The 72,089-nt window shown below is 37.7% G+C and overlaps 1 protein-coding gene across 1 annotated transcript; it reads left to right on the forward strand.

Moving 5' to 3' along the window:
- Positions 1–9,215: 9,215 nt before the first annotated feature.
- On the forward strand, positions 9,216–35,329 carry PPP1R3A (protein phosphatase 1 regulatory subunit 3A). Its single transcript, XM_031615942.2, has 4 exons — positions 9,216–10,024; positions 29,975–30,033; positions 30,142–30,278; positions 32,497–35,329. Exons 1-4 carry the CDS (start codon positions 9,231–9,233, stop codon positions 35,014–35,016), a joined length of 3,510 nt encoding a protein of 1,169 aa, XP_031471802.2. The 5' UTR covers positions 9,216–9,230; the 3' UTR covers positions 35,017–35,329.
- Positions 35,330–72,089: the final 36,760 nt, after the last annotated feature.

Here is a 72,089-nt window from a genome sequence, read left to right on the forward strand (position 1 = left end):
TTTACATTTAATAAACATATTTGAATACTTTGTATCATCATATACTCTATAACTATGAAAGCACTTATGTCAATACATATGATAATGTAAACTAAAAGCATAGGTACAAGCTTAAGCAATTTTGCATAGGTGACATTATCTAAAGAGTGAAAATTTCTTAAATTGATTATACCCAAATAATGGGTAAACCAGAAATTAGTCATGCTGTCATTAACTAATCAATTAAAATGTTGCTATACATTCAAGAACCAGGCTTGAACTTAAAAAACTTATTAAAAATAATGCATTCCTATTTCTCTTGAAATATTTATTCATCTGAAAATTTATTCAAACAGGAGCAAGTATACATTTAATTGATAAAGACATATAAATGTACAGTGATCTTTGGATCAATACGCCAGAATTAGTAGTAGAAAGTAAGTTCTAACCAATGTATAAAACTAAATGAATAGAAATATAACTCATTTAGTATTTCCAACACTGTGGTAAACAACAAGTAGCATTTTAATGACTTCCACAACTGACAAAGGAAAAATGCATTCATTCTTCCCATTCTACATGCCATGGCTGCTCCTAAAGTAATGCCTCCTATTTTATTATGCTGGCCTACAACATCAGAGGTGAATGTTGATGGTATGGCAGTGGAGGCTGAACCTTCCCGCCAATATTCCTTTACATGTTGTGTGACAGATGGCAGCAAAAGGGCAGTCTGGCAGAATGGCATCTGACATGGAAGTGCTTATGGAGCAAAGGTGTGTCATTGAATTCTTCCACGCAGAAAAAATTGCATCCCTTGACAAGCATTGATGCTTTCTCAATATTTATGAACACCAAACAATGAGTGTGAGCACAGTGAGGCAGTGGGTGATGCTTTTTATCAGTGACAACGATGTGAAAGACAAACCATATTCCAGACAGCTATGCATATTTTTTGAGTGTAGCATGCAGGCTCTTGTTCATCGATGGCAGAAGTGAATAGACAGTGGTGATGACTATGTTGAAAAACTGTGTTTTGTAGAGATTTTGCTCTATCAAACAGTGTTATTGTGCTCTTTGTGTATGTTGTAGTTTCCACAGAAATAAATAGAAGGCATTACCTTCAGAGCAATCTACATAATATAAATATAATTGCATAAATGAGTGTACATGTTTGAGTATATAGTTATGCATTCATAAATATACATATTCATTTAAAAATTGTGCTGTAGCATATTACAATGTGATTAATATGGGATAATTTTAAAATAATTTTATTGGGCAATCAGTGCTAATAGAGAATCACAGAATCACAGTTAAGGCTGGAAGGGACCTCTGGAGGCCATCTGGTCCAAATCCCCTGCTCAAGCAGGGTCACCTAGAGCAGACTGCCCAGCGAAATCTATTCATGTTTCATAATCAATGCACTGCTATTGTTCAGTAAAATTATTTTTAAAAAAATTCATTGTAGTCAATTAAAAACTAATACTCTTAGGTAACAATCATTGGCAATCACTGGCTTACATGAGTAAGACAGTTCTTTTGCTGTCTTTAAACATAACATAAAAATTAAAAACTGTACTAATATATTGTATGTTGATGGAGTCCCAAGCAGAGATGCCTGTGAAGCTACTGCACTTCAAGTACTATCTAGTACTTACAGATATGTCTGAATGCTTAACTTCACTGATGCTTCTGAGGAGAGAAAAACAAGGAATTAGGCAATGTCTGCTGAATATTTAGGAAAATATTCTGATGCATAGCTGAAGTAGTAGGAAATCTGTAAAACCAGTCCATAGAAATGCTCTGTGGTTTATTAGGCTGTAGAGGAGGTAAAATCTTTCCTGTGATTAAATCGCTGTTTGCATTCCACTTTTGGTATTCATGCATAAACTGCAGTCTGTCAGCATGGAGCATTTTCCACAGAGGATCTTGAAAATAATGTGTTTGATAAAATACACCTGGTGCTGGGTAGGAGAGATAGTGTCCCCATGGCGTGAAATAATTCATAGCAAGGGAATACTCTAACTCCTTCTGACGTCCTCGCTTTCGTGCCCGTCGGTGTTGCCTGAAGTCCCCATGAACAAAGTCATTTAAGTTTGCTGGGTGGATACTCCAGTAGTTCCCCTTGCCATCCTCACATCTTCCCACCTTGATGAAACAGTCATTTAGTGAAAGGTTGTGCCGCACACTGTTTCTCCAGCCTCGACCTTTGTTCCGGTAGAAAGGAAAATTATCTTCAATATATTTGTAGATAGCAGCTAAATTCAGTTTATTTGCAGGGGAAGAAAGAATTGCCTTTGCAATTAAGGCTATGTAAGATAGGGGTGGTTTTTCCAGAAATTTTCCTTCATCCACAGGTACAGAAAGACCACTTTTGGTGCACGTGTGTGAGCTGGGAATCTGGGCTGGAATCCCATGAACCAGATTTCCATCTTCTCCTGCTGTAGTAAGTATGGCTGGACTTCCTTCATTGTTTTCAGAATAGTCTTCAGTCATTATAGCAGCATGAAGTCTAGCAGTTATTTTAAGTGTCCTGATATTTTACTGTAAGCATTCAGTTGAATATTTGGTTCATTGAATATAAGCAGCAGGAGAAAAGGAAGCAGGACTTTAAATATGCTGCTATCGTGCACATAGATTCCTATTTTATACTCTGTTAAGTCAACAATGAAAACTGAACTGCCAATGTTTACAAAAGTCAAGGTGAGAATCGTAGCTGAATGAAAAAAATATAAAATAATTATACTATGTTAAGTATGAAGATAAACAGACCATGACGTTAGCCTTTTACTTCATTATAATCTGAGAAAACACCCTTCAGTGTTCCCCATTGAAATGTAATGATTAATGAAAAAATGACTGTGGCTTGATAGCGTTGTGAAAGGATTAGACCCTTCACTGATATGCAGAACAAATTGAAATCAACATGTTGGTTCCTGTGTTCTACACCTAGTCAAGCATGTTGTATTTAGTACAACAAACATTTGTTTTACGCCCTAAAAGAAAGTATTGTATGACACTTGCTATCAAATTTGGTAGCTGCAGGATACCTACTCTTGATGAAATTGAATTAAATTAAATTAAAGCACAAAAAACCCATGTAACTCTCTGGTCCCGGTTGTGCAACTAGTTTTAAGCTGAGTATACATGTGATCCATCCTTCTGACCCAAGAAACCACTTGAGGGAGCAAGTAGCACTCAAAGTGAGTGAGTGCTATGCACTGGGACCCCAATGCATGAACTACCACTTGAACTTTGACACAGCCCTTCGAGTCCTGAGTTCTGACTAGTAAGGATAAGACAATCATCTCTAAAGTAAAACAAAACAAAGTGGAAGAAGTTTTGAAAGAAAACCTTGCTTCTCAGAATTATTATTCTCTTTGGTTATTGGGTTGTCTTCTTTTGGGTCACTTCTGATGTTCAAAATGCATATTCTCAAATGAGATCATCATTTCAAGGCCTCAGGGATTCAATCTTACAAGGCTGAAGTTGATATTGTTCATGCTTTGCCGCCTTCCAAAAATAACTCTTGGCGCTTCCTTCAAGTATGAATTCTAGCAAAAAACAGAGACAGAGGGCTAGACTACCATTAAACTGATCTCTTTCTCTTTGAGCTTGGAGTTTACATCTTAGTTGATCATCTTGATTGGACACTTGCAACCATTTCTCAGACTCTAAAATCCACTAGCTTCTGGTTCAGTTGGTAGCCACTATGTTTTTACATCAGGAAACAAGACTCATAATGTAATGCCATCGTCCACATTGGTCTTAGTTATGACTTCTTTTGAAGGCATTCATTTGACCTGTCCTATCCCTACTAGAAAATTCCTTCCTGGCACATCCACAAGTTGCAACCATCTTTCCATCATATTGGTGGCTTTTCACAGCCTTCTGATGACTTATTTATCGGTTTTGTTCTCCTTCTCTCTTACTTTTAGCAAAAGAATTGTGATATGATGGCAGAAACTGTTGAGGTTATCTCTGAAGGGTGTGACCTGGCACTTTAGATTGTTTATTACAGATCAGCACATTTGTGTTACTGCATCCAAAAGCCAGCCAGGTATGAATGGGTTTCTACAATAATAACATCAAAAGTTTGATTTCACCGGATTCAGTGCAGGTTATATGGTTATTTCTGGTGAGATATGTGTCTTTATGGAACAACTGCAGACTGGAGAATACATCACTTTGACAGGGACTATATATTCCTTCCTTTGTTTTCAACAAAGAAGCACAGAAACAAGCACGTTCTGCTACTTTAGTACCCACTTTTTAACCGTAGAGAATTTTAGACCGGACTTTGAGTATCTACAAGTACTCAAATTAAATAAATAAGGAAAAACCATCTTATTGAGGTTTTCAATCTTAAGGGCAGGCTTTTAGAAACTGAAGAAACTGAGGTTATTAAAGGGAGCCAAACTAAAGAGATCAGGAATGTAAGCACAGTAAAGACTCAAAAATCAAAAGCACAGAAGTTGAACTCAAATCCTAAGCAAGAAGAAATGTGTAGAAAAGGGCTCCATACCTGAGCAGATGAATAATCCTGTCAGCAAATAATACAAGGAAAGAAAGATGTTAAGAAGAATAAAAGATAAAAAGATGACCAAAAAGAAATATTCTGAGGAGCTAAAACCCCTGATCTCCGATGTAAAGTTTTTCAGGCATGCCCACAAAGAAAATATCCACCCCATATTTCTGTTTGTTTCTCCTTGCTCCATGCTATTTCTGGAATTGATTTTGTTTTCCTTTGAGTCCTATCTTTAAAGGTGAAAGAGTGAAAAACTCTCCAAATCAAGGTTTCTTGTACAAAATATAAGGCAAATTCCCTGTTTTATGCCTATTCTTGGTAGGATTTTTCTTGTCACTGCCTGAAAAGTCTGCAAAGCTTTGACATGAGAGTGAGAACTACTCTCACTTAGTCAATGTCCAATTTTATCTGAAAAGAAGAAACAGATGCAGAGAAAGTATACTGTCTGTTTTTCCTATACAGATTTTCTCTATCTTGGGAAAGCAGATTTTTCTTCAAAAAAAACTTACATAACTTATTAAAGGAGTATTTTTTTACTATATTTTTATATCATTGATAAAATTCTCAGAATCCTGGGATTTCCCACGAGAAAGCATAAAAAAATAAAAGGATAGATTTATCAAGTAGATGTGTGAAATTCTTTTCATTTTGATTTATAATAAATTAAATGTACTTGAAGAGATGAACCTGGAAACTGGAGTATTTGGGAATTCTGGTACAGTAATCTATTCTGAATTTTCACTGTGCTGAGAACGTCTTGATTGTCTTTTCCTCTGTCGCTGTTTTCCTCTCTATCATCAGTTAAGGTTAAAGAGAGTTAGAGTGTTTTGTTGGTTGCTTAGCTGACAAAATCCCCTTAGGATGATACTAATGTTCATATTTTAAAAATATATTTACAAAGTTTGCAATTTTTCCACTTGTCTCTGTAAAAAAAGCACAAATGTTGAAGAGTGACCTGGCTTCTACTTTGGATCACATATTAACAAAGTAAATTACCAATTGTACATAGGACAAAGTATTTTAAAAAGTACTGCGAGTCATACAATCTAAAACAAAGATCAGAAAACAACCGAGGCAGCTTTTCTCCTCGCTCAGCCTTTATTACTGATATTTAGCTTCACTCATGTGAAATTTAGACAAATAACTTGCTTAAGTGAAATAGCTCCATAGCTCTATACATTTTGAGAATAAATTGCTGTTTCAAAATCTCTCTCAATATTTGCCAGCAATGTTTTTTTGTGTGTGTGTTTGTGGTTTTTTTTTTTTTTCCTAAAGGATTTAACCTTATTTCTTCTACCTCTTGTTTAGCAATTTTGACCATTCAGCAGTCAACTGGAACAGTGTTTTCTGCAAAGGAAAAATGTTTTTATGCTTTATCCTAATAGATTTATTAAATAGCAGTGAAGTAAGTAATACATCTCACACTCCCAGCTGAAGAAATGCAGTTTTTTAGGGCATTAGGGAATGCCCCAGCCAAGTGGAACCAGATTTTATACTACTCTTTAGTCTGTGCTTAAGATGTAGTTGTTTTTCAGTTGACATAGAAAGGTATATTATATTCCAGATAGGGCTAAGAAAGATCACCTGGCCAGTGGTAACAATAAATATGCCAAAAACATAGGCAGGTGCAAGCTATTTTTAATTAAAGTTCTATTTGGCTATTGCTTTTGGTGTTCTGCTATGTGTTTGATTATGTCTAAGCCTGCTGTCTCCATAACATTCTCCTCTGTAATGTTTACTATGCTGTTCACTGAAGAAGCAACCCTGCATGATGCCATCTTATTTTCTGCACATTCTTACTGTATTCTACCTCCTATTTCCATCCAAGCTAATTAAACAGTATTTAAGAACATCTGTAAAACATGTGCTTTGATTCAACATTTGAATTTAATATGTGCAAAAAAAGGTAAGGAAGATGAGGATTCAGAAAGTAATTGATCAAGGAAATTACCCCTTGAAGAAGTTCTTAAATTATCTGTTGCTGATACAATCCAAAAGGAAATTCTTATTCTGTCATCTGACTTAAGTATTTTGGGCACCATACAGCAAGATGCAGAGAAAAAGCAAGATATTTTCATTTATTTTTTGTACTGCATTTTTCATAGCAATAATTTTACAGTGTTAATGCAATTCTTACATGCACAATAATACTTGCTTTGGTGTACCTTTCTATACCCATCTGGTTAAATACTTACTGACACCCTCATGAAAAGTCTAACGTGGAACAAACTTCCCAGGCAAGCCCTAGGTCAGGTGGAGGAACAGTTTAAGTCTCTACCCCACTGCACTGAGGATTAGGCTTGTGGATTGAAAATCACTTTCCAACAAAATTTTCCTCTGTTCTCAGCTATGTTTCTTGACCTCCATCTTTGTAACCGCTCACATTTCTTCCTTGTACAAATATTCTTTTCCTTCTTTTGTTTTGTTTTGTTTTTTATTTCTTATTCAATGGTTTTTTTTTTTCCATTTTTTAATTTGTTTTTTAACTGGCCAGAGTACATGCTGTTTCTCTCACTAAATAATGGCACAAGAATGAAAATCTGGTACTCGGTGGTACCCCTTAGGCTAAACTGATAAATAACCCTTTGTTTCCCAGCTCCCATGTTCATTTACTTTCAGGGTAGGTGAATTCAATGAATGGCATGACAGTTACATATGCACAGGCTTGTCTGAGTTGATTAAAGTCACTGTTATTTCTTGTTTACAGAAGTGTCCATGAAACAGAAATAAAAGTAACCATTAGGGGAATAATGTCATAAATAAGTTCTCCCTGTTTGTATAATTACTACTGTAGTATTTTCTTAGAGAAATAGAACTGCCATTAGAGCAAGAAGCCTCGTTTCCCAAACAGCACTTAATTTGCAAGATACTAAACCAAAATGTGCATACAGCCACTGTCTGGCTGTGTCATTCCCTTCTTAGGCCCTCAAGAATACATGGCTGGATAACATTACTCTTTAAACAAGAAATTTGCACTGTTAGCCCTTGCTGAAAAATTCAGCATTGTAAAGTACAGTTTAAAAATCATTAAAATCCCAAAGGCTGCGCTAGGATTTCTGTAGTTTATGTTAGAAAGTGATTTCATGAATTCTCCTTACGTGGTATTTTTTCAAACTATGGTAATAGCAGTGAAGTATGGATGTTTTATAAACATTTTCCTGTTTGAAAGGCTGAGCAAACTGGGTCTGTTCAGCCTTGAGAAAATAAAACTCAGAGGGGATCTGATTAATGTTTATAAGTATCTTAAGTGTGGAAGTCAAAGGGATGTGGGCAACCTCTTTTCAGCAGTCTGTGAGGACAGGACAAGGGGAAAGAGCTATAAACTGGAGCACTGGAAGTTCCACACCAATATGTGAAGGAACTTCTTCACAGTGCACAGTGCACAGTGATCTGTGCACTGGAACAGGCTGCCCAGGGGGGTTGTGGATTCTCCTTCTCTGGAGATATTCAAGACCGAGCATGGGAATGCTGTTAAGAGGTTAAGGTGGAGATTTGCATGGAAGCATGGAAGATTTGGAGATGCTCTCATGGCGGAGGAGGCAAATTACTTATAACAACAGGAGAAAGGATTCAAGAGAGATCAGAAGACCCAAGTCATTTGAAAGTATGAAGAGATCTGTGATGATGCCACTAATGCCATCAGTCTCTGACATGGCTAAATCAAAGCAAGCCCTGTCATATTTATTAGCTTGTACTGCACAATTAGATTATAGCATTGATTTAACCTTTGAGAGAGACACCAGGAAAACAGCTTAAGTAATATGAAGCAAAAATGTGACATTTTGGTTTCATGATCTTTGTCCCATAAACACTGCATTTTCCACGCATGGAATACCATGAAATTACGAACCAAATTCTAACTGATTAACTTGATTGAGAAACCACTTCATTTAATATTATGGGAAGATAACCTGCACAAAGGCTGGGAAAAATTAAATGGCAAAATGTGTTTCTTCCTCCTGTTTATAGCCGTGTGACACACGGTTTGAGTTTCAGGGTTGGCTGCACAAGTTAATTCTATGACTTGATTTTGTCTCCATTTGGTTGGATGGTGCTCAATGCAGTAATAATTTTGTAATATAATTAGAGGCAAATTCAGTCCTATTTACAATGGTGAATTACAAATTCATCTCTAGGATGCTTACTTCAATGTTTTACAGCATTCATGGTCCATTTAAGTTGTGATGGCTGATCCTTAGCTAGAAAAAGCTGGCATAGTTCTAGGATCCTACTCACTGGGTTATCGTGGTATAGTGCCAGGGGAGAATGTGGCATTACACTTTTGTATCTTAAAGAATCACAAAAAATGTCCTTGAAAATATATATGGAAATAATTTAAAATATAGTAATGACTTACCCGATACATTCTCATCAAAGATTAATAGCTCTTCATTTGTGGAATGTGATGAATTTGTTGTGCAACATAAGTTGTTCATCTAAAGATAGCTCCATTTGTTTAGCTAGATTTTAAATATTATTTTTCTTCACAGCACACAGAACCACACAAAATAAGCATTAGAAATGTATGATTGAAATTATAACATCAAATACTATCAGATTAAAAACAAGCCAACATAGCTGACACACCACAGCATCTATTAATAGGTCTGAGTCCCTTTTGCAATGTCAACTGTAACATTAATCCTTGTTTTAGATCACAGCGTCTCAAATATCAGCTGCTACTAGTTGTACAGTTCTCTTTCAGTTTATATCAGAGAGCCCAATGGAGTCTTTCGAAGGACCTAGTCAGGTTAGCAAGGCTAACTTATTAGAAGTCCCTACTGTAAACGATTACTTTTCTGAAGATGAAGATGTTAAACCTGACATTAAACACCGTTTCTCTCCACTTCCCCGAAGGCGGAATTCTGCTTCTTCAGAGGAAGAGGAGGCAGATGCCCCTACCACCATTGCAAGAAAGGTTTCATTTGCTGATGCATTTGGGTTTGATCTTGTGTCTGTTAAAGAGTTTGATACCTGGGAAATTCCAAATATAGCACAAAACAATGACTTAGAAGATGAAGCTTTCCCTCAAGAGGAATTTTTTTTAACTCAGCTATTTACATTACCTACTTCCCAAGAAGAAGTTTTGCAAAAAGTGCGAGAACATAAAGTACTGTTGGAGTCAATTGTGTTCCTGCCTGGGATTACCTGTATGAACGGCATTATACGAGTCCTCAATGTATCTTTTGAAAAATTCGTGTATGTTCGAATGACACTGGATGACTGGGTCAGTTATTATGATATCCTAGCAGAGTTCATGCCTAATTCTTGTGGCAGTGAAACTGACCAGTTCTGCTTTAAGATTTCTTTGGTGCCTCCTTATCAGAGAGATGGAGCCAAAGTGGAATTCTGTATACGATATGAAACATCGATTGGTACCTTCTGGGCAAACAACGACGACAAAAACTACACGCTGATTTGTCACAAGAAAGATACTGTGCCCAAGTTGGATAATAAACCACACAGAGAAAGTGCTGATAGACATCTTAAAGGCTGCTTAAAGACGGCACCAAGCAGGTGAGGTTACGTCTTCTCCGTTTGGTAACTTAAAATAGAGTTGACTAATTCTAACTTTCTAATTGTGGTTGCTGGATTTAAGATTCCAATGCTGCTTTTTAAAAATGATAAATGAGGATAAGAATTTTTTTCAAGAAAATTATTGAATATATCAGGTAGAATTTTCTGTAGACAGTTTGGTGGGGAGCAAACATCAGAATTTTAATACCATGACAAGCATGCCACTCATTTGGAAAGCAATGTGAAGGACTACAAATTATGTGCAGTGCACTGATTTTGATCTCTGAAACATATAAATTGAGCTGACACCAGTGAGCTGGTAAGCCTAGTTTGTTCTAGTGGTAGCTGTACTGTTAAAACACTTCATATTCAGTCTCTTGGTAAGTCTACAGGAGTTTAACAGCAAAAAATGTGATTCTGGATTTTCACAAAATTTGTTTTGTATTTCATTCTCAACATCTCACCAAAAAGAAAAATGACAGTAGTGGTTCAGGAAGCTGGTAATTCAAGGAAGGGTCCTACTGCAATTAGAATAGCCAAGTACAAACTTTTCTGCAATTGTCTGGTCTGTTCTGTAAGTGGTACCTTAAAGTAGCAAATCTGCCTTCCATTTCTTGATATTTTTATTTCACAAAATGAAATGAATAAAGATTTATAAAGCATAGTTTATAGCAAATTAAAAAGTATATATACATCAATTAAATGTAGTATGCTCCTAACTGAAAAGTGGCAGTACTTAACATATAACTTGGCCCCATGTAAAGAGATAATAAGCTCAGGAATAACATCTTTTAGATTCTTACTCTGTTTCTAACACCTTTTCTTTCTTCTCTGTAAGTAGAGAAATGTTGATCATGAAAATCTAATTCTCAGGTTTTTGCTCAGTGTTTTTCCTATAAATCTGTAGATTTTGCAGAACTAGATATGTTACTTGCAGTGTCCTCTGCTCCCAGAACTGAATTTATGTTGCGTATTTAGTTCCTGTAGTCTTACCAAGACAGTGCTGTTTGATTTGTCAGGTTTTAACTGCCTGTGCTCTTCCACTGAACTGAACTAGTGGGGAAGGGGAAATAAAACCACAGCAGTGGTTGCAGTTTGAGGAGTGAGGAGGTCTCCAGGGCTTCCCCCAGCTGAGCCTCCCTGCCCTTTCTACTTCTGAAGGCCAAGTTTGCTGTGCTGAGAGCCTCTGGCAGCTCTGATTGCTTGTGAGAGGATGCATGCAATACAACTTAGTGTCTGCATCACCTCCCAATGTAGGACCAGTTCCCTGGGATAACCCAAGGCCCAGATTCATAGCCAGACCACAAACCTCTCCCAAGAGATGTCCCCCAGGCCCTCTCTGGGGCCATCCCACTGATGTTTCCCCAGGGAATATCCTTGTACGTGAGAGAAGAGGGAGTGACACATTTACCTACCGTGCGGCCAGATCCTGACATTTGTGCCTGGTTCTGTACGTTGCAAGAAGTGTCCTTCTGTCCTTCAAGAAGTGTCACCTGATGCACTCAGGGTAAATAAGATAGCCTGAGGTATTCTGTAGAAGGGCCTTGATATCAGATAACGCAGGCATATGCAGGCAGTGTGATTTCAGCCTGAGTTCAGGTAGCTCACATGGAGGAGATGGACACAGATGGCTGAGTCTTCATTTAAGGGGTCCTGGGCTTCCAGCTGTGTTTGGGTCTGACCTGCACATTTAGATACAATTGGGCAGTTGAAGTCAAGTGGTGACAAATTGTTTAATTCCCTTAAAACTCTAAAGTGACATGTTTGGTGTTAGTGTAGGTTGTAGCAATATTTAATCTTGAAACCACTCTTCTGCATGTATATAATGAATGCATCATAGGTAATTTAGGCACAGAGATATGTAAAAAATAGGAAAGGAGATAACATGCTATTTCTTAGCATAAAATTAATCACCTTGTTCCCTACCAAAGATGTGAAGTTGCATCCCTCCACATGAGAATGCAGAGGAATGTATGTATGTGTGTGCTGTGTGCACATGTGTACCTATACATTTATGCACATGCATATTTGTTCATATATACTCATGTGCACACATGACAATTTGCGATAGAAAAGTAATATTCTTGTTTACATTAAATTCTATTACACATTTTTGGCAAATGCTTACTAACACACACCTTCAAGACCTGTTAGTGGCGGAAGGATGTAAATATACCTCAGAATAAATTCAAAAATGAGCCGAAAGTATTTCTGAAATAAGGTTTCAGTGGTCGCCATGGCTTCTGAAAGACAGTTCTGGCAGATTGCAATCCAGGACCAATTTTATGCTACAGGGACTTCATTGACTTCACAGGAGTTACAGCTTTCACCAGTGTAAATGAGGTCAGCATCAGGGACTTTCGTTTCAAAGGAACTAAGATGCCAACCTCCATTGCTCACTTGTTTTTCAAAGTGTCTTTGTACATGTTGCCCCTTTGAGTGAGGAGGAACACCCTGCAGACATCTGCAAAAGTACCTCATTATTCTCCTTCAGACCCTCATTAAAACTTCTTTGCTTTGATGTCTATAAAAAAGCTCAAGAAAAACAAACTCCCCAAAATTGGCAAAGTGAAGCTGCTGATGTGCTGTGACTACTTCATATCATGTTGAACAGTGCTGTCTGTTTCCCTGCTTTCCTCCATCAGCCTGTCTCTCTCACCTCTTGTTCTACGCTCAAATTATAAACTCTGCAGAGTGTATATATCCTCTAATGCATGTATATAGAACATTTAGTAAAGTGGGGTGCTGGACCATTACTAGGTTGTCCTAGGAGCTGCAGCAAGGCAAGTCAATATACAGAGAAGCAATAATTTTATAAATAGATCACACAATGAAAACCCAGGTAAGGAATATTGCTGTTCATGTCCACAAAGTAGGCACCTAATTTGATGATTTCTTTATAATAACCTAGATACAAGGATATTTAAAAACAGCATTTATTTAGGACCCTTGCTCAATTTTAGAAACCTGTTATCATTTTTTTTTTAAACTTAGCTCTGTGATATTTATCCTTTCTCTTAAAATAAGTGATTTACCTCTTAAGTTATAAAACTAGGACTGTTCAAGAATTATGGTTGTTTTTTTTTTAATACAGATAGTCTGATCCATTCTAGGGCATAGCTGTGTGGCTCATTACATGTCATTAATAGGGATTATTTGTGTTAGTTAAGTGAAAGGAATAATATGCACTTTTAGAGGAAGTTACTGAGGAAACACAATGAAACTGTGCCCGGTTGCCCTTAAGAACATGAGCCAGGACAAAGCTGTGTGAATAAGGGCAATCAGATGGCTTCTGACATAATTATTTAAAAATGAAATAAAACTGCACTCAACTCTCAAAAGTCACACCTGAAAAAATTGATAGCGAAAGGCAAAACTAATTCTGCATGCACTAATTAATGTTGAAAGGTACTTAGATTCAGATGATCAAAACCACATGCCTATTCATTCCATGTTTCATTTGCCTTGGTTTCTATGTCTAGACATGAAAAACTTTCGTAAAATATTTGCCTCTCATTGTATTTTTCCAAGCTAAAATTCTCTTCAACATAAATTTTAACAGCTTTTGTCGTTTTCCAAAAATCCTGAAAAGATTCACAGGTACAAAATGTAGTTTGGAAAAATAATATTTGAATTAGTTACATTACCTTTTACTCTATCTGAAAGTGTGCATTTAAATTATAAATACTCACAGATATATACTTGGGGGAAAAAAAAATTGACTCCCAAAGATTTGAAAGCTGCTACTGGAAAAAAAGAGAGCTTCTGTCAGAATACAATTCGAATTTCTGTCATATAAACTACATCTGAACAAGTGGAAAAATGTAACTGAATTTTATCAACTGTACTGTACCACAAGATTATGTTATGGAACACAGCCTCCTCCATTTGCTGATCAGAGTAGGACTGGCTACGTGTTGCATGAAGCAAACCCCTGTAAATCATGGTGCACGTGCATGGCACAGTGATAACGACCTGCAAACTGTTTCCCTGTCACTGGTGACGCTGAGCCCTATTTTGGTGCCTGGTTCTGATTTGCCATCTGTCCAGAGAGTAGCAGAAATGATAGCACCAGGAAAATGGCTGATAAGTGTGAGGAATATGAGGAACATTTCGCAAAAGGCTAAAATGGATAGTTGGACTCCTGTTCTCTGAGAAGCAAGGGAAAGCTAGTATGTTTTTCATAACTGTTAGAGTTACCCCCTTTTAGTTCTTTCAGCCTACAGGTGTATCACTTTGATGTCCTGTGCTTTTTAATAATTGCTGGACTGTACCTTTACCCGAATGGTATTACATCAATTTACTCTCCTCTGTGATGACTCTTTAAAACAGAATATAAAACTGGGTGATGTTTTGTACAAGAGCTGCTCTGTGTACCAGGCACGATAGGAAGGAAGAGATTAAAAACCCCTGGCCTGTAGTCCATCAAAGCTGGTTTCAGAAGTATAAATACTGAATGCAATTGTCAGTGAGAGATTTTTTTCTGTGTACATGTAATCTTCTGCCTTCAGCTCCAGTCTCATCTGCTTTCTGATGGAAAGTTAAAGGAATTATATTGCTGAAGGAAGATATAGATACGTGAGTCACCAATGACTTTTGCAACACACACACACATAGACAAAAAGAAAGAAAAGAAAAAAAAAAAAAAAAAAAGGACAATGATATCCTGGGCTGTATTAAGCAAAGTATTGCCAACAGGTCAAAGGAGGCAATCCTTCCCTTTGCTTAGTGTTGGTGAGGCCACAGCGGGAGTGCTATGTTCAGTTCTGGGCTCTTCAGTACAAAAAAGACATGGACACACTCTGGAAAGAGTCCAAAGGAGATCCATGAACATGGTAAAGAGACTGGAACACATTTTCTGTGAGGAGAGGCTGAGAGTGCTGGGAGAAGCTGGGAAAGGATGGTTCATCCTGAAGAAGAAGATGGGGGGAATCTCCTCAATGCATATAAATACCTGGAAGGAGTGTGCAAAGAGAACGGAGGCTGGCTCGTTTTGGTGATGCCCAGTGAAAGGATAAGAGGCAATGGGCACAAACTAAAGTACAGGATGTTCCCTCTGAACACCAGGAAGCACTCTTGTGCTGTGCAGGTGACACTGCATTGGCACAGATTGCTCAGAGTTTGTGGAGTCTCCTCCTTGGAGATCTTCAAAAGGCATTTGGACGTGGGCCTGGGCACACTGCTCTGGGTGCCCCCGCTGCAGCAGGGGTTGGATCAGATGGACCCAGAGGTCCCTGACAACCTCAGCCACTCAGTGGTTCTATGATACAGCCTGGCAAGCCTGCGCTGTGCTCAGTCAGTCTTCCACAGGTAGATGGCAAGCCTGTGTCTAGGTTGTCCTGATCAATGCAGTTCTGCATCACCTCCTCTTGGCCTTTTCCACAAACCGTTAAAAATCTAGGACTTCTGAGGAAGACATTTGGAACTAACTTTGCATATATTTTGCTATGAGGAACAACTGTATTATTCCCAGCTGGTCCATTTAAAATACGGCATTTAAATTATGTTCCCTTTTAATCCTTGTTCTTTTGATTATTTCACATCATAATCAGAAAGGGAAAAGGAGAGAGGTGTTAAAACATGCGTCTTCTTTATGTACTACTATTTAATTTCAAGGTTGTTTCTGGCATCTCAAGTCACAAGTTACACCTTGATCAGCATACAGATATGGGATTTGACTAAAGTTTATTTCTATTATTAGGAAGTGACTGCAATCTCTGTTTTTACCAGGAGAGCAGCTGCTAGAAAAGCTATCCATTCACAGGGAGCCAGCTAAAAGCAGAAGTCCTCCGTTGCTGAATCTAATCTAGTATTCCGAGCCCTTCTCTTGCCTCCTGGTCAGTGCTAGTTTTTGGCAGTTGTAGAAGCTGACAGCACACAGGCACAAAAGTAAGAATTCTCAAGGTACTTCAGGAGCATGATTATTCGGGAGATAGGATAATTATTTAAGATGATTTAAAATATATTATTCAGACAAGAGGGATAAAAGCAAGCTGTGGAACTGAGGCTGAATGTTAGGAAATACTTCTGTAGACTTATATTTTGAGGAAACTGCTACAGACCTACTCTCCAAAGTCATTTAAAATAAGCTAAGATAAACCACTGGAAAAATATTCTACAGGGAACAATCCTACCTGGTCAGGAAGTAACTACACTCAGTAATTTGAGATGGCTTTTCTTCTATCTGTCTAATCACAATATTTCAAAATCCAGACACACTTAATATTTGAATTATGAAATATCTTAAAGACTCTAAGGATACATATCTAAGATAATAGCATAAAGTTTTGAACACTATCAGAGAAATGCAGAAGAAACAGGTGGAAGTTATGGATGAGAAAGGTATGCACATGGTAAATAGACACCTGCTAGTCATACTTGTGGCATACCTTTGGACAAATAGAAATACATTGCTAAAGGAAATCCTGTATTCCACTGTTCAGTGATTCTTTTGTTTAGTTATATACCTATTTTGTAAATTGCCTCTGGCTGGTAAGGAACATTTCAGTGCTCTGTCTTCTGTCCACTCTCCAGTATTGCAGGTCATAAATGTTCAACTGGAAAAAAAAAAAAATTGTTCAATCACATTCACCTTGTCTTGGCTAAATGTTAGTCCTGGAAATATGTTTAAAGTCAGTGAGACATTAACTGAGAGCACTAGAGGCAGAGTCATATTTAATCAATGCATTCACTAAGTGTCATCTGAACTGTTTGTTCTGATTATGAACTTTAAGCCGTGATCCAGCTCTAAAATTGAAGCAATTGATTCAGCTACAATGTAACTCCGGAGAACTAATCACCTATCATATTTTTTATATGGATTATGAATGGATTATTTTTTCAGTCACAAAAGATAGAAAAAAAAATGGCCCAAACAAGTATTTTGCAAGTTAAATGCAGTCCCTGCCTCAGGGCAAAGGAAGAGCCGAGACCTTTTAACACTGAGGGAGCATGTTAGAAATAGCTATTTGATCCCTAGGCCTTCAGTGACACACACGAAAATATTAGTTGATATGCCAAGGCATAATGGGGGGCTTGGTTTTCTGACTGTGTCTCCACTCTCCTCCTGATCTGTGGAGCCACCTGATACTCTTGACAGTAAACCCAAAAGATTTATTACTACTGGTTACTAATAACAGCCCTAAAGAGTACTGAAGAGCACGGAACTATGCAACTGAATGTTGTGCTGCTGTAAGGAGTGCACGTAGACTAGGTAAAATTGGCTGTTCTTTTGTACTTTGCACTTAGGTGTACCGAGTGAATTTGCCTGTAACTTTTGCATTGATGCATAACAGTTGTTCCCATAATAAAGTTTATGGCTGCTAGTAGTGTAAGATGTTCAAGCCTTGATCATTTCATATTACAGAGGGTTGTGGAATTTGTCAGTTTTTGTCTCTTCCCAGTGACTTCAATAAGTCTGTACTAATATCCACTAGATTACATTCAGATCTTCTTGATGTGCATCACACTGTGACCTTCTTCCTCTGTGACAGTAAGAAAACATATGGAAGAAAATGTTATACGAGTCTCTTCTTATTGTGATAACACCTGAATATTTAAGCCTGTTGGGGTATTTACTGAGCTTAGAAGTGCTTTCCAAATTTTAGAGCATAGGAGAACTCTCTCAAGAGTGACTGACTAAGGATTTCTGTGGTCACCCATTCTGTTCACGCCAAGGGTGGCAGTCTGTGCTTTAGCCTCACCTGACTGCCATCTATCTCTGAGGCATCTGTCATCTTCCTGTGTACGTGCCTCAGCATACTGCAGTCAGCCTTTAGGAAATGACTGTCCCCTGACGTGCTGGTAGAGGACTGCTCTTTTTTTTTTTCCTTTTTTTTTCTTTTTTTCCCTAGCTAAGATCCAGGGAAAGACTATATACCACAGAATGCAAGGTCTTTTTCCTTTGTGAGCTATCCTAAATAGATAAGGATTGGGAGAAATGCAAGACTTGTTGATGTTTCTCCTTGCATCTTTTAAAGCAGTGGGAGAAAAAGAAGCAAAAGAACAGAGGTTCTCTACCTCTAAAACCTTTCTACAACATCATTTTAATCTTTGACCACGGCCCTTTCAGACAAGCCTCAGCCTAAGCTTAGACCTTAGGAAACTCGACTCCTGAGTCATTTTTTTTTGTCTTTTTGGCCTTGGAGATAGTCACCCCAGTAGCAAAGTGCTGCACTGCTAATTCACAATGGAGTTGTCAATAGATCTTCTAGCCTTACCCAAGGGAATCTCTCCTTAAAAAACCTTCTTGCTGAAGTATCAAGCCCGATCTGTGGAGGAACCAAATTAGTTTTTTGACCTATTTGTGTACAAAACAGCTCTGCAGCAAGTCATCCCTACTGGTTTCAACATACAATCATGACAGAGTTGTAAGAAATTCTGACAAAAGTTGTGGTCTTCCTGTTCGTAGTTACTGTGGCTTAATTTGAGACTTATGTGTGGGTTTTTCTGTATTCTTCGTATCTATAGTAATGAGATTTGAGGGTAGACTTGGCTATGTTAAAGGTTAGAATCTGGCACCAAATTGGAGTTTTGCTCCCATTTCAGAATACAGGCAATAAATTTTTCAAATGGACAGATATTCAACTGTACTTTAAAAAAAAGTACAAATGTTTTGCTATTAAAACTCAAGGTCTTTTTTAATGAGCTTGAAAATAAAGACTAATTTCTTGGGACTCTGTTTGCTTTGAGGCTATGATTATTCTCATCCCAAACCAGGCCAACGCATTTTGTTCTGTGCCACCTATGTCCCTGCTTCAATCATAAACTAAGACTGAAAAATGAAAATATTAGTAATTGGAAAATATAATCCCCTGGATAGCACCAATCCAATAATCTTAATAAAAATAGGTTTATTACAAACATTGTCTGAATCCTACTGGGAATTTTCTTTAAAAAAAAAAAAAACAACATTCAAATTCCCTCACAGCTGCTCTCTTGATCAATTGTCCCCCTAGGTACTATTAATCATCATACTGTATACCACTTATCCACAACATCTTTTTTCACTTTTCAAACTTTTTTCCAGTTTCTCCTTTTTTAGAAGCTGCTGGCAGTCTTTTATTGTCCTTTCCCAGGCCCACATTTTGTTCTTTTCTGGTTTCAGCCCCTTTTCTTAGATGAGACGACCAAAACTAAGAGGTATTTCCTCTAGGTAGGAAAATACCGCTAATTAATGTTCTCTTTCTTAAATTTCATATATTTAAATAGAGATTTTTTTTGCTCTATTTTTGTTCAAACTGCTTATGAGGGTTTCTAAACTGATAACACAGTCTTCTGTTCACAGTATAGTTTCAAAGTGGTAGCTGCTTTGCAAACCACAGTCATTCCAGTGTGCAAATACCCTCACCTACCACTTAATGATGAACGGGTCACTCTGTCTCCATGCCTCTACCCTCTGTGTCCTGACTATCAACAAGGGAGCTAATTAGTGTCAGTCCTGTTTGTTTGGTGACACCTATTTACTAAGAACTAGATTGAGCCTTCTCTAACTCTGTTGGTAGTTGAAGGTCACATAAGAAAATCAATCTGGCCTAGATTTGTAATAAGGGTTCTGATTTTACATATAGCTTTATTCTAATAGGACCTTTTGTAATGGCATAATACTAAAAAAGAAATCTGTATTTTGTAGTTAATGTTCACACAGTCATTCAATTATAGCTGTTCTTTTGCAGTTTTTCCTTTAATTTCTGAATCTTTTCCCTTGTAATCTCAATTGGTTTAGAATCTAATCAAAACAATTTAATCTATTGATTTCCAGTTTGTTTAAATTATTTTTTTCTGTTGTTTTTCTGTTTTTAAAATACTCGTAAAAAAACTAAACAGAAATAGAAGACAATGGTACTACCCCACACAGTATGCACACTGAATTGACGTGCAGTAGCAATGCTGTTGTTGAGGCACACATAACACACAAAAAGGGATCATTTGAAGCCAAAACTACCGAGGTAGGAATTGGCCATATTTTCAAATAGAATTGTCCTGCAAATAGAAACTTGGATGTGTATCAGGAGTGCAAACTGAAAGACCAGAACTAAGAAACAGTGCTACCTGAGCTTCAGCCTTCCTCAAATGGATTCCAGAAGGGCTGCAATGCCCCTACTTCAAGTGCAAGCATTAAGATCAGCTCCTCTTAACAATATGTAAAAGCCTGAAAATGACTTAGAACATTTCCCTGAAAGGTGGTACAGCTGAGCACTTAGTTCCCTTGCAACTTTCTTTCAGAGCCACTTTAACTGTTGTTTTTGTGTTGTTTTTTTTTTTTTTTTTCTACCTACTAATGGATTTGGTACTTCAGAGATTGCATTCGCTGCAGTGTTGACAATGATGGCCTTTCTTTCTGGCTGGTGTCTTTGTTCTGCTTCTCACTTTGTCCTGTCCTTGCAAATCATGGACAGGCTCTTCCCAGCTTTGATTTTGCATGCCCAGGACCTCTGTCATTGTGGTCAATCATAATTCTGCATCAAGTTCGCAAGTGCCAACACCACAGGATTCAATATTTGAATGTTATTAATGTTATTCCTATGTCCTCTCTTAGAAGAATTGAGGACTCTTTAATGTTCTCATATAGTAGTATTTCTTTTCTTATATTTTTAAAATATTTTTTTCCAAAGTCTATGGCAATGCATCTTCTTGTACAGTGCATATACTTTTTCTTCATATGAAACAAATCTTGTTCAAATGACTGAAATTCTTTAGTAAGCATAAAAACTTCTCGTGTATTTGGATGATTCCTCTGAAAAATATATTCCCTTAATTTCTAGCAAATTATTATCAATACTTTTATATACAAATTGTTATAAAGATAAGCTATTCTTATCTAATGGTTTTTAGGAGTTTAAGAATGTCTCAGCAGGAGTTGCTGAGGGATGAAACTTATAATGATGATTTAAAGCAGTGAAGTGTGTAGGCTGAAACTGAAATAATTATTGCTGTAACCCTCTAAGCACTCTGAGTTCCTCAAGAGAAAATACTTTGTTCAGAACAGAGCCTGAACAACAAAATGCTACAAAAGTAAAATAAAAAAAAAAGAAAACCCTTGGAGCAGGATGATAATTTAGAACTAGGATCAGTATAATGTGAGGATGTTCTCAACAACTGCTCACAAATGCATCAGACATCACAATTAAAAAGGAATAATAATTACGGTCCCATTCTTAAGTATGTAATATTCTATTCCATTCAATAAGACATGAACACTTTAAAACCATCAGTGTAATCCACAAACCTATATTTACAACATTAAACTGGATGTTCTGCCTTTTCAATAACTGTCATCTCATCTCTATTATTTTCACCTCAGACTCTAATTGTTTCTTTTATAGAAGCTAACCTACCAGTGTCCTTGGCAGTACAGTTTATGGCTTATGCATTTACAGTAATTGTTTGGGCAATTTGCCACACAGTATAACAATCTTCACATCACAATCAGTTTTTATAATAAACAGCATTAGTTGTGAAAAATCCAAGTGAGGCATGATTCTTATGGTAGATAAAGGGCACTGAAGATGCCCTTTAGAAAAAGAAAGGAAAATGCTCAAGCCTTGAACTGCTTGAGAAAAATACTGATGTCACAATAGAGCTAATTAATTTGATGGTACAAACAAGAGGGGGAAAGGCCTTGCATTCATTAGTGTCAATTCCAAATGAGAGCATACTGTTCATAAAAATAATATTCTGCCTTCGTTTAGACAAAATATGCAGGTAAACAAGTCAGAAAGAAGCACCAGCTCCTGCAACAGCAACGAATTCTCTCCTTAGCTTTCCGAAGGCTCTTTCTCTTTAGCTGCAGGGAGCTCAGCCCTGGGCAGGTGCAAGCTGCAGGCAGCCCTGGAGTTGCAGGCTGGACCCTGACACCCAGCAGCCTGCCTGTCTCCTGCAGGGACTGAGCACCTCACGATCCTTCTCTACAGCTTATGGGTGGTTGCCCATAAAGGAATCCATCTGCATGCACCTCTGCTGGAGGTGTTTTGTGGCCTCTTGACTTTCAAGCACCCTGAAACTGCAGGGAAAGCGTTGCTCTGTGGGGAGGCTGTTTGGAGGCCCTCCAATGGTTACAGCTCCCTGGGTTAGAAATTCTCTGCTTCTTTCAACAGTGTAGGAATGGGCATGGGCTGATAATCCTCAACCTCCCTGTCATCTTCATGCTAACTGAAGGTCCTAGCTTGTCCTGAGGCACATTGAAGCAAGGCCATAGGAAGCACAAAGGCAGCTTCAAGCCAAGGTTGTACATCTCCTTCTTGAGCTACCCTGTGGATTCTCCGGCAGTGCTGAGGCTTAGGACTAATATACATATACATGTCATAAAAAATCTGGAAGTTTTCATTACTTTCTTTCAACAATTGATAACACAGGCTTCAATTTAAACCAGGAGGAGATTTGTCCCTATAGTGAGTTTTAGACTTAGTCTTATGAAGACAAGGAATGAGGTTATCTTTACTCATTAAATGTTCAGTTCATATATTCAGTGATGAAGATAGAACTAATTATGGAGAACTCATCACTAGAAAAGTGCTACAGAGATCCACACACTGTGATTCTTGGTGGATCCTTAATCCCTTTCAAGAGCTGTACAAAGACAGGCCAGGACACGATTTTTGCTGAGATCCCAGAGGATGGCTGGGATGTATACCTCCAGTGGTAATTTCACCACAATCACAAAGATCAAGCTTATAGTTTTTGATGTTGTTCTTATTGTTGTGTACAGTACTGGCATCTTTTTTTTCTCCCCATTTTTTCCTCTGCATGTTTTGATGTTAATATTTACTCCCCTGTCCCACTGGTATTTTAACATCAGCAGTGCAATATTTTAAATGTGATTTTCCAGAGTAACAACTGTTTACAGGCCTGGTATCAGTGAAAAAAGGAAACAACAACAACAACAACAATACCTAAACCAACAAAGCAGTCTTCTATTGTGTCATACATTTAATAAAATGTTAAAGTTTTATTTTGATCTTTATGCATTCTTGGCTTTTTCTACTTCTTTCCCAAATTCCTTCTTTCTTAGTTGTTGGTTTTTTTTTTTTTTTTTTTTTTTTTAAACTGTTGTGGGTTTTTAACCACATTGAAGATAATATTACTGTTATTCAGTACTGCCTGTGGAAAATCCTCATGAAAAGAATTTTCTTCATTTCTCAGGAATGTTATTTTAACCTGACTCCTCCAACTATTTTACAGGCTTTCTGTTTATAATGTACACATAAAATTTTAAAATATTTTTTATGGTTTGATTTTTTTTAGTCCTTTTGCTGTTAATGATACACAACATACTCAAACCAAATCAACAGTGTTCAACCCCCCAACTCCCCTGCTCCCCAGTCTTTACTTCTCTTCCCAGCTCTGAGGGATTTTTGTTTGGCCCCAATGACTTCTCAAACCCAGACACTTACCTGCACAAATTTGCTTTTTGCTCTTCTGCTTCTCACTAAAACATTACTGTCACATTTCATTATTTCTTTTCAAGCATCTCATATGTTGTTTACATCACAATGGCATCATTCTTCAGAAAGTCTGGCTATTTACAGCACCAGATCAAATTTTGATACCACATTAGTCTCTTCTTACATCTGGAAATTAGACTTGAAAATAAAACAATTATTGTTTAGTTAACACTTAGATCTTACTAGCCTCTCTTATTCTTCACCCCAACTTCAGGGTAGAAGAGAATCATTTTGATTTTGAATCCACCTTGAATTAGAAACTAGAAGTAGGAAAGATTCAGTGACAATCTAATCTTATCTGGATTTTTAAACAAAATTACATCATTTTTTTATCTCTTATTTATGTTTTTAAATAAATACTTGTTTAAATATAGACTTTACATGTCTTTACATCACCACACTTTTTAAATTTCAGACTAAATACAGTGTTGTCACATTTTCTTTTAAATAAGAGCTAGTATAAAATGGCTCAAGTGGCATTAATTTAAAGAATTTTACAGGTACATTTAATGTAATAAAATAAATATCTTGCAATGTAAGCATTCAGAATAAATGCATACAACACAGAACAATGTGAATTGTGTGGCGGGTTGTACAAACATGCAGATACAATGTCTGCAAAATATTTGTGTGAATTCAAACCACAACAAACTATAACCACTCCACCCATTACGAAAAGATTAGCAGCTCCTGGCTATAGGCTCAAACAATTTCAAACAAGGCCAAACTACCTGCTGTGAAGTGAGCATTTCTGAAAGTGTAATTCTCAGGGCATACAACTGTATATGAAATAGGGCTGGACTGAGCAAAGGGGACTATGAAGTCTTATCCCTAGGGAAACATATTGTATAAGCCCAATCACAAAAGTATGTTTCTATACTGAGACCTTCACAGTTTCGTCTGTCTGTTACTCTCACTGAAAAATTGGTAAAGGATGTACTTTTCTAATGCTTATAAATCTTCTTTTAAGTTTCCACAGGGCTCTCTTTTTATTAATATATTAATAGAGTTTTGATGGTTAATATCTTTCATACCTTCTTATTATTTATTAAAAGAGGACGTTTATTTATCTTCTCCAACTGTACTTTGCTAAACTGAAAATAGAAATAAACTGTTTGTCTCCTTGGTTATGATTTTCATCTGCTCATCTTCTTGTAGTCCTCTTCTGCACCTGTTTCAGTCTGAAATAATCTTTCCTGAAGTTCTTGAACTGGTGAGGAGTTCTTACTAGTGCCTGGTGCTGTGATATGAACAATCACTGGAAATCTTTTGTTACAAGGCATATCCTCCCTGATATATTACCAGAGAATCATGCTTGCCTTATTACAACAACCAGTTCTTGTTGGTGGCTTGGAAATGTTGTCCAACAAAAACAAACTCATATTTTCCCTATTCATCTGTTTCTTCCAGTTTCTGAGCCCTCATTTTGCAGAAGAAACTCTTTCGAGTCCCTAAATGTATAATTTGGCACTTCATAATTTTGAAGTGCATCCCTTATCTATTATTCTGATCCTCCAGGCCTTAGATTTCTTTCAGTCCTCCTCTGTGATGGTGATGTCTCCCAACTTCCTATCTGCCACAGATTTAATTTAACTTTGACTTTTTGTGCTGTGGTCTGTAATAAAATGACTGAGCGATCACACGGCTGGTCCTCTCGAATTCCAGGGCGACGTCTGCCAGCTCGGCGCAGCCGGTCTTGTGAGGCCCTGCTTGGCACCGAGCCCCTCTCCCACCTCTGAGCTCCTGCTCTGATCTCCCTCCTCTCCAGTTTAATTAATAAATTTCCCATGTGGCTGCATAACAAATGCTTTAATGAAGTCCAGATAGATCAGATAACTGATTTTTAGACAAGGGAAATACAGCAATCTTAACAAAGACAGATATTATCATGTGAGTCTGGCACTTTTATGTCATTTTCCATTTATCTGTATTTATTCTCTCATATAAGTTTTGTCTACTGTGAAGACTTTTTGAAGACACCTGGGTCCAAAGTTGCCAGACACTACTTTTAATTTTCCTAAATCTTTTTCCTTGTCTTCTGATGTTGTTACAAAAGTATCTGGACCAAAATGACAGATTTGAATAGAAAAGAATTTCAGCTATGTGTTATTTCCTCTCTTGGGTCTGTCACTATTTTGAGTTGGAGATTATCTGATTCACTTAACTGGAGCATATCTAAACAAGTTCTGCTCCCAGACTGAATTAAATAATACCATTTTCTTAATCTATTTTCCCATCAGTTATACCTTGCTCATAGTGTTCCTCTAAATGAGACTCTGTCCCATTGCCAGCGCTGGGATAAAAAAGCTTCCGAGAAGTCTTTTGATTGTGGAATTATACACAACTTCTCTGAAGTCTTGATCAAACCTCTCCTCTAAAAATCCTATTCAACTGAAAAAGGTTAATTCCAAACCCTTGCCATATCTTACTTTATCCCAATACCTTGTGAAGACAAAACAATACTTTTTTTGTTATCTAATTTTTTATTTTTTATACATCACTCATATATTCTCTGCTTACTCCTCACATCTTTAGGTGATCATCTTAAGATTCAAATTTACATTTTTATCTGGGATGCAAATTTTACATAACTTTGAGATTGTTAAAATCCTTTCCATAATGTCCATCAACTCTCCAGTCCCCTCAGTCCTACTAAATGGCTAGTGCCTGAGCTTTGGCTTTGTACTCTGTCTAAAGGCAAAATAATACTCATAGCCTATTTGCATTTCTACTTCTTTTTATCACGTAGTTCAAATGAATGGTAGTTCCATCAAGAGTGAATCATATAAGCAAAAGTATTTTTTGAAGCTGGTAGAAATTCTTAAGTTTCTGATGTACTGCTCATATGAAGGAAAAAACCCAACTGCGCTTCTGCAGGTATGCAGGTACTTATTTTGGAGGCAAACTGCACTAACTTGCATTTTGTCAGAATATCTAGTTTCACTTAAAAGTAAAAATAAACATTTTAAAACTGAACACAAATTTTTGTGCCTCTCAATACACAGTATAGGTACATTTAGATCCCTGAAAACCGCAGTGTGTTAATTACTTTATAACACAAAATCTGAATTATTCTAACAATTTACTTAACTAACTAGACAAACAGCTTCCATAAAGAACAAAGAAGAAAGGATACTCTTGAAAAGCAGTGTTAAAAACTGATTAAATGTTTTAATAGTAGAGATTTTTTTTCCTATCTATTTATCACTGTTTGTTGAAATGGCCAATATTTATAGGTTTTGGGGAGATATTTCACTCTTTCAGCTCTACATATACCTTTGAGATTGTTCTTAAGTTATATCAAGCTATGGACTCAGCACCTTCATAACATTCCTTGGATTAAAATAGTGCTGTTAAATTACTATTGTTTTATGTGTACTGTGATCCTCAAAGACTGCAGTATTAATATCCTCAATTTAGGTTAATTTCAGATTTCCCACTAGAATAATTATATGAGGACAGATATTTCTGATGTAGAAGTAAAATAAGGAAAACAGTTGTTGCACTGAATTTCCCTGCAGCCACGCATTTGCAGGACAGAGCTGCACAAATTATGGGTTACAAACCAACAATCTCTATAAAATTCAGTGCAACAAGAAACAAGTCATGTTAGAAACCTTGAAATGTTGCACTGTTTTCTTTTGCTGTGGATTCATGCTGTGGGGTTATATTATCATTGATATTTATTATCTGTTGCAGCTGTGAAAAGAAACCTGTGGTCCAGGGCTTTAGATGATACTTGAACAAGGGTTAAGGACAAACACAGCCAAGTAAAACTGAGGTGCTCAGGTCACACATAATGTGGTGCAGTCCCAGCTGCTAAAACTCGTTAGCTACTTTCCAGTTTGGATTTGGAGTCACATTGTGGGATTCAGTTCAGCTTATTTTAGTTATCTAAAACTTTTGGTTTCAGCCTAAGGCAGTCACTGTAGATTTCTTTTATGGTCAGTTCCTCCAGAGGGAGGAAAGCTCCTTCAAAGGATATTTCTCTCCATCTCACTGGCGATGTCCCAAACAGAGGAAGCGAATCTCTCCTCAGAAGCGTTAGTCTCCCATCAGTGATGACAGGGGTGATGTACACAACTGCCTGAGCACAGGTGTTTAGGAAACTAAGGCTAAGAAGCTAAGACACATTCTGGCATCCACCTCAAAGCAGCTATATACATTCAGAAAGAGATTCTCCTTAATAATCTTATTCAACAGCATCTGTATTTTACACCAAAAAGGTGTTTGTCAAAAACAAAAATAATCACTGGATAAGAAGCATGTGGAACTGAGGACAGAATCCAGTTCCTTTTTTTTTCTTCTAGAAATGAAGAATAAGCTAAGGAGTCACGCTAGTACATCCAACTTCAAGAGCAGGAGTCACTTGGGTAGTTTTTGGATGTGTATGCAGTGTATTTTTTAATCTCTAATGATTGAAGTTGAGTGTGACACTGCATTTTGTATGCATGCTCCGCTGATAGTAGACTATTACTTCATATACAGGCATCCCTTTTTCTGGGAGTGCTTCTTGAAGGACTAGAGTGGGTCACACTCCATTTCTTTAAGAGCAGGTGAGGACTCTGTCTAGCAGCAAAAGAGGCCTCCTCTGTTTCCTGAGAGTTATATCCACATAGCTAGAAGCTGCAGGTAGCCCTGAATCTACAGCCTATTGAATCTACATTCAAATAAGGGCTTTGAGATTTTTTTCCCCCACTGGCTAAAAGTAGGAGACCTTCTGCTCAGCCCATGCGGTTTTGAGATCATTATTTTGGATGACTAACTCAGCTCACGTGTTATACAGAGTTTTGGTTCTGCACTTAAGGCTTTTGCAGATACCCCGTTAGCAACTAAACTTCTGTATGCATCTGTCTCATGATTAAGCCCCAACTTACTCCATATGGCTAGGTTTATGGACACAGGTGGCTGAAAAAGTTGCAAAGGGATGGAACAAAACAGGGTTCTTCATATAACATTAAGAGTAAAATTAATATGTAACAGTAACGGTACAAATATAACGATGAATCAGTAATAATCAGTGATGTTTTACCTTAAAAAATGCACAGATCTGATTAAAGGCCTTTCTTTGCCAGCCTTTTCAGGATGAAATGCAGATTATTCTGAGTACAGCAGCTGTTGGCAGAGGAGAGTACAACTTGGTGTGAGTAGGAGAGGGAAAAATGTGTGGAGGCTATACATGTAGCAGAACTCAAAAGTGATGTGACATTCATATGGATAACAAAAATATTCAGCATTATTGCAATTAATGGGAAAAAAAGAACCACTGAAAGAGTGTTAAATCTGATGCCTTAAGGACAAATGTCTAACAAAGTCCAAGAAAAAATTAAATAGGGCGATTCAGATTATTCCATATCTTTTCCTACAAGAACTTTACATTTCCCCCTGAAGTATCGGATGGTGGCCAGGGTCAGAGATCAGATGCTAGACTGGAACGATCTTCTGTCTGCTTTTGTCTGGCAGTCCCTGGAAAGGCTGGATTCTTAAAAGTTGGTGACAGTCAGTGTGTAGTACCTTTTAATGAAGTATAAATTTAGCATCCTCCTTCTGAATTAAGCATTTTAAATGTCAGAGTTAATGTTATATCAATTCAAATGGAAAAAAACCACCCTAGAATAATATAGAAGGGGGAAAAGATTAATATTTGAAAATTAGAAACTAACTTTCAGTAACACAGGGGGACAGATCGCTGAAAAATGCATAAATTAAAAACCTACAGAAAAAAAAATCCATCTCATAGTGAAAGCATTGGGAGTGACATAATAATTCACATTTTATATAAGTGGCATCCTTTTTACATTTTTTCTCCTTTTTACTAAATGTTGCATCCCTATGAGCAGACAATTCCAACTGCTATCATTTTGCATTGGTACTGATGAGGACAGCAGGTGCTCAGCTTCTCTCTGTAGGTGTTTGTTGTGTTGGAGCTGACCTTTGTTTTCACAACAGCACAAGCAACAGTAAAAAATGCATTGGCTTCAGGGAAGCAGAATTCATTCCTATCAGCCATCCACAGCTTAGCAACAGGATCTATACTGTATGCACGCAGAGATAATCTTTTGATTTGTTTCAGGTTACAAATATGTCTTTTTCCAGCAAGCTCTGTACACAAATATTTGAAAAATATAAACAAGTGAGAGTTCCAGTCTCCTGTGAACATACATCTTTGCAGATTGTTGTCTGACCCCAAAGTTACTCTCGCCTGTCAATGACCCATCTAATCACCTCTGTGCTGCTTTCTCAGAAAAGGCCTGGGAAAACCCATCAGCTTTGTAATGTAATTTGAAGGTCAACACATTTTCATTTTCTTGGCCAATTCTTTCTTTGTCCAAAAGTTAATATCAGGTCAATCAAAGAAACTACTTTTGATAAGGCTGTTATCTTCAGACTTTCAAACAGCATTCAAAATTTTGTGTAATTAACCAGCTGTCTTTCTAGCTGAGTCTAAGAGCAATTAGAACAATATTTTTCTGCAGAATAACACAGAAAGTTTCTTTTTGTTTAACAGCAAAGAAGAAATATTGGCAACATCTGATGGTGACATATGGAATAATTCAAGGACTTCAGGTACTACACCTGGTTTAATTAGTTCTTTCGTAGCGTTCATGTTAATTAAAGAAGTGTAACAAATAATCCCATGGAAATTATTCAAGCGTGTTTTTGTTAACTCTTCAGATGCAAACATCCCAGAGATTGTTTGTTCACAAGCAGAAGACAAAGAGAGTGCACCAGCTAATGAAAATATAAAAGATAAAAATGCAGAATACAACCAGGGTGATCATGAAGATGATGAAAAAGAATTAGAGTTGCTGGTAAGTGTTATACAATTATATCTACAGTATTAAATGATATGAATCCATTTACGCTTCAAAGCTGGTGAAATGCCCCCTTTTAACAGAGCTGACTGATGTACTAATTTACAAATGTAAAGCCTTGGTCTGTACTTTCATTGAATTTCTAACTGATTCGACAATAGAAGGTGCTTTGATTTCAGCATAGTGCATCAACTTTTTCTGGTCTTAAATTAATGACTTTTCCCTTTTACCTCTTTACCAGAGGCTCTAAGTGACGGTTTGAAGGAATTAGAAGACTAATATTTCAAAGATCTCTCATCCTAGTCTCTGGGATAGGTACATTCTTGTAGAAATGCTTTATATTTGGTGTAATTCTTTTATTTATGGTACTGTTTGCTTTTAGTTGTTTTCAAAGCATAAGTATGTGACGTGCTATATGAACAAAATACATACCTATATGTATATAGCACATCGTTCTATATCAGCGTTTGGTACCAAATTTGTTATAATAAATTTTACACTGAGTGAACATTCAATCTATTTGGGTTTGTCTGTGTGCATGTCTATGGTTTGGCTTACATTTTTCAGTATGAAAGAAAAAATGGCAATAAATGAGACACATACAGCAATTTATTATTCTCAGTGTCTGTTCTCAGCTCACAATCATTTGGGTGCATAGTTTTGTAATCACAGATTATAACAGCTATCACCTGTGAAAATGTGAATGCTGAATCAGGAGAGGAAGAGAACCATTTTTTTTTTTCCTTATTAATAGAGAAAATAAATTCCTCTTATTTGAATATATTTTTTTCTTGCCTTTTCTCCAAGTAAGTTCAAAATTGTTGCCTATTGTGGGATATTTCAGTGCCTGAAAGTCAACCTGTCTCTCTCTTTTTTTTTCTTTTATGATGAAACATAAAAAGGAGGACCTCAAAATCCCTTGTTGTTCTCAGTCCACTCTGTTACAAAAAGCAGGATCAAATATAACCGTTTGTTTATCAATTGCCAGGGTTGTCTGTACAATAAATGAAGGGGGAGCTATAATTTAGATGTTAATTTGCACTATGCGCTCTTTAATGAATTAAACAATGAAGGCTTATAATAGATGGAAATACAACCAAATCTTTGAAACGCACAGGCATTGGCTCACAAGACAGCTGTGCAGTTGACAAGTAACATGAGCCTTATGTGAGAAGAAGGGGAAATCGTAAGATTTGCATATAATTATTGAGATCATGCAAATGTCAGTTATGAGGAGGGGAAAAAAACACAGGCATCTCACTGTTAAATCCTGACAGTTGGCATCACCGAAGAACTCAAATACACTTGAGCACTGGTTGGCAGAGGGTCATTAAAACAGAATTTGCAGAGACATTAGCTCCCTCACTTTTCTTTGAGTGACGTTTTACTATTAATAGTTTGCAGAGGCTTTGCAGAAAACATATTAATAAGAGAAACTGTAACGGGGGTATCTACAGCAAGTGCAAATGCATAAAGGGGTGCCCAAGAAGCTAGCCTCTAATTGATCAGCTAGTGCTATCAGTGTGACTATGCTAAAGTGAAAAGAGAGTGCAATGACAAGCAGCCATAGCTGAATAATACAATATGATATATGGGAGCTAGGAGGGAGAGTGATTAGTTTCTGGCCTTTTACTTCACTAATCTCATTTCCAACTCATGTCTTACTAGATTGTCTAAAATCAGTCTGGTTTGAAGCCTGTAAAATGGTCCCTGGGAGAAATGAAGCAAAGATAATCCTTACAGTATTTGTCAGTGTGAAATGTGTCTTTGTTTTACTGGACAATGCTGTACATTACCAGGCTTTGATGTACTGTATCACTGCCCTCATTTAAGTGCCAATCCTCCCCCTCCCCAATGCCTCTCTCTCTCCAAACCTAGAACCGAATGTGCAGAGAATGAATTAGCCTCCCTTTAAGGGAATATTCTCTTCAGATTTAATTTGTATAAAATGCACTAGCAGCTTACTGAACTCATGAATAAAGAGAGAGGGTTCTGAATTCTATTTTATTTCCTGCTCCTTTCAACGCCACCATAAAGCTCATTACCTATGTTAAAAAATACATACAATGCAAATTTTGCAAATGGTTCGGAACACGTTTCCATAAAAGCTTTGTTACAGAAAACAAAACTTTCCATAACAAAATCCTGCCTCATTCATTTGGCACATTTTTTGTAAAGCCTTTTTTGATCATTCTTTTCTATTCTATTGTTTCAGCTAAATCAGCACTTCACAGGAGCTAAAGGTACCTCTTCCAGAGATGAAAGGAATTTAGACACAACAGAACCAGTTAATTTTCCAAGTGAAACTGTAAGACTGGAGAAAAATCTAACTTGTGTAGAAAGAAGCAGTGACTTGCTGAGGCACCCAGTGCCTATCAGTTCCTTATCTGAAAACACTTCACAAGTGATAGGAGAAGAATTAAAAGGTAATGCTAAGTATTCCATAGGAGGTTATAATAGTCACCCATCAGAAAAGGAAGTCTCTGCTGGCTCAGCAAACAGCAGCAAACAGTCTTGGGATTCTACTGGTATCAGTGAAACCCTTTCATCGGCAAAATACTTTCCTGGAACAAAGCAGAATGAGGCTATCAATATTGTGGCTCCTGTCTCAAGCCGACAAGGAGAGAGCCACACAGATATTACAAGAGGTGAAGCAGATAGTGCCTCAGGAAGTAAGATGATGGAGAGGTTATTCATCAGTGAGGATGATATCTCGAAAGAGGCCTGTGAAATGAGACCAGCAGCCATTTCTTCAGTGCGTGATGAATCCTTGCAATTAAAAGCATGCATAACAGGAACGCTGGATGGCAATGCTAATCCAGCTCCAGAGCACCAAGTGCCGAAAATATCTCACCAAACTCTGGATTCATTGTCATCAGCTGCTGACAAAAACGAAGGAAAAATTGAGATGATTGAAAGCAAAGTTCAGGCACATTTAAAAGGAGATTTACATACTGACACTTCTGCATACACTGATGTCTCAATAGATTCCACAAAAAGCCAATATACACACAAAAAAGGAGTTTGTGAATTGTCAGAAAAGAATTATAACACTGATACAGAGAAGGAGAAAAGAGTCATTGAAATAGCAGATTTAGCACTAATTGGAGAGGAAGAAGCACCCAAGCCTTTCAAGTCTCACAGAAAACATGCTTTCAGTGCATCGTTCCTGCCAGATGAAGACAACAAGTACAGAGCCAGGCCTGCACAAGCAGGACCTGGGGCTTACTTGCCAGAGAATGAAAGCAGAGCTGAAGATGCTCAGGAACACAGAGGATTCACAAGGTTAAAAGACAGAGGAAAGACAGAGAATGGAAATAAAGGAGGACTGACAGGGACAGAAAGTGAAGAAAACGCCACTGGACAGGCATGGAAGCGAGCAGATAGTGGGGTGCGGTGGGCAGCAGGGGGTGATGCAGGGGCTCAGAGCTCATGTACTAAAGAGTTATTTACCTGCCAAGAGGCAGAGAGCTGTGAAAAGTCTCCTGTCTCTGAGCACGGCATTAAAGGGAAAGCAGAGGCAGGTACAGCTTATATAATTAAAACAACATCAGAAAGTGCTCCAGAAAAAATGTCTGCCAGTGAAAAAGCAGTAATTGCTAAGCTACCTCAAGAGATTGCACTAAGTGACAGGCCCACAGAGGAAAAGGAAACAGCGTTTGATACACATGAAGGGAGAAATGATGGTTCACATTATGCTCTTTGTCAACTCAACACAGTGGGTGTATTATATGACACCGAATTTGAAAAGGAATCAGTTTTAGATATTTATAATGCACGTGTACATGAAACACTGCAAGGAGAAACGATGTCTGTATGCAGTAGCAGGGAAAAACGTGCCAAAGCAAAACCAGACATTGGAGATATTCTGCCTGCAGAAAGAGCTGTGAAGGCTTCTTCTGCAGAAAAGAAAGAAGGCTTGGGGCAGGGCTTACATTCAGAAGAAGTATCTAAATATTCCCAGAGTGCCCAGAAGCATCGCTACAGTGAAGAATTGGCAGAGCTCTATAGCGAAGAGAGCTACCTTGGAACACCTTCCTATTTGCCCGTCAAAGCTCAAACAAAAACACCAACTTCTGGTACAAACACTATGCCCAGTTACCACTATAAAAGCCCTCCACTGTCATCTTCCGCAGCGGACATGGACCATCCATATATTCACTCTGAATTCAAAGTCATTGAAAAGGTTGTTGCCGAGTCAGGATATGATTTCAGTCTGCCAAATGAAATGAAACATATTAATAAATGCCTCTTTCCTGAAGCTGAAAGAAAAGAAGTACCTTCCACTTCAGACACAACCGTTGCTAGAGAAGGAAGAGGAAGCAATATAGGTCAATGTTTCCATCAAGCAGAGTTCAAGCAAGAGAAGTCATTGAGGCCAGAAATTTCAATTAGTAAGGCTACCAAAGAAGTTGGTGGGAGAGGCTCTGATTCTCACCATTTAATAACTGAGGGGAAAACACTAAATTGGCTTGATGACTCGCAGAATGAAAAACAGAACATTTCTCATTCTGCAGATATGTCTGACCAGAATACTGAAGAACAGATGCTGTCTAGTGAGACTCCAGGTTTAAAAGAGATTGGTTGCAAAATCTTTTGTTTCTTCTTCTTTCTTGTGTTTGCTGCAACACTTTACCACTATGATTTGATGGTTTGTCTTGCACTCTACCTGTTCTCCTTGTACTGGCTCTACTGGGAAGGAAGAAGAAGCAAAGAGTCTGTCAAGAAGGAATAACATTATTTGATTATCAGCCGTGCTCAAGATCCATGGTCAATAGTCTCCAACCCCTCCAAAGCATTTCCACTGTTAAAGAGATTATTCACTGTTAGAACCAAAGCAAGGTTTCTACTGAAGCATCTTTTTAAAAAGATTACATATGAAGTTGAGCCTTCATATACGTAATTATACTATAGGACCATCATGTTTGGATCATTAAATACCTATATGAATATGAGATCTGAAGCACGTCAAGTTAAAATGAAATACAGCTGTTGCTCTTTAGCACACTATGAAGAGGCAATGCTTCATATCTCTTTAGCACTTAAAACCACCATTTTGTTGCATTAATTTCTTTTGCAGTAAAGCTTCATATTTTTCAGAGTTTTTTTTTTAAAGATTTTGTGTAGTACGTAAAAACACAGGGAAAGGTGTAATAACTAACTCAGTATTTTGGTACTGATACTGCAGTTGATAATCTGCTAGTGTAATTAGTCAGCATTCTAAGAAATATGACATCTGATGATAGGTTAATTGTTTTGTCCCAGATTTTTATTTCATTGTTTTGACTTAGTGCTACAGTGATACACCTGTTTGAAAAATGTAAGGTTAGACTCCAGTTGCATCATATAGCTTTTTGGATGTAGCTGTGTAGATGAACAGACATGCTGTTTCCACCCTGTGGCTGAAGAGATCGAAGCCCACAGCCACAGGCTGTTCATGCACTTCCACAAACATTTTTGTTTTATTTGTAAATGAAGATTATGTAACATGATTGAGAATTTCATTGAACTGAGTGTTATCCTAGGCAAATGCTTTGAATTGCATTTTTTTTTCCACCAGTGTTGCTTGAGCATATCTAAAAAGCATTAAATAAATTTTACAAAGGAGTGCTATGACTGTGTTGAGCATGTCTGAATTAGGCTTATTACTTTTTTCTATGGCTTGTTACCTAGTGCTAATTATACACCAATAGAAAACACAGGGCTTGTGGGGCAGAAAAGCCTATTGTATGCCCTAAGAAGAGCCCACAGAGACCTAGTGCAGCAGGCATTCTGCAGAGCAGGCATGCTGGAGGCTCCACTGCTATAGCGGTCCTGATCTGTCACGTAGGGTCATGCCCAAAGTTTGTCCAAGAAGAAAAGACATGGATAGATCATGTTGCAGTACAGCCATTTTCCAGATGATGGCCACAAATGCCATCATAGGTAGTATATGAAAAGAAGCACTAAGATGACATAATGTTACTAGACCCCTAGAATTTAAGAAGGAAAGGTATTTTGAGCTACATTTGTTTCCCTCTCCTCAGCTCAGTAGTGCCAGTATGGAATACCACGCTGATTGTGAAAGGTTTGTTTGCAAGATATGGCTGAAGCTCCATAATAGTCTAGTCATTTGGTTGTTAGCTTAGTTCTGAAATAAATGGTTTAAAACTTAGTTATATGTTTCAGGGTGCTAGAAGACTCTGCTACAAGGAGTGCCTTGACATTCTTGTTCTTCAGAGGGGTTTAACTTTGGAGCTCTGTGGGAATCGTGCACTCAGTGTGAGGAGCAAACATGGGGGATCTGTTGCTGATGAGAATGCTGACAGCTGTATGCCCTGACAGCTTTTGACAACATCCATAAATGAGTTTTAGTGATGGGCTGGAGATACTTAGAGGGACACAGAAGGCTGTAATACTGTTCCGGATCCTCAAAGGTACATAGGAGCTAAATGTTCATTGAGATAATAAATTAATTCAATAGATATTAGGAGCTAGGTCCAAAACAAAGTTTAGGTTTATAATTAAATCAAGATTGAGGCTGAGTCTGTATAATTCCAAAATCATAGAATGGCCTGAGTTGGAAGGGACCTCAAGGATCATCAAGTTCCAACTCCTGAGTATATAATGATCTCAAACTCTTCTTTACCTGGAGACCACAAACACTGAAAGAACCTAGCCTTTTTATGGCACACATAAGCACTTTCTTAAAAGAACATGACATTCCTTTACTGTTGGCAGTTTGCCCTCTGCAATTTGACAGATCCCTGGTCTAATTGGTTCAACATTTAAGCCTCTCTAGTTTAGAGAACTCCAGTATTACGCAGGTCTCTCCAAAGTAATGCCTCCTACATATTTTCATGGAAACTACAGTGGGTAAACAAAGAGCACAATAACACTATTCGATAGAACAAATTCTTAGCTACAGAATACTATTTTTCCACAAAGTCAGCACCACTGGCTATGCATTTTCACCAGCAATGAACAAGAGCCTGCATGCCGTGCTGATAAATATGTGTACTAGTGAGGGTGACCCACTGTTGCTGTCACCACTGCTGCAACTCATTACCCACAACCTCAGCAGAACATCCATTGTTCAGTCTCCAGAAATGTTCGAAAAGCACCAATGAATGTCAATGGATGCCATTTTTTCCACATGGCAGAGTTCAGTAACACACTTTTGCTTCATACGCACTTCCATGTCAGACACCATTCTGTCAGACTGCCCCTCTGCTGCCATCTGCCACACAGCAACAAAATATAAAGACGTATTTGCAGGAAGATGCAACCTCTACTGCTATACCACCAACATCTGCCTCTGATATTATGGGGCAGCATAACAAATTAGGAGGCATTTCTTTCAGAGCAGCCTTCATAGTTCACTTCCTGGTACAGTGAGGGCTCTCCAGTTGCATCTGCATATTCTGACAGGATAAAGGTCCTCAATTAGAGCGCAAAAAAGTTGAAGAAAGCACTCCCCACCTGCCCTGACGAAATTGTTACTGTTTACTCTGGCCTCATGGCCAGAGAGAACAAGAATAGAACAAGAAAAGACACCCGGTACTGTAATAGTTAAAATAATCTGACCAGAAAAAAAAAAAAAAAAAAGTTTAGATAGAATTCCCTGGTGAAAAACTTTCTTATTCTATTTTAAATTATGCCTTTTTAAAGAAAAATGCAGAAAACTCTGAGTGATTATCAAATCTCAGGTTTTCACCCTTTTAGGAAAATGCGCTGTCTACTAAACTGTGGGATTCAAATTCATGTTTGAATATCTTCAGCTTTACTGAACTTGGGCATTCCATCCAGGAGGATGTACTTTGACAATCAGACTACTATTGTTTTCAGAAGGAATCTGGTTCTCAGAGCTTGGAAGTATCTGAATGCATAGATGGGCCCTCATTTTTTCAGCTGAGTTAACTGAGAGTGGTTCACTGCTCAAGATTTTTGCTGCTTGACTCTCCATTTAAGGCCAGACTTTTATTTGCAGCCCAAATCCAAAGTGTTTTCTTCTCTCAGTCCTGTGGTCCTATATATGAGATCTGATTTTTAGAAAAATCTAAATCAGATGTAGTCCAAATGTTTAAATATCTGACAGAGCTAAATAACTGAACACCCTGAACACAAGCCTTATTGGAAGCAGAGCTAATCAGCCCAGCCATTGTGGAAGTGGACAAGTCTGCTTGTGGCTTTTGATTGAATCTTGGAGAATCCAAAGAGTTCAAAAAATACATATATTAGGAAGATTTGTGCTCTTTGCTTGTTTGACCTGGGAGCCAGGATACCCTGGAGCTAGGGGAACCTTTTTGTTCTGGCTCTTTGTTTGAAATGTGCAAGCTGAAAGTGGTTTCTCTCGTTTACTTCATCCCAAAATGTTTGGTTGTTTGTTAAAGATTCAGCTCAACTGATTGGACAGCAATAAAAGGGTACAGGGATAATCAATATGCCCAGGATTATGGGTGGATAAAAGTAATTGGATTGAATCAGTCTCTGGAGAACAGCATAAAAATGTTATGGAGCGCCCAGGAGGCATTATGGACTGCATAAATAGAAAGGATCTATTAGTACAGTCATTCTTTAAAAATTAGTGGGATTCTACAGTATATCGTAATATATTTCAACCAGTTGCTAAATTTTGAGTTAATTCAATTTCCATAAAACTTAGCTCAAAATATCTTTATTCCGGTCTGCCATTTTAACACATACAGTCATTCAGAATTGGAATTCAGGGTAAATACTTGAATGTTAGAATAAGCATATTTCACCTACATACAAGTGGTTTATTGTTAGCATTTCTCAGATTTGGAATGGGATTTTTATGTTCTATATTTAAGATATTTAGTCATCGTATCGTACTTTATGATTGCAAAACAGGACTCTAGACTGATCTCTGAATTTGTGCCTGAACTTTTAAGTTCTTATGTACTTAAAACAGCAAAGCAAGTAATTTTATCTTTTTTATTTACCATTTGATAAGGTATCTTTTTAAAATCCTCTTACTTTTGTTTATAGTATGAAAATAACACCTTCATAACATTCTCAAAATATTCAACTCTTATTTATTTCAAGGAAGAAATGATGTGTCAATGTTTTGCTGCCTACTAGGCCTTAGGAATATAATTAGTAGTTTTATTTCTACTAGTTTTTAGTTATTTCTTCAGGCTTCCCTACAGAAAGAAGACATGATCCCACGTGACAGGCCCATGGCCATCAAAAGGTTCAACTCTTATACAATATAGAGATTAAAAATAATATATACTGGAAAAAGGCTTGCTTGCATTGCTACAGATATACAAGAGAACTGTTTCCCAAACCATGAGAGGTCCCATCACTATTATCTGAACTATACATGTAAGAAATTAAAATATTACAACATTTACAATCTATTGAACTCACTTACATAGAAATCTGGGGCAGCAGGGAGAGGAGTGGAAAGAAGGTCTATATCCAGATATCTTGCTAGGAGATAGTGAGAACAAACTACATCATTAGTTCCCAAAATATTTGATGTTGTTAATTGCTTTCTTTTCCTTATCCACCAGTGACTTTTGTTGTGACACTAGATAGGCTGCAGAAATAAGCTGTAGGGTTCCAAAGGTCCAAGTAATATTGAAAATGAGAAACGAGGCATGCAGAATCTTAACTAAATCTGTAAAGGAAGGTTAATACAATACTGTTCTGTGTCTGTGCTAGTTTTTTTTTTTTGGTTTTTTTTTGGTTTTTTGTGGTTTTTTTTTTGTACCTGAGTGGCATCTACACAGCTGAATTAAGCACATAAGCTTTCTAGTCATCAGATCCATGAATGAGAATCAAAATAGACATTGTGTTGAATAGGGAGCAGCCAAAGTTATCTAATGGGAAACCCTGATGGCAGAGTTGGGTCTTATACCCTTGCCATGTCAGGGTGATTAGATACTTACGCTGGGTTGCAGGGAAATATTTTTATCAGATCAGATTTCATATCCTGCAGCCCTCTTGTGCAGTGAAGTATCTAACTAAGCCTCTACTTTCATAAGCAGAACACAGCAGAAAACAATCTCAGAGTTTTGGGACTGGAGAAAAGTTTAACCTCTTAAAGCATGCACTGCAATGTTAGTCTAAGTGGGAACACTTGGATACAGTCCCTACTCCAAGACCAGTTTGAACATTTTCATGTGAAATTCTAATCAGATCAAGTACAGTACTGACATGGGGATTTTCATATCTCCTCAATCAAGTCACCTTCTTCCTTAGTTTATAAAATCTATCTTCCTGGCCTACACTACTGTCTTGTGAATCAGCACTGGACTGTAGTTCTAGCCATGAAGGTAGTATAGGTAAAGGGATAACATCACCAATGCATAAACCCACTGTACTCTTTGAAGAGCTTGGTCTTTTACTTGCACTCTATGGTCAGGCCCCTCTTGATTAAATATGGTCAGGATTGCTCACTTGAGTTACACAGACTGGACCAAGGAACTGACCTTGCAGTTCTTCTGAGAGCACTGTTTGAGAGCAAAGGAGACCATAGAGGTACCTAGAGGGGACTCATGATGCTCTGCTGAAGTAGGTGATCTTGATTCTGCTTAGGATTCAGAAATGAGGTGGTAATCCAAAGCTTTGAACTTCACTGGGATGAGAGAGATTTTTAGACCAAAATTAAAAACTCAGATGTCTGAGTGAAAACAATATTGATGAAAGAGGGTAGGTAGATTGAAGGAACTGGTAGTTTCTGTGTTTTGAACAGGCATGAATTAAGTGAGTTGAATCATTTAATGAGTGAAGTATGTACAACTTAATAGTACATGCAAGACGTGTGTGCATATGTGTATGAGTGATGCAAGTACAAGTGGGCAGTAAGGTGAAAGGAGAAATCGTGGGTGAGAGAAGAAGAAATAATAAACAGAATGGCTAATTGGAAAGTTTCTGAATAGCTTTCTCTAAAAACATGAGAGTTTAATAAAATTCTGAGTAAGTTGGGCAGATAATATGGTATTAGCCATACCATAGCTAATTAAAGTAGTAAAAATGAAAGTATAAGCTAACTTCTTTTAGTAACTGCTATCAGCTACTACTTAATGCATTATGGCAGAGAGTATCTTGCCCTTGACCACAATATTCAGTGATTTCAGATCAGATCAAGCCTCTGCGAACCAGAACCAAAGACTCATTCTCAGCATACTATAGCCCTTCATTTACTCAGCTCAGTCCTCAGTGACAGGAAGCTATGGGTGTTGGCAATGAGCAAGGAATGCACAGCACACGTCTGGCTATAGATATTAGTAGAAAATTCAAAAATGTTTTTAAGTAAGTAAGCTCTTGTACTCTCTGCGTGGCCTCATACAGCTCATAACTATCTATGAGTTTCTTTATTTTTTTGGCTAAAGAAGGACATTCAGATTTGCAGGGACCGTAGTGCACAAGTGTGCCTTTGCATATCCTCTTCTGTGTGATGGAAAGGAAATCATAGGATGTGTAATCTCATATACTGGTTGTATTTACTCAGAAATTTCTTCTCCTTTTCACCAGGGGAATCTTTCTGGGGCTGAGCATGCCAACCACTTGTTCTCCTGGCTCTGCCTTCTCCAAGGGAAGACAGAAGAATGCTTCATACTTCCATACTTCCCCTCTTTCTCTGAAGTGGGAATGAGAACTGCCAAGGGATAGATAGTGAAGGAGTCAGTATAATAATTAAGGTCCCCTTATAAGGAAGGGACGCCTCCCTATTCCCAGGGCAATCAGGGACAATTAGAAGCAGCCTGAACTCTTTAAATACAGCAACAGTGATCTGTTTGGGGAAAAGTCCTGGTCAAACTCCTCACAAGCTTCTTATTTCTTCATCCATGATTTTCTGTTCCCTTGTATGGCATGGATGAGTTGAGATCCACCACTGACAGGTGACAATAATAGGAGGACTCTGGTGTACATTTCTTGCCCCTCTAATTACCCCAGGCTGCTCAGGGGCAGAAGAAAGAAGGAAAACAATAGAGAGAAAGCAAACAAGCACATCTGCTTTGTTCCACAGAGGTTCAGAAAGAGGAGAATTTTCTTCTGAGTTTGGTTGAGCTCGTGATCAACACATCACTGTTCTCAAAGACATGCTGCACTCCAGAAAAGGGCACAAAGCCAGGCAGTGTCTTTTCATTTTCCCCTCCACTATACCAGTAATAACAAAAGCATCAGTAATAAAAAGCCAGTAGATGACAGTTGTGTTCCTGGGAGTAAAAGCAATGCCTCTGTTAGCATTTGAGGCAAAGAGGGCAGGCTGTTGCAAATGCAGAGCATTTGGACACAGTGACTGGGACATGCTAACTGCCTGCTTTTCTGGGATGTTTCACGGACATCCACTTGTGACCATTACCAATCATTTAAGGCACCTATGTCCTGGAGCACAGATGCTTGCCCTCAATCTTATGCTAATGTGTGTGGTAAATTGCAAGTACATGGTAATGCACTGTTTTATTCATTACATGATACATAATTTGGTATAAAGAAACATTTAAATAGGCTGTTCATTGTCTTGAAATTGTCAAACATTGCGAGACATAAAGCGCAAGAAACTCAACACTAGAAACTGCTGCTGCGACCTTTTAGACTGGCTGATGTGGTTAGACTTACACCTGTAGCTGTACATCATCTTTTAGTACGGACATATCAAGTGAGAAGCACTAAAAGTGTGTTGTTTGAAATAGCAAAAAGCAATAGCATGACCTGCCATGAAATACTTTCTTTTTACTTCTACAAAAGCAAAGAACTTACAAAGTCAATAAATATTGATTGTAAATTAAATTGATGGCAACTGTAATCTCATTAATTGTAATAAACAGTACTAATTCATTTTCTGTTGTATGTAAACAAAGCTACACTTTTTTCTACATACAAAGCATCACAATTTTCACATTTATTTGATTTGTGTGATATTTAAGATAGTCATACTGTTATGGGCAAGTCATCTTCACTGCCTGAAAGGGAGTGCCTGGGGAAGGGCCCAGGTACCTACAAACTGGGAATACAACCCACAGCTCTGTATAATGCCTTTATGTTCCCTATGCAATGCAACAGAAAATGAGGCATTTCAGAACGACATCTCAGAAACCCACTGACTACAGTCTCATCTCTGTTTTGAACAGAAACACATCTGGTGAGTCTAGATAAATCCTGAATTAGTCAGAAGCCATGGGTAAATGTATGTGGTGGGGAAGAGGTGCCAGTAGTCTGCAAAGCCTTACCCCTGTGAGATCTCTGCTCTGATCTCCAGGTTGGGAAAGACAGGGCTGTCCTATTGCTCCTTGCACAGCTGTGTTTCCTTCTCCATGCTCTCGGGGAGGAAGGGTTGTCTGCTGTAAGTCAGGTCCCCTGATGGGGATGGTCAGGGCAGAGTGTGGATCCTGCCTTATAGTGAAAATACCATCATGAGTCACTAGATTATGAGTTTAGATTTAAATAACACAGCTGCATCCAATTTTTGTTTTAAGCACTTGAGACCTTTACAGAATATAAGCTAACATTGTCCAGACTCATCAGTGTATGAGGACAGATAGCAATTTGGAATTAACTTTACTATTACTCTTTAATAAATTAATCAATTCCTATCTTGTTTGTTTCTCAGCAGTATATTGCCTTCTGCTTGATAGCAGAGCTATAATTAAGAGAACTTTCTTTTCAAGCACCCCATTCTTTAATACTTACATCCTTTTAAACATTTAGATTACAGTAGTGCTCGCTTTCAATTCAACATTACACTTAGTGCATTTGGCTTTTTATACTTCTGCTGAACACAAAGGCATTCTTATGCAAATATATAACAGATATTTTACTCATACGCAAATAAAAATCATAGGATTATTTAATCTATTATTATTATTATTTATTTAATTAATTATTTTATTTATTTATTGTTAATGGTAAGCAAATAATAACCCAAAGCAGACAGATGCAGATAGGCTGGTACTGGCAGTCAAGCAAGTAGAACTCTGCAATAGAAAGTCTAGAGCAGTGAAATCAAACTTCTAGCCCTATTTAATGACCACTCTTCTAAAAAGACAGGAGTTCTTCAAGTACTACAGATGCTCAAGATTTCTGGGAGAAAACTGCAATCCTTCTAATGGCTGCCTTTCTGTCTTCATGGCATTTTTCCTCCTATTTGGCATCTCTGGCAAAGCTCCTTTTTATTCATTTATTCATGCTATAATTCCCCCTTATGTCATAAAGGCTTTTGTAGAAGCTGTGTTGTAAGTATATCTAAATAGTGCACTGTGGTAAGTGGAGTCTTGGTCAGCATGAGAAATAGTTAAACATACTATCAGGCGTGTTAGTGGTTGAATGCTCTGTCAGTTCTTCCCTGGAAATAACTACTCTGAACCACTCAGATGGGCAAGTGGTCTTCAGCAGGCTCAAGTATGGCACAAGGAGCTCACATTTGCTTGGATGGCAGGAATAAATTGCTCATACATTGACTGAGTAATGCTGGAGGAGGCTGGAGGGACTTAAAGTCATCCCAACTAAATTATTTCACAGAACACAGTCTGAACTGTATAAACTTCAGGTAAATTCTTTACTTGGTTTTGCCCATAAAATCTTATTGGTTTCATACAAATTAAATATATATATATATATATATATATATAAATGTAAGTTCCACTGTGTCTTTTTGCAGCTTAAGATACTTAATTCCTTCTGTGTAACACTGAAAAAAATATTTTCTGTAGAAGTCTAAGCACTGGAAAGCAACAACAACATATGCTTATTTGAAATTGACATGCCTAAGACATGACCTGTGGAGCAGGTCTGTGTTGCTCAAGGGAGACTAGAAAGTCTAACAAATTTTACTGTATGACTTTTTGGGTAATTCTGGCTACAGATTTTGTTACAGTGATGATCTATTTCACTGCACAGCATTAAAAGGAACTCCTTGCTATTATTACTTGTGCTCTGTGTTATGAAGGCTGTGTATTTTGAGATGAATATTTTTCCATAACGAGATACTTAAAAACACAGCTAGTTGTTTGTCCCTTGAAACTGAGTAGAACTTAAGAACACCAAATAAAATCACAGATACAACAAAGGGTATTTTCTGAGGGTCCTGAGTTCTCACCAGGAACTGCAGACACCTATTTTGAGCTATGAAATGAGAGGAAAGCAGAAGAGAGGACAGAGAAAAAAAACACTGTAGCATAATGTCCTTGGGTGAACTTCCAAACAACAAGCACTTCCCAACTTACAAGCACTGCTCAGGCCAGCAATAGCTCTGCTGCTTAGCACCTGCCCTATCTAGGATGCGGCTAAGGTGGGTTGGATTTGTGTGATGAAACACTGCATGGCTGGCTCTGCCCTTCAGTGAGCTGAGGAAAGATCTCCATGCTTCTGGTCCCCTGGTTCTTTAAGAGAGAGTCATGTCCAGTTGACGCTCATGGCAAGGGGGAAACACTGAGGACAGAAAAAGAGAAAAGTGGCATTGGAGCGGAATTTGGGCCATTGCTTTGCAGCAAGCGTGCAATTTTTTCCTGCCTGAGACAGCTTTTAGTTCAGTATTTGAAAACCTCTTGGCATAACAAGGTGTTCTAAGGAGTAACGGTCATGTTTTTAAAGGAACTGAAGTAGTGAAATCAGTGAAAGATGGCCAAATCACCTCTTAATTGATCCTTTACATCTTAATAAAAGATATGGCATATTAGTTTTCTTTTGTAATACATTTTCAGAGCAATTGCTATATTATTTTTGTTCTAACAAGTGTGGAGATTTTATGGGCCAAGTTTCCATTTGGTATAATAGGAGCAATGTGAGAGGTGCCAACCACGTGGGGACAGATATCTATAAAACCTGCTGGTTGTCTCATCTGCAGGAACAGGGAAGCGTAGGCTGATGGCAGCTGACAGGAGCCAGAGCTAAGGGCTCTGGGATGTGAGTGGCCCAGGAGCCAAAATGTTCTTTGACATCTCTGGCAAAAAAATGACCATCATTATTATGATCTCCTGCATAGCACAGATCACGGTGCTTCAAATAATGATCCCAGGATGAGAGATACTGCCTTTTAAAAATGGACCTACTCTTGATTTACGGAGGGAGAATGAGAATGTATTGTATCTTTGATAATCTGTTCCAGTAGTTAATTATTCTCACTGTCAAAAAAACATGTCGTTTTTCTTGTTTGGATGTATGCTTATTTCAAACAGGTGTTTGGTTTGATTGTGCTGTGGAGAAAAAAAAAACAAAAAAACAGGCACTGTAGGCAAATGAAAATTTGGAAATGCTTCTTTTTTTGTAAGACTTTGCAATTTTACAATAATGATAAAAGTTTTTCACCTCTCCTTCTTGCTGGTTTGTAATGATTTTTGAAAGATTTTGACACCTTAAAGCTAGACTTTTATGTAGGGGGTAAAGATGCAAGACATTTTTATTTCTATAAAAGAAATTTAGATTTTATTTTAATTGGGGAAAAAAAACCCACATTTAAAGTCAGTGGTTTATTATCAGTTTAAATCTTACAGAGACATTCTTATAAGGATTGGTTTCTGCCACTCAAAGGGGGATTGCACTCAGTGTGGGATAAACTATTCTGAACCAATCCCAAAATAGAATTAGTCTCAGGGCTGTAGTGAACCTTGCTTCTTAAAGAGTGGGGAAAAATGAAGCTATAACAGGTTAAGACCTGTATGCTGTTGCACAGCTGTTATGTCCTATCTAGAGTAATGTAAGTCCACATGACAAGAAATATATCTATAGGCAGCAGCATGGTGTGGGATGTATTGGTCCCTGTCTTCCGTGTGCTGCACCTGTGGAGATGCTCATGTGTGCTGTTTGATGCCTGGTTGGTATCGTGGCTTTTGCCAAAGCCCCATTTTATGCCTTCATATGGATATCCAGAAAATCCCACATGGAAAGTTCATGTTTATTTCCTTTCTTCTTCAAAGGTGTTATTAGCAGTGAGGATTTGTATTATCTCAGAGAAGAACAGAAGCCTGCAAAACCAGTAGAATTTTCTCTGGCTAACAACCAGATTTGGCCATACAGGATAGAGAGTTCAAGCTCATGTTGCACAGCTCATTCCTTTCCTTACAGTTGATTAAGATGTAGCAGAGAACCAACAGAATGGGAAGCACTACATCCTGCTGGGCCATATCTTTTTCATGCATCTAAGCAGCACCTCTGCAGCTTAGCTGAGCTGCAGTGCAAGCTCCTCCAGCAAGCCATCAGGTGGAGATGTGACTTTAAGCAGGCCAGTGGGAAAAAATGATAGGGGAGCTCGCAAGTGAAATGTCAGGAAAGAGTCATAACATTTGGCACGTTAGTGAAGGTGCCTTGTGATTTTGAGTGCTTGGCTGAAATAGAATATCGGCCAGGCATCTTTGGATGGGCACAGGAGGTGCTTTTGGAAATATTAGCTGTGATGTCTCACACATGATGTAGTCACACTGCAGTTGACAGGGCACTGCGGGGTCATAACTCAGCACAGAATCCACACCTGCAGTGCTTGCACAGAAGGACCCACTGTTGCTTTCACACCTGTGTCAATCAAAATACTCTCCAGGAGTTAGGATGTTGATTTGTATAAAATTAGGATGATTAAGACTACGTACTGAATAGCAACCATAAAATTCTTAGTTATTGAGATGTAGTATCATAATTTGAAGTTTGTTTCAATGATTATGGCTATTTACGAGGGTGGATAGTGATAGGACAAGGGGAGTGGTTTTAAACTGAGACAGGGGAGGTTTATGTTAGATATTAGGAGGAAGTTTTTCACACAGAGGGTGGTGACACATTGGAACAGGTTGCCCAAGGTTGCTCCATCCTTGGAGGCATTCAAGGCCAGGCTGGATGTGGCTCTGGGCAGCCTGGTCTGGTGGTTGGCGACCCTGCACATAGCAGGAGGGTTGAAACTAGATGATCATTGTGGTCCTTTTCAACCCAGCCCATTCTATGATTCTATGATTACAGATACTGTAGTTGCCCCTAAATCTGTAGTAATCCAGGCTAAACGAGAATGAGATTTACAGAATGTTGGTTAAATGCTGATTTTTCCTTTACTGTTGTTATTTCATAAAATGTTGTTGCACCCTGCATTGCTCAGAAACTTATTTTATAAAAGCATTAACTTGTTACTGTGAGATGTACTTCTGAGTCACACTGCACTGAGACAAACACTGCTGTATTGGGCAGCCCAGCAGTACTGATGCACCTACAGAAAGGTGCTGTGTCACAGGGACAGCATGGATCTCTGAAAAGGCCATCAGTGCCTCACTCAGATGCTACAGTTGTGATTACATTAGAAATAACAGTTAAAACTGTACAGATATGTGGTTTCCAAATCATTATTGCCTATGCTTCTGTTCTAGATTTTGCAAAAATAACACAAATCAAATTTCAGATGTCCAGTGTGGTAAAGCTGAGCTGTCAATGAAAAGGGAAATTGCTTCTGACATAATTTTCCTGTAGAATTTATTCAAATTCTGCATTGTAAGATAGCATTAATATAATTCTAAAAGTAAGAATGTAAGAGAAAACTAAGATTGCCTGCTGTATTAAATACACACTTTTCTTGGGCTTCATATATTACTTTCACAACGTCAGTACCATTAGTCTCTACCCTTTTTAGTCCACCATACCAGAGAAGTGGGCTAGACAAAGTGAGTAAGTGAATTCTCCATCATTCACTTCTTTATGTTATTGAGAGGATCAATAAGTGTCCATTCAAAGGAACCGAGGTTAAGCCACTCATTAATCCTGCCTCCCAGAGATTCTAAAATATGATTTTCTTTTCTTTGTGATCACCTTTAAAGCATGCAAAATGAAGTATATTGAAAGTGGGGATAATATAGAAAAGAACTTGATGGAAGATTAAGTAAATTTGTGCAGCAAAAACAGTATTCATTGAACAGGTCTTCTTGTAATCTGGTGTTTGGTCACTTGTAGCACCTTTTTCTTAGCAATATTTTTTGTTCTGGAATTTGATTTCTGCCTGTGTTTAGATATTTTTTTTCAATAGATTAGTGTTTCTTCACAGTCAGAAAGCATGCCCTGAGTGTAAACAGCATTTTGGCAACATTTCTGATATAATAAACTTGCAACATAAACAAACTGTCAGTGCATGAGACCAAATTAAATGAAAAGCTGCTTAGTGCTGACAGACAGCTCAGAATGGCTTTGCTTATTCATCCCAATATTTTTTCACCTTATATTTTTTAATCTTCTTTTGTCTGCCTATTCAGTAAAGAAGGAATCACTGCCCCTCAGGTTATACTCTAAGGTTCTTGAAAACCGAAAGCATGATGCGACTGTTCCAGCTCCTCTCTTTTATCACCTGCAACCAAAATGCGTTACCTTCCATGAATATTGCAATGCATTTATGCTTTTCCACTTGGACTGTCAGTGGGACTGGCAGCAGCAGGTGCTCCAGCTGTTTGAACAGCCCTGTACAGACTGGCTATCAGAAAGGTCTGCTTTCTGTTTGATTTTGTGTTTATTTTGGCAAAACCCCTGGAGCTAATGTTTATTATTCTGAAACAGCTTTAAAACTTGCTTAGTACTGAATGATTCAGAATGTGTACAAACAGATATATATCTGTGCTGGAATACAGCTCTGGCTTGGAAACAGCCTAACTACATATGGAATATGAATAAAGCAAACTTGATTTGGTTTGTACCCATCTGCTTAAACCTGACACAAATTGCCATTTAGTTCAATGTCTACCCAAAATGCCAGAAAAAGTAATGTAACTAACAGAACCTGGCTCACTGCACAAAACGATGTGCCGGTGTGAAGGCAGGAAGGAGGCAGCATGCAGCTGGGGCTATGGGGACAAAGCAAGCAGAAGCAATGTGCTCTGAAATCATTGGACAGCATGCATCACAATTCAATTTGAAATGAGAGATTTCTTGCAGTGTAACATGACAATATAAATGCATAAAAGGCCTTAATGTGAAATTATTATTATTTTTTTTTAACTGACAGGATTCTAACTTTCCCAGAGAAAGAACTTGCATTTTATTTCTGGAGAAAGCTGGTGAATTTGTATGAGAGTCTAGTCACATACCCTGTGTGAGTGATCGAGAAGTATGTATAGAGCTTCTTGTCTTGGTAATTCATTGCAGTACCAACCCTATTCTGTAATATTAATGGGATACTGTACAAGACTCCACTGTATAGGAAACCACTCTGAAATCCATTCATCTCCTTTCCATCACAGCCACAGGAAGAGAAAGACAATGGCTGGATGGATTTTATGTCTATTCAGTTACATTTTGTACACAAAGAGAGTACAAATATATTGTTAGCCTTGCTCTTTATTAATTGCCTCGCTGACTATTGACTCAAGCTCAGGTGGTATATTTTTCAAAAGCATTAATAACCTCTTTGTGTTATTAACCTGAGGCCAGTGTTCCTCAGTCTTTTAGGATGATGAGTCCTTATTTCAACTCAGTATTCCAACTACCCTTCCTACATATTTTGTAAAGAGTAAAAAATGTTTACAAATTATAATAGCAGTGATCTAGTATAACCCAGTGTGTTTTCAAAGAATGACTCTGCCCATGTCTAAAAGTCAACCATAGGTGGCATGTCTGAGGCCTTGTACCCTGAACACCCCAGCTTGGTGTATGGCGCACCTGTGCCCCAGGAGATGTCCAGCTTCCCTACTCACATGGGAAGCCAAAACAGATGCCATGCCCACAGCTCTTGTCCCAGTCGAGATAAAAGATTTGTACCCAAAATGTAGAGCTAGGAAGCACCATGCAGTCAAGTGTTTTGTTTTTAGCCAGAAGTCACTGATGATTAAAAGTTGAAGTTCTACATGGACTGAAATAGCAGGGAATGGTGGCATGAGGTAGCTGAATGGATCAGACCTCAGGTACCCTAAAGGTTCTGGACCTCTGAGACTTACTCTAGGACTTCTTTTATTTGACATGGACGGTAATCATACCTTCGGTTCTTCACAAAAATCCTAATTTTGCAGTAATAATCATAGGGTAACGATGATCCAGAACTGCTTCTCCTAGTAGATGGTGGCTGCTGGCTGAGGAGGTATCTAACATGCAATACTGCAGATCTCCCCCTACTCAAAGAGCCCAACATTTTCTTTGGAAACTGCATGTATGTGCAGGTTCGTGCATAACCACAGTATTTGTTTCACTGCATCTTAGGTTTCAACTAGCATTTTTATTTTGTGGAATCCCATAAATTCTCCTTCAGGACAATAGTTTTGACAACAATTCACTGAAATCAGCTCGGCAAGACAGAATGTTTTTCTGCACTTGAATCCTCTCCTTTAAGCCTTTACAGACCAGTTCTGCCACCAGCCAGCCTTTTAAAAGCACAGTAGTATTAATTCAAGACAAAAGCATGTCAGAGAAGAAACAGCTTTCCAGATCTCAAACAATGGACAGGTTGTGCTGCTGTGTTGCATTAAAACTTTGATAATACAGCTGAAGAGACTACAGACACTCAGCTCTCTGTGCGAGGAGGCTGCTGGCCCAGATGGGCTTTCTGGTTCTGTTTTGTGTTTCCAGACTTTCTCTAATTCCCACAGAGCTAGGAAGGACTTCTGTCTTCTGTTTTCAATAAAACTGACCAGCGCACGTAAACTGCTGGTCCTGAGATGGTTCCTGTGCCCTAATAGTAATGGACTCAAAGCAGAAAGCACTGTGAAGCAAGAAGAGAATTAGTGAAGCTGCATGAAATCAGTTCAGGTTCTACCTGGCCAAGGTACATACATACATGTGGCAGGAGAAAATTTGATTCCAGGGAGATCAGCTGGGTGTTGCTATTACATTTCTAATTGTTCCCAGCTCTGAAAATGCCTACCAGATTTTCATGAGCTCATTCTCCTTGAACTCAGCCGGATTTGTTCATTCCACCTCCAAATCATATGGTAAGGAGTCAAATGCGTCCTGACCTCACAAGGTCTGGGCAGGGATACTCACACATTTGTCAGACTTGGACTGCCACCTGCATCTGGGGCACAAACGGACCACAGTCAAAATCCTATCATCATGGATGCAACAAGCTCAAAGCAATTTAAACACAAACATAATTTACTAAATTGTCTCTTACTGTTTATGTCCAAAGGTCTTCAGGTGTGACAGCATGGCCTGTTTCTGTAAGTTTGCTGTTAGTTTTCAGGCGGCATTTCTGGTGACGGACTAAAATTTCATGTTTCTGTAGGCCTTCACCTAGGCAAGTTAGGTGCATTCCCTTCAGGAGAGTGAGTTTCTGACCTTTCAAAACTCCCATTATCATCAATCTCTGATTGCTGGGGATTTGCCTTTATTTACCTCCTACCGCCTTTAGAAACTGCAATAAGCACTCCTTATCACAACCTCTCAGGCAGAAACGTTAGAATGTGCAAGCCTCTAAAGGTACACTTGCGGTGCTGTGCTCATGATTTGTTTAAATAGTCTTTGATTCTGTAACACAGGTTTCACTTGTATTCAGAAACATTTAACCCAGGAATCAGCGTACTTCAAACATCTGCTTTAAATTGGAATACAACACATGGGGTGTGACTTTGAAGGTGATTCCAGTCTTTATCAAGTCAGATGTTTAGTTTAGCACTGTATTACTCTTGGTATGGAAAACCTAATACAGTACTGTGTAAAACAAATTCAGATATAGTGAAAAAGTATAACAGTGTTCCCAAGATAAGGAAAAGTACAGCTTCGTGTGCAATATTTGTACTCTGACTTCTTTTCTGCCTGTGAAATAGCTGTGGGTCAAAAGATAGATAAAAATCACTTGAAGTGGGTAAGCCACAGCTCCCTTACGATTGTTATCTTCTGAGCAGAAACACCATCTAAAGTTCATGATATAATGTTACATTGCTACCATGTTTTTGCATGAAAGCTGTGCTATGTTAGACTGAGTAAAAAATACTGAAAAGAATTCTTACTGAACTTCTTACTCTCTGAAACCATTACATACTGAGGAATGGAGTCACAAAAAATAAAACAGAATTGTATGCTACGGAAAATTGATTGTCAGTTTACCAGTATAAAGTGTTTGCATAGTTGCCATGTCACAGAATAACACATTCTGGGAAACATCAACCTAGCTGGAGTTTGTATCACCTGTCTACAGGATTTTAGAAAAGAAAAACAGAATTAGATATATGATTTTTTTTTTGCCTTTTTGGTAGGCTCCTTTATATTAGCTGATTGAGAGAATTTGAAAGTAATTGTGAAAAAAATAAAATAAAATAACTATTTTTGCTTTTCAGAAATCTTTAAGGACTTTCAATTGGTAGTCTGAAGTCAAAGTAGTAGCTTTATCGTGGCATATTTTCGGTATCCAAAAGATCTTCAGAATATTTTAAATCCAAATGTAGCACAATAACAAACTAGATTGTAAATACAATAATCTACACATGAAACACTAATGTACATGAATAGAGGGACGCTAAATTCACCATAAATTATGACTATTCCTGTTACAAGAAGATACATCAGTAACTCACAAGTGGTGAACTTAATTAGTGAGTTATAGGGGTTTCCATATGAGTGAGGAAGCTATGTATAACAATTGCTCATTATATAACCTTATTATTCATAGGGCATCTTTAGAAAAGATTTTATCCCCAATTAGGTTGAGACTAGTAAAGAGAAATGATAATAGACATACCAGAATTTCCATTCCTTTGTACGAATTCTTTTCGCTATAATGATGTCAGGGGGAAGTTCTTTACAGAGAGTGGTGAGGTGCTGGAACAGGCTGCCCAGAGAGGTTGTGGATGCCCCATCCCTGCAGGTGTTCAAGGCCAGGTTGGATGGGGCCCTAGGCAGCCTGGTCTAGTGTTAAATGTGGAGGTTGGTGGCCCTGAATGTGGCAGGGGGGTTGGAGATTCATGATCCTTGAGGTCCCTTCCAACCCTGGCCATTCTGTGATTCTGTGATTCTGTGAAAGTCAGTACTAAAGTTAAAAAAAAACAAACCATCAAGGTTGCCAACAAACCACCAAAAAAATACCCCGAAACGCCTGCAATTTTTAAGAAATCACAGAATCATTGAGTGGCTTGCATTGGAAGACGCCTTAAAGACCATCTCATTCCAACCCCTTGCCATGGACAGGGCTCCACCCACCAGCTCAGGCTGCCTGTGGCCCCATCCAACCTGGCCTTGATTGCCTCCAGGGATGAGGCATCCATGGTTTCTCTGAGCAGCTGTGCCACTGACTCAACACCTTCTGTGAGAAGAACTTCCGAATAACTAATCTAAACTTACACTCTCCAGTTTAAAGCTCTTTCTCCTTGCTACTTATCAGTAGATAGGAAAATAAAGTCTGCTGATTTTAGAAATTTCTGTCAGTAAGGACAAAAACAATGTCTGTATAATGTCTCTGAAAGCTTTTTCAGTATTAATATTTCAACCATGAAGATGGACATTCATGGCAGTAAGGCCAGAGTGTATAATTACACTGGCAAAACTGAAAAATAAAATAAAATATACTTTCTAATTAACAAAAATAAAATAAATAATTAGATCTATTATTATTTGAATCTGAAGAACAGGACAAATGTTCAGAAATACGTAGGAAGAAATAGGGCCATGAAAATATCTCCTGTCTGTTCTCCAACTCCACTGAGTAAGGGCTCCCGAGTATAAATAAGACAAAAGATGAATTGGTAACTTAACAGTATGCTGTAAGATACTCCATTAGCTCACCCTCATCCGATTAACACCAAACATCTGAAGTTTAGTGGGAACATTCAGAAATAAATAAATAAATACATTGTATTACATTTTATTGCATATTACATTTTTGTGCCATGAAAAACACTGAATGGGATCAGTCAAGTGTGGAAAACTCATAGTCTTGATAGAATACAAATAGAATATCAAAAGCTAAATTAACATTTTTGGGATAAATCAGAGCAAGAGACAATTCATCAAATAGTGAACTTTGGAAACATACCATTTTTGCAGATTTCTCGTGTTTCATGTTTCATTGTTCTAAGAATTTCTTAAAAATATACTGGGACAATTTTCTTCCAAAGAGATTTTTTATTTTACTAATAACCCCAGTAGAATATTTTCCAACCATTTTCACTACATTTATGTTTTGTTTTCCTTCAATGTGAGTTCTAGTAAAATCTATGGTGTTATGTTATTGGTGTTTAAAGATGAAATGCAGAGAACATCTCATAATAAGACTCACATCGCACCCTAAACTGACAGAATGCAGTTCAGACTGGCTTCTTCTACTCTTAATGGAGGGAAATGCACCCCCTTTTCTCACATACCTGTCTTCAAAATAACAGCGATAAAGATGTGATATGCCAGTAACACTCATTAGGCCAGACCTGAAACAATTCATACATGTGAGGTACATTTCTAGATATTAAAAAATAATGTAAAATTCTGACATGAAGTAACACACAACAGCGTAATCATGCTTCTATCTAAAATGTCACACCAGAAGAACCAAAGTGATCCACTGGCAACGTGGAAGTCGTTCCATTCACTTGGAAAGGTTGCTGAGCTTCTGGGAATGGAGCTGCCTGCTTACATTTCACATTTTCCAGGCACGGAAAGCCAAAAATTTTGATAAAGAAATCAATTCCTAAGTTAAAAAAAAATAAGACAATAACACACGTTTGCATTCTGCATGGTGCTTTATATGAACAGTTTGGCACATTTTACAAATTTTAGTGACATTTTCTGCAATACGGTATGTACTACAGGAAAGGTAACATCGTTTTTCATATATAATCAATACTGTACCAGCCCAGTTCAAAGACAAGTCAGGCTAACAATACTTAGAGATGGCTGGCACATTATGCATTCTGGAAATTCTAATTTTATGTAAATTTGGGAAATGTATGCATGTGCCAGAGCTGCTCTTTGTTCATGCACTGTTTTAGCATGTCTAAGTAGGAGAGGCTGCCATACAACATGGGTTGCAAAACAGCAGATGGGGGTGATTTAGTCTCTAAGGAACTCTAATTTCCTCTGAAAAAGTAGTCAGGTTTGTTATTTTATTACTATGGGGAAATATGTATTTTAAAATATATTATCAGTTAGTGCTTGTCTAGTTGGAAAATATCTTGGAATATCCTTAAGTGTTCTCTGTGTGGACGCTAATTCCTCCGTAGGAGTCCACTGTGAAAATTAAGTTAAACTGGGAAAAAAAAAAAAAAAAGGAAGTCTTAGCATTGAAGAACATCTACACAGGTACTTAGAGCAAAGCATCTGTGCTTGAAATTCATGCCTGGATGTATTTTGCTGTAGCTTCGCCATTAAAACAGACCCACACTTTATCACCTCTGTGTGGTTATGAAATGCTACTGCTTCTTTCTGCATTTACTGATAAAATTCCACCCTGAAGTCTGAATAGTGGTGACAAAACTTTGCAGTCAGAAGTTGAATAGTGCAGCTCTGAAATACTCATTTTATGCAGATTTAGAAAATAAATACATTAACAATGGTTTCCTCTTTGTTCTGCCACTGTTCTGGCATGTCAGATTAGTGGTAGATGCCACACAGCAGGAGCTAGGAAATGCATTCTGAAAAAGAGATGAGGTTTAGAGCCATTTTAGTCCCTGTCAAGACCAGAGTTCCCAAGCAAAGGGACACAGATTTAATGCTGTTGTAATCAGGATATTTTAAACATTTAAAGTGTTCATGTTTGTGTTGTCAGATTATTTGCTGGAGTTTCATACCCTAGCAATTGTGTGCATGTGGTGGGGATGTAGGAAGAAAGGCAGCTTGTATTTACTGTGCTCTTTTCCATTACTTCAGCCTTAAGAAGATTTGTGGCTAGCACAACTTTGATGTAGAATGTCAAATTGATACTCCTGAAATCCTTATTTTGTATATCACCTTTCAGATATGAAAAGCATAGTTGGCTCTAGGTCTTACTGGCAGTAGGATGAAATCAGCATACATAGAACCTGATCCATCACCCCTTGGAGTTCATGCTGAACTTCCCACTGGTTTTAACTGCACCAAAAATAGTGGTTGCAGTACTCCTCTTCCACATACCCCCTCCTTCCCCTCCCACAAAAGAACACACTTAGCAACTACAGAAATATGTATGTTGCTCTAAAAATGATGCCTCCTATTTATATCCATGGAAAATATAATCAATACAAAGAGACAATTGCACTATCTGGTAGAGCAAATTCTCAGCTACAAAACACTGTTTTTCATCATGGTCACCACCATTAACTATGCATTTTTCACAGTGATGAACAAAAGCCTGCATTCTGTAAACATCCGCACCAGTGGATGTGATCCACTGTCACCACTGCTAAAACACACCACTCAGGGCTTCACTGTGCTCACATCTGCTCTTTAGTCACCATAAGCAATCATCAAGCATCAGTGAATGTCATTGGGTGCCATGTTTTCCTCATGGAGAAAATCAGTGACACACCTTTGCTCCATACACACTTCCATGTCAGACACCATTCTGTCAGACTGCCCCTCTGCTGCCATCTGTTGCACGGCAACAAAATGTAATGGAATACTCTCAGGAAGGTTCAACTTCTGCCATACCACCAACATCCACTTCTGACATTGTGGGCCAAGATAACAAATTAGGAGGCATTACTTTCAGAGCTACCCTCATACATGGGACTTTTTTGATAAACATATGTGTATCAGTAGGACCTTGATCAGAGATTTTACATTCTGGTGGACCTAAAGACACCAATTCTGTTCGACTATGAAGAAATACATAAGCACACACTAGATCAGAAAGAGAGATTCATCTTGTGGGTTGGAATATGGAAGTATCTTCATTTGTATTTTGCATTGGAGAGGATTCTGTTTCATCGTGTCTGACACTTCATATAAATCATATCACAAATTTGAAATGTGAAGCTTGATGTTGTTGGCATTTGACCCTGATGTCAAAATGCTTTTGCTGCTTTACCTGTGAGGTAAACAATCTATATTGAATGTCCTCAGAATAGTCTCTTTGATAGACTCTGACCTTTTCATGCAGCTCAGTCTGGGTTCAGATGCACGGATAAGCCACGTATCATTACTTTCACTAGCCCACTTTCCCACCTATGAAGAGAGAGTTACAAGTTGTACCTATTAAATCACCAATGGAAGAAAAATGGAATAGTCCTGTCCAGCCACAACTGGGGAGTCTCCAGCGTGAAATGAAACAGCTGCAGAAGCTTTGCTTTTCCAGTGAGAGCACCAGCAACCCATCAGCCTGCCCCACAAGTAAAAGCACAATCTTATCCATGACTGTTTCACCAACTGGATCTTCTGTGACACTTCAGATGTTAGTTTGACGTAGCCAACAAACTGTAGTTTTGTATTTTCACTATTGACATAATCTCAGATCTTTGGAACAGACATGTTAAGTTTACCAGTGCGTAACTTCACTGTGTGGCTTTGCATGACTAAATATTTTCAACATGCTCAATGGAACTGTGCTTCATGTTAATTCAGGAACGTGCTTGACCCAAATAGGCTTTGGAGAGTGCTACATCCAATTTTCCAGAGTATGCAGACTACATATGAATCCATACTATATCCTAGAACATAGATGCAACTTAAGAAGCTAGCATACTGATAAGACTGAAGCAATATATGTAAATAACCTTCCCATTTTAATTAAATATTTTTTTTACTTGAGCTACTTATATTTTCATAGTAGTGAATACAATAGAATAAATAGAATTTCGCCTTGCATATTATTAATACATTGTATTAGTCATTATACGCTATTTTTCCTTTTCATTTCCTTTTTCTTATGTATTAGAATTACACTCTAGTATTTATTGTTTCAGGCTACTTCTGTAGTTCACCTCTTCCCTTGACCCATTTATGTAAGGTGCATTCTTCAGAGTCATCTCAGTGCAATTCTGTCTTTGACATTTCACCTCTTGTAGCTATATCCAGCCTCAAAAATTTGCACTGTATATACCACTGACATATTAAAAAAAAATCACTTAAAACTGCAGAGCATGTTAGGATTTAGGTGAGGTTTTAGGCTGCATTTGCACACATAAAAACTCAGATTTTGAGGAGACGGGCTGGGAGATTTTGTATCCAGCACCAAAAAATGCTGCATTCGAGCTCTGCTTGTCTTCTCAGATGAAAATTGCAAGGAGGGATGACGAGGATGTGTGGGTGTAATTGTATAATTAGGTACATACTGCTGTATTTTAGCACATACTGTCCCCTGCTGGGAATAATCATATTATTGCTGAAAGTGGTTTTTAAGTGCAAGTGTATGTTTGTCCTCGATTCAAAAAGGTAGGCTGATAAAGCCTCCTCTGCCTCTCTCGGACGAAGGTATTGCCACCCTGCCCCATTCCTTGATCACCAAAATGCCAAGAGTGTAAGCATGTCCCTTTGCTAGGGATTCCACACCATTAGAGAATACTGCTGCAGGCAGGGTGGAGCTGTAAGCTCTGCAGAATCTCCTGCAGGCGGGGAAAGGCTTTGTTCGACCTTTCTGTGAGAGGAGCTGCCACGTCTGATCTCCCCATTGGTTGCTCTAGAGAAAATCTTCTCATGGCGTCAAGTGGTGTCCTCCTGGCTGCCCTCACTGAGCTTCAGAACCATCTTATTTTCCCAGAAAATATCAAACAGAAAGAAGGACTCTCAGTAATCAATCTCTCTTTTACTGTAGAAATGAGAGATGAATTACATGATTTCACAATCTCTGGTTTCTTCTGAGAGGTCAAAACAGTGTTCAGTGGTAAAGCATAGGTTTAGGGCAGGATGGAAGCCTGGCTGTCTGGCTGCCTGCAGTCTGAGAAACTTAATGGACTTCACTGATGACCGCATCTCCATGCACACCCCCACTCTCACCATCTCCCAGTTGCTGGAACTTCCTGGCTAATAGTCTCAGGTTATTTCAGCACCCATTTTCGCAGTAACTACACATCAGTGCAGTAGTTCAGAGAATAGCAGGATTGATGCCATTAATGTAAAGGTGACACTGGTGAACCATCCAATCTTTTGTCTTCTGGGAAGATACAGTGATGTTTTGGGTGCATCTAACAATTTTAAAGTAGTTCACTTTGTGCTGCATGAATTTGTCCATTCTCCCCTTCTTTTTCCTCTTTAAAGTTTGACTTAGCTCTATGCACATGAGCTGTATTCTTGCCATTCATTTCTTCTGGCAGTGATGATCTGAAGGGTTTGAGGAACTGAAGCCCTATAGATCCTTCATGGACAATTTTTCCATTTTGAAGGATGAATTTCTAACATTCATGTGACATTTTCTATAAAACTAAGCAATGCATCATATATAATGACTGCAATGGGCTCAAAAAATATGCACATATTTACAGTTAGGCAGCTTGTGTGATTTTCGGTAACTTAGAACAATTTTTGTTAGCTGCATTTATGTTGGTGTCCCTTTGTTTGTTAATTACCATTTTGTTTTCTCTTTCTCAGCAGCTGTTTGTCTTCACTTTTAAAGGGTGGACTGTATCACAGACTTAATGTATTATCAAATATTTGTTTGTCTTGAAATCTCAGAACCAAGTGTTTAGGATAATAAAATCTTTCCCTATGAACTCACTGTTCAGATTCTTTTTCGATACATGCAGATAATGTTAATAAAACTATATAATGTGGTACGAAGCTCCAGTATTATTTATCCCCTTATTTAGAAATACAGTAACAAATGAGGGAGAAACTAGATGCTCTGTAATACAGTGTTCATACGGCAAATCAATGTATCAGACAAAGTCTGCATTCAACACCCATTGATATTAACAGTTTTTACTTTCTCTAAAACATTAAGGTTTGATACAAATGATATCATCATCCACAAGATTCATATGTAAACCACAGTTAACCTTTTGCAGAGCCGACAGCTTCAGTGCTGTATGCTTAACTCACTGGTGCTTATCCACCTTGCACCCAACTCCCATTGTGAGAAAGGTGTAAGCTGGAAGTGTTATTTTTAGAAATAAATAGGTAAAATTTAAATTTAAAAAAAAAAAAAAAAGTGGGATTTATGAAACACAGGGCACATCCACATGAAAGGTGAGACCAGATTGAGCTCCTGTTCCTGTTCCAAGCTTCTGGAAAGGGGCATGTCCAGGCTGGGAGCTGTATTGCCCTGCAAAGGTGGCACTGTCCCATGTCACACTGAGAGGGAGGTTATACAAGTGAGCTCGTTAACATTCTGGAGTTTGCTTGTTCTGGAAGAACTGGTGAAGTTTCACCATAAAATACCCTAGAACCTAGTATTTTCCTGAAAAGCAGGAGATGCAAGTTTCTTCAAGTACGAACAAAAAGTTCCTGCTTCGTGGCCTCCTGCATGGCCACAAGATTTGTTGTGTATGGGGGAAACTGAACACTAATTAAAGCAAATATTTCTTCCCATTTACTGAAAAAAAAAATAAAAAAATGTTGGCATAGGAAACAAAAGAAAAGAGTCCAGGCTGCTTATTAACATTAAGAAACATTTTGTGTGCGATTTCAGAGTGGGTTTAGGATGCCATCAGGTGGGGAAGCTCTGCATGTTTGGCACCCAGAGGATCCTCACTGATGAAAGTGAAGGATACCTACAGTACCTCAGAAATACAACTGCAAATCCTTGCACCTTGTATCTCTTTTGCTTGGACAAAAGCAACTGGACAGTTTGGTGTCTAAATCTTGCAATGAATTTTATATACAGCCATCCTGTATTCCCACAGTCTATAGACGTGATACTGCATCCACAATTTTTTTGCTCCTTGAGTTGATTCCTAATGTACCATGTGGGATATTCACACATCTACAAAATTAAGTGTCTACTGAGTTGGAGTTTAGAAGATGTAAATTGGAAGTTGAGATATAAATTTTAAATTTGTCAAAATGGACAATGGTAATAAGCTGAAATAATTCTAATAATCCCTCGAGCCCCAGGAAAATGCCTTTGTTTGTGATATTAATGTTTCTGAATGAATTCCAAAGGTTCAGTCATAAGCTAGACACTTAGCAGCTGCTTATGACCTTACAGCCCTTTGCTCATGATGAGCAGTTGTCTGAAGGGTGGCCAAGGGACTGGGTCTCCCTGCGGGCACATACCCAGGATTTAGGCAGAGGACAGGAGAGGCAACATGAGCTGATATTCTCCCTCATCCCAAGCTGCCTGGCCTCTTTGCTGCAAGCGTTTTTCAGGTGAAAATGTCAGTGTGAGAGCCATGATGAGCAGCGTCCAGGGTTTGGTTTGTGACTAAGAACAGGAGAGGTGACACAGTTCTGTCCCGCTTGACTTCCCCTGTTGCAGTTAAAGCTTAAAGATAGAATGTGCTTTTTTTACATCTGTTCTGAACCTACAGCTTTTTGAAGAAAAAATTGCCAACATGAAATAAAAGAAAAAATATGTTGCCTTTGCAGTAGTTCCCTTTTGATTTAAACTACACTAGAGAGCATGAAAAATGAGTTATAGGAGAGGAATCACACCAGAGCCATTCTCTTGTGTTGCTCTTGCCAGAGAAAAGACTTTTATCAAAAAATGCATGCTGTGTTTAGATGTCCACTGCAACACCTCTCAAATGTATTGTTACTCTATACAATAACACTGATGTCTGTTTTCCAAAGCTCTGTATTGGTTCGTACAGTGACATCTATATAATTCAACATGCAGATGGGTGTTCCAAATTAAGATTTAAAACATCCTGAGTTGCAGTAATTAAACCAAATTCATTATGTAAACAATATCGAATAATATTTACAAGACAATTATTATATTGAATCAGTATCCTCTGTACTTTGTGTCTCTCTTAATAAAACATGCAGCAGTGGCAGTGTTTCTACCAGTGCCACGTGTATGGCAGAGGTCAATGAGTTCTATAAACTGTTGAGATTACCAGAAAAAACTCGCAACTGTGCTTTCAGGTTCTTGTTGGTTTAATAGAAATCAATCATTTCATTTGAATTAGCTTATATTTAGGTGCAGGTCAATAAAGACCAAGAAAGGAAATGAATGGCTCTCAGATTAATAGGAGGCTTTCTCATGGTTTGGGAACCATTTTGGACATGTCTGATTATAAACCATCTGAATTATCCAAGTCTTTGTTATGCATATTAGGGCAGAGACTGTAAAAGTATAGTTTTCCATGGAGTAATTTACCATTTTTGTCCCTTTTCAGAGCTGAACAGAAAGGATATGCCATGCTGTGTGATCAGGACATTTAAAAGATTTCAGCCTACACTTATTTCATGGGTGAATGGTAATTTCCATCCAGTCTTTTCAATAATCTCTTAAGCATACAACATACAAAAATAGTCAATAGATTCAAAAATTAACGTTTATATCAGAGAAAAATAATGTATTTGTATACATACAGATATTAGACTTTTAAGAATGTATTATTTCCAGATGTTGCCAATTCTAATCATGTCTTTTTAAAGAAAATCAGCTATACTTGACTGAGTATGGAATCCTAATGAAACTAAATAAGACTGCAGTGGATCCAGTCCTTTTGGCTCATACCGAACTGTCTGTCTTTGGTCTTACAGGGTGCAGTGCTACCTTACTTGTAGCTGAATAATTATTTGTATCTCAGTGAATGCTAATATTACCCCTTATCTAACTTTAGGCAGGCTGTCAAGTTAGCACTTCCTGAAGAGACGGCTCTGCTGGGCAACATTGTCCCACATGGTGGGTCAGGGTCCAGCTGCCCTTTACTCATTCTGTGGAGATGGCTCAAAAGTGCTGGAACAATGGTTTTACACCACATTGATTTTATAATCCCTAATCTAATGTCTCCAGGGGGAACTATAATTCTATGTAACAGGCATAAAACAAAGAGATAGATGTTAAAGTTCCTAATGAAAATGGAAGCATCAAGGACCCACTGAGGATCGCTGTATTTATTTTCAGTAGAGTGATTCATGCCAGTTAGGTAAATTGTTTTTTAAAAAGCATGTTTCTTAGAACAGTGCAGTGCAAATAATGTATGTAGAGCAGTGCCAAGGTTTGTCAGCTTGCTAAATTGAATCCACATTTATTCTACATTAATTGAGTTTATATAATTTAGTAATGCTGTGCAGTAGGCCTTTATGAAAGAGTATTTATACCTAAGGTATGCACTAAGGCAGTGAGGCATGAAGCTGAATTTATGTCATTTAGCTTCACATAATCCTACACGTATAGTCTAGAAAGTCTTATTTTGACTTAAAATGTGAAATTATCAAAGATTAAGAAAATTATCTGAATCTCAGTTCTTCAAATACTCCTCAATTTTGACTATGACTTTACAGTTGTTTCAGGATATACAGGGATAGTGGTCGGAAGCCTGCATAACAATAATAAATGGCCTGGATGAGAATAAAATTATAATTTTAATAATAATAATGAGCTTTAAAAGCTGGACACTGAACTCTGTAAAAACACAGTATTACAATCATTTTTCCGATTTTTAAAAATTCTCTTGAATTTCTGTCCATACAGAAATCCCAGCATGGTTCAGTCTACAGATTTAGTAAACAGCCTCTCCACTCCATCATCCAGGTCATTAATGAAAGTACCAAAAATAAACAGAACAAGATGGACTCCTGTGAAAGCCCACTCCACATGTCCTCATGGTTTTGACAGTGAACTACTAAGAAGTACTGTCTTTGTACAGTTTTTCTCTCAACATAAAGACAGTTTCAAAAAAGTGATGTTTTCTTGTCTTTCATTTACAACTGTTATGTAAGTTTCAAAAAGCTATACTATACTAAAGTCAATGTACTAAAGGCATCCAGTGCTCTGTGCTGTCATGCATTCTCATAAAGGATAGCTGTCTGCTTGTTACTAATTTCACTATTTTTTCCCTCCTTTCTAAAGACAGTCACTATAGCTATACTATTCCAGTCTGCTGGGACTCTGGAAGCTTCCAGAAGTAACAGCTCTGCAATTGCTTCATCTGATTTCTCAAGCATCTGAATTTTATTTGTCTCATCTGGTTGGAAAATACTGAATTTATCCACATATTCTCTAACAATACCTATTGAGACAGTAAACGTATAATAGAAGCATAGAATATCACAAGTTGGAAGGAACCATAAAGATTAGTTTGCCCTAGTCTGCAGCTTTCTCCAGCTTTTGGCATTTACTTTCTTCATAACAGGAATGTCAAAAGGGAATGTCTGCTTGCATTTTGGTCATTCCTGCTTGTGATCCAGTGTTTTAGTTTAGACCATGAATTAAGTTTGCACTATCATTCAGGACTGTGAATTGCAATGGCTGGGGATATGAGCATACATCTGTCTTTTCCTTCATGTCTATGGGGTGGTAAATTTTGGCAAAATGGTAGGTGAACAGTTTGGGGAAGAAATATATGCAGCTGCTTGCTTCAGCATTTGGGGCAGAAAGACACAGACCACAGGCTACAAGGTGAACCGGAAGATGCAGCTTACATCAGCAGGAGGATTTTTTTATGTCAGAAATCCTAAGAAAAACAAGTTTATTATTCATATATTTTTCTTGGTATTTCCCCTGTAGTGTAGTATTTGGAGTCTTTACGTGCATACTTGTGTCAGGGGAACAGAAAAATTAGAGGCTGAAGGTGTTGGCATGGACTTGCCCCAGGCTCTACCATAGACCTGTTGGCTGAAAAATGGTGCTTGAAGTAGGAAATCTGAATTCAGGAAATGTAGAGCCTCTGTGCTATCAACTACTGCAAACTGTGTTACCCTTTTGTACTTCAGTTCTCCAGCTGTAAAGTGAAGGTACTGATACTTTGCATCCTTTTCATGTCTAAGATCTACAGATAAAATTATCTTATAAGACAACTCTGTGAAGAATATTTGGCTGGAAGCTTATTTTGCGGTTCTGTTGGATCTGTATCTTGCATGATTGCCTAAGACTCAGCTGTCTCTGTGATTTTGCTATGTTATTATCTTCGTTTAACAGTCAGAAGTCCTGAACCTTGCCATTCTTTATAAGGACTACATTTAAACATTTTTATATCATAAAACTATGGAGGTATACCTCCATACCTTGCACCTGTGAAGCAGTCACGGTTTCTTGAGAGTAGCATATATACATGCTAGTCTGAAAAATGGTTAGATGGTGAACTAACGAGAAAAAATCAAATTTTATCTTAAATAAAATCTGAGGATATTTGAGAACTAAAAGAAATAAAAATAATTCTGGAATGAACACTCCTCTTTTGTTGATATTGAACTTTGTAGCTATCAAGAATGGGAATGGAGTGAGAGTTGACAGTGGTCCTCTCATCCTCACAACAGTAGAAACCGTTACGCTTTGTATATAACAATTAAGCACTTGTCAGACAAATGAGCTAAGGATCTTTGTTGGAATGAGATAGTGATCTTTGCTGCACCATGCTGAAGCCAGCCACAGCAGACCCAGGAGCACTTCCCCACAACTTGAGCAAGGATTATGCTCTTATTTTAGGGCTGTGGCACTGAACCTGGTCCCTGACCAGCTTTGTCTCATACAGTGGCTGTATGCAGCAGGGATCTCTGCACAGCTCAAAGTAGCTATGTGCATGCTGAACAATTTTTTTTTAAAAAAAGAAGCCTTGAGGCCCCAAAGGACCATGCTGCTTGCACGAGCTAAGACCTGGATTCTGGGCTCAACATGTCTCATGCCATAATTTCTCCATGAAGAAAAGTCTCGTGGCTGTTCATGGTCTGCACATCTTTTTGTGCATTTTAATGACTTCTCAGAGTCAGCTGGAGGTCAGCAGTCAACACGCTCTGAACATTTGAAGGAGTTTTCACAAATAAAGTTTCCCTTTCTTATCTTCCCTTTACCCAGAACTGCTGCACAATCATCTGACATCAACTGCTTAAAGAGGAAGTAATTCTTGCAAGCCTAACAGCTGTGGTGAAGCCTCAGCTAATCAAAAAGGAATATCCAGTCCTGTTAAAAATATTCAGTGGTGGAGTTTGGTAAGTTCTTTCTCAGGTAAAAGAAAGTAGGTGAAAGGCAGGAAATCTAAAGACCATAATTCCAAATGTGCTCCTAGTAATAAATTTAAAGTGTCTATATGATAACAACCATTTATGGAAATGATAAACTCCATAGCATTCTCTCTTGTCTCAAACATCTGCCAACCTTCATCTTTGTAAAGATGCCTTAGACATGTTTTTTACATATCTGTGTGCTGAAGGGCACCAAATGTAATGAGGGCTTATAGTGCTTCTCCAGATACTTTATGTAGTGAATAAAGGCAGAATCTCATGCTGCATTCGCACAATTGGAAGTAATGAATTATAGTAAGTTTGATGTCTCTTTAACTCCAGGAGAAGCATTTTTTAAATGTTATATTAGTCACTGAAAATGCATTCAATGATGAAAATACAAAAGTCAGCAAGAAATACCAAGCATTGCTCTAAAATTTAGAGAACTAACTTTTCAAATATAAAAATATTTTCAAACTTAAGGGCAATTAGTGTACATCTGAATTCATCAAGCTACAAATTGAATAGGCCCAAAACATAACAATACAAGAAAATATAATTGATTTGTGGAGTAGTTATAACAAGACTCGAAAAACAACGTACAAACTGCAAAAAATACATCTCCTATAGTAAAAATGGCTAGAAATTGAATTTCCCAAATTTACTTTTCAAAAGTCTTGTGGAAGAAAATGTACAAGAAAGGAAGATATTAAATAAACATAAAATTCCCATCCCAAAACCAAAACCAACCCACAAACATTTTACTGTTTCCACTACATGTATAGGTCTGTGTAACTTAACTCCTAAAAACAGTGCACATGCATTTCATAGAATCATTTGAATTGGAAGGGACTCTTAAAAGTCATGTAGTCCACCTCCCTGCAATGAACAGAGTACAGCTAGATCAGGTTGCTCAGAGCCTGGTCCAGCCTGACCTTGAATATCTCCTAGGACTGGGTACCCACCACTTCTCTCTGGGCAACCTATTCCAATGCTTCACCATCCTTATCATAAAGAACTTCTTCCTTATCTCCAATCTAAATTTCCCCTTTTTTAGTTTGAAGCCATTTCCATTGTCCAGATACAGCAGACTCTGTTAAAGAGTTTGTTCCCTTCTTTCTTATAGCATTCCTTTAAATAGTGAAAGGCTGCTTGCTATCTGATACTCAGTTGTCTATATATCACGACATTCAAAAAATTCCTTTGGGAAAATTTTTCACTAATAAAATTTTATCACTCTTTTCAGCATCAAGCACTCCAAATATTTTTAACAACAATAAATTAAGGTTAGGTAGGAGTTGAAAGATCAAGTTATTGGGAAAGAGCATGCATTTCATATTATAATAATTCTTTCAGAAAATGCCATCTGTTTTCAGAAATACAATCATTACTGAAAGCTTAAAATAACATTGCATTGAAAAACTCGCAAGAGAAAATTAAAAAAAAAAAAAGAAGCTAAATAATATTCAGAGCCAGAACAGACTCTTTTAGCCTAGCTGGTTGCTTATCATCCAAAGCCATAGGGTGACCAAATAGGAGACAGGTATATATATATACCATCAATGTGATAAGCCACATCCTGTGATACACCATGGTTACCAGCTGGCCAAATGACTGATGTATCATCTACTGTGTGATGCAGTTCATGGCACAAGTCCCTTGAGTAGCTTTCCCAGGCAGGAATTTGGACGTGGTTATTCTAGTGTCTATTCTATAGACACTCCTAGAGAAGGTGACAGACAAGAAAGCATGGGATTATACACAGCACATAAATTAAAAGTGGAACTCTTAAAAGTCAGACCCATTTACAAAGTGTCAGAGCACCCCTCAGTTTGGGACACAGGATTGTCCTCGCACTATTTTTCATGGTGTCTTGACCATGAGTTGACTGTCTACAAATTGAGAACTCTTGCATTAAAAAAAAAAAAAAATTGGTAGGAGTCTCACACCTGCAAAGAAAAGTGAACCAAACCTTTTCAAAGGAATAAGTAGGAGGACACAGAAAACTGTTTAAGAAAATATTTCAACATGTCTTTTTTACATTAAAGTTTGAAGGAAATTCTTCAGAACTGCAAACTGATGTGAAGCAATCATAAAACAGGAATTTGACTTTTCTCCCCAAGTATTAAATTAAACACCATAGAAATCATAAGAACTCCACAGAACTGAACTTTCTAATTAACAAATAACCTTTTAAGTAAACAGAGCGTAAATGAGTGTACCTACTTTGCTGGAAAAGAAGTTCAGGAAAGATTTCTAAAATACATTTTTTTTTTTTCCTTATTCACCTGTTACTGTCTTTTCTGCTTTTCTTCCTTTCAAGTGTAAATTATATTTAGACTAGCATGGCAACATATAATTACATGTATTTTCATTATCTCATAATTTGGCTTGGGAATCTATACTGTATGCACAAAATGCTGATTGCCTGCAGCTGTGGACAAATGATTATTTAGATACGCAAGCCAGCTGATACAAACCAGAAGCTTGAAGGAAAGTCATTCTCAGTCTTAGTACATGGTAGAACAGCTCAAACCCCTCGAGCACGTTTGGACTAAAGGGCCCAGATAAACTCATTTACTGTATTTGTATTGGCATTAGCCCACAACAGTATACAATATCCTTGACTACTTGCAGTATAAATATTTACTTTAAAATGTTTCTGTGATTTAGACAGCTGTCCAATTTTAGGGTTAAGGCAGTAAAATGCAAAGTAATACTGAATGGAATTTATTTTAACCAACTTTACTATCACACTTCAGGTCTTCATTTCTTCACAGCTTGCTGTTTAAATAGAAAGTGATATCTTTCAAATTAAAAGAAATAATAGCCAAGAAAAATCGAAACCTACGAAAGTGATAATATTTTTGAATCAGAAAATAAATGTCTGCAATTAGCTGTACCACCTGTGCCTTTCAGATGTCAAAACCACACACACACACACAAAGTCAAGCAAAATATGAAAAAATAACTTCAGCCTCCTGAAAAGCAAACCCCTTCCAGGGACCTGAACTGTTACCAGCAGCTTAAAAACAAAATAAAACAAAAAAAACCCCAACAACCCACAAAAACACAGAAGAGAAAACATACCCCATAACAGAGAACAAAAACTGATTTGCAAGGAAGAAAACAGGACAGAAACAAGCATGTACTTACTCGCAAAATAGGATTTTAATTCCAAGAGTCACTATGTATTTACAGATAGTAAAAAGGCAGTATGGTCGGGGTTAGCTGTGCATCATTTCTGCCTTCAGATGGGGGTAGAAGAGATGGAGTTTCAGTATTGTTTTTGGTGATATTTTCTCTGCATTGTTTTATTTCTAATCAAAATATTTTCCATGCAGTATATAATGCCAAATATCACTGTAAATTTTGTTCTACAATTCAGCTTTGTTTAATTCCTCTTATGGAAATACATATCTGTAAAAGAAAACTTGAAAATTAAATCTCATCTGACCTTAATTTATGTAACATAGCTAGCTGTAACATACTATTTGAAGATGAAAATCACTGTATGAACTGCAGGTTTATTGGATGGTATGTCAGCTGTATATAGTTCACATGAAAAATAATAGAACACATGAAGCTTTCTTTTCCTTTCTTTTTTTCTTTTTTTTTTTTTTTCCCCTCCAAAATACAGGTGATTTTATTAGGTCAAGTCTGTGATTATTTTTTTTCAACAGGGCAGAAATAATTTTGGTGTCAGCATCCTATTTTAACAGCCTGGCTGGAGATGCTTTAGAAAGATATATATATTTTAAGACTGTGACAATGAAAGGTCTCATTTTGAACTCTGTCCTAAATACACAGAATCAGATACGTGTGTTAACTCCAGAACTTCACTGGACTCATATAATCAAATCTAAACTGGTATTTCAGTGGTGATTCCTCTTCAGAGTATTTCTTGTTAAATATGTTTCATTACTTCTATATTATTTGTTCTCTGTTTGCATTAAAAAAACCACCCAGGATAAAAACCAGAACTCATATGCATAATATTACCAATATATTTTACCAATATATTTATCTGTGAAGCTTTACCATTGCACTCCATAATGCTTTAAGAACAAAAATGTTGTATCTGGGTTTTGTTAATAATTATTAGGAAAGTGTGCAAGTTTAGCAGTCCTGTCCCAGGGTTTGGTGAGTAAGGTCATGGTACAATAAGGGTTGCAAGCTCTGTAAGCATTAGTTGTATTTGCATATGTCAGAACAGTCTGTGAATACTAACAGCACAAACACTTCACATCTGCTTCTGTTTACTCCCATGCTAACAGTCAAAAGTACAAAAGTACTGTGTTAATTGCTCTGTTACATACTGACTGTTGACACATTCTCCATAGAGCTTTCATAAATACACTGTTGCAAACAAACTACTAATGACTTTGCTTATTTCCAGCCCATCTTTAAAGGAAATCCAGAATATATACACAGATTAATGATTCCTCTATTTAGCAGTGTGTCTTGTTGCTTGCTATTGTGGAGGCTTGTATAAAGGCAGTATCAATTAAGTAGCAATTATGTATGAAGTGGGAAAAAAAAGTGATGATATAAATAAGTAATGCACATGAAGTGAGAATTTCTGAAAACAACTTGAGGTGAACTCTGAGGCAAGGGCACCGACTAGTGAACAAACCCTCTCCATCTGCTCTTCTATCTAAAACCATTACAGCCCAATTTGAAGTCTGACTAAACAGCAGTGATACCTGTGGGCCTCCATTGAGATTTTGTTCACTATATATGACATGCCCTGGAGAAATTTAAAAAAAAAAAAAAAAAAAAGGATGGAAGCCGACGGAAAAAAAATAAAACTCCTAAAAACCATCACTAACAAGCCAATCCTATTTAAATTTGTGCTTCAAGTTTCTTTTTCCTGTGACACTTCAATATACAAATATAATTAGTTTGTTTAAAAAAAAAAAAACAACAAAAACAAAAAACAAAAAAGAGCTTCATATTGTTAGCGTGGTATTCATTTTCTGACAATCCCATAGTGCACCTAGCCTTCCTCCAGTAGCAAGCACTGCT

This window comes from Phasianus colchicus, chromosome 1 (assembly GCF_987193195.1).
Source record: "Phasianus colchicus chromosome 1, bPhaCol1.hap1.1, whole genome shotgun sequence".
NCBI classification, from domain to species: domain Eukaryota; kingdom Metazoa; phylum Chordata; class Aves; order Galliformes; family Phasianidae; genus Phasianus; species Phasianus colchicus.

Bases quoted from the DNA above. Each gene is read 5' to 3' on its own strand.
- PPP1R3A (XM_031615942.2), top strand. From the start codon at position 9,231: ATGGAGTCTTTCGAAGGACCTAGTCAGGTTAGCAAGGCTAACTTATTA. The intron at 10,025-29,974 runs GTGAGGTTACGT...TTTGTTTAACAG, and splicing joins TTAAAGACGGCACCAAGCAG to CAAAGAAGAAATATTGGCAA. The intron at 30,279-32,496 runs GTAAGTGTTATA...CTATTGTTTCAG, and splicing joins AAAAAGAATTAGAGTTGCTG to CTAAATCAGCACTTCACAGG.